This window comes from Pocillopora damicornis, chromosome 1 (assembly GCF_964200805.1).
Source record: "Pocillopora damicornis chromosome 1, jaPocDami1.2, whole genome shotgun sequence".
In the NCBI taxonomy this organism is placed as follows: domain Eukaryota; kingdom Metazoa; phylum Cnidaria; class Anthozoa; order Scleractinia; family Pocilloporidae; genus Pocillopora; species Pocillopora damicornis.
In genome coordinates, this window is record NC_142670.1 from 10993428 (window position 1) to 11055526 (window position 62099).

The 62099-nt window shown below is 37.2% G+C and overlaps 5 protein-coding genes across 6 annotated transcripts in view; 2 read left to right on the forward strand and 3 right to left on the reverse strand.

Annotated features, from left to right (window-relative positions):
* LOC149051942 (uncharacterized) overlaps positions 1-8601 on the reverse strand; it is an 11815-nt gene extending 3214 nt beyond the window's left edge. The window contains exons 1-8 of the mRNA XM_089206644.1: positions 7797-8601; positions 6299-6685; positions 5146-5829; positions 4407-4506; positions 3642-3891; positions 2380-3183; positions 836-2069; positions 553-648 (exon numbers count right to left, since the gene is read on the reverse strand). Coding sequence (XP_089062770.1) covers positions 553-648; positions 836-2069; positions 2380-3183; positions 3642-3891; positions 4407-4506; positions 5146-5829; positions 6299-6685; positions 7797-8586 — 4345 coding nt within the window. The 5' untranslated portion in view covers positions 8587-8601. The remainder of the gene's footprint in view (positions 1-552; positions 649-835; positions 2070-2379; positions 3184-3641; positions 3892-4406; positions 4507-5145; positions 5830-6298; positions 6686-7796) is intronic.
* Positions 8602-14120: 5519 nt separating this feature from the next.
* Positions 14121-21747, reverse strand: LOC149051943 (uromodulin-like). Of its 2 annotated transcripts, none has more exons than XM_089202637.1 (6): positions 21609-21747; positions 17627-17955; positions 16996-17142; positions 16535-16657; positions 15510-15650; positions 14121-14992 (listed from the first exon to the last, which is right to left on the reverse strand). In XM_089202637.1, the coding sequence occupies exons 2-6, from the start codon at positions 17925-17927 to the stop codon at positions 14628-14630; spliced, it is 1077 nt and encodes a 358-aa protein (XP_089058763.1). In that variant the 5' UTR covers positions 17928-17955; positions 21609-21747; the 3' UTR covers positions 14121-14627. The 2 variants fall into 2 exon arrangements, with proteins under 2 accessions (XP_089058763.1, XP_089058814.1); XM_089202688.1 differs by lacking the exon at positions 21609-21747 and adding an exon at positions 18683-19457.
* A 1751-nt stretch (positions 21748-23498) lies between these two features.
* Positions 23499-26198, reverse strand: LOC113674940 (growth/differentiation factor 6-A). The gene is made up of 3 exons (XM_027191434.2): positions 25591-26198; positions 24560-24986; positions 23499-24165 (listed from the first exon to the last, which is right to left on the reverse strand). The coding sequence occupies exons 1-3, from the start codon at positions 25880-25882 to the stop codon at positions 23784-23786; spliced, it is 1101 nt and encodes a 366-aa protein (XP_027047235.2). The 5' UTR covers positions 25883-26198; the 3' UTR covers positions 23499-23783.
* A 19341-nt stretch (positions 26199-45539) lies between these two features.
* Positions 45540-47100, forward strand: LOC113686182 (melatonin receptor type 1B-B-like). The gene has a single exon (XM_027203775.2). The coding sequence runs from the start codon at positions 45829-45831 to the stop codon at positions 46849-46851; it is 1023 nt and encodes a 340-aa protein (XP_027059576.2). The 5' UTR covers positions 45540-45828; the 3' UTR covers positions 46852-47100.
* A 311-nt stretch (positions 47101-47411) lies between these two features.
* Positions 47412-58660, forward strand: LOC113686175 (uncharacterized). The gene is made up of 7 exons (XM_027203771.2): positions 47412-47745; positions 48891-48918; positions 51058-51165; positions 52499-52598; positions 52854-52922; positions 53965-54614; positions 56236-58660. Exons 1-7 carry the CDS (start codon positions 47521-47523, stop codon positions 56304-56306), a joined length of 1251 nt encoding a protein of 416 aa, XP_027059572.2. The 5' UTR covers positions 47412-47520; the 3' UTR covers positions 56307-58660.
* The last annotated feature ends 3439 nt before the right edge of the window (positions 58661-62099 follow it).

Genomic DNA, 62099 nt, shown 5'->3' on the forward strand with positions numbered 1-62099 from the left:
GAAGAAAAATTAACACGAGGTCTACACTCTGACATTTCTGTGTAACTGGAAAAAGGAATCCAGGGAAAAAAGGTACGGGCTTCAAAAATATACTGATGTATTTCCTCTACCGTATGAATATGTTATTACTTCAATATTGTTTCGAAACACAACTGTATCATGAATAGAACATAAACTTGTTTTGATAGAAACAGTATTTAAACTTTGCTTTTGTTTTGAGAAAAAGCAGAACACCTCCCCATGTCTCCCTGTTTCAGACAATTTCTGGTGGTTTCCGATTGGATGAAAACTTCAAATGACTCAACGAAATAAATAAAACTAAGCCGTCCGTCCGGATCAGAAAGTAAAAAAAATCGAATTTCTTTGTATAAGAGTGTCGTGGTATAAGTAAAAACATGTCTTCTAAGTAAAAAATACCTTACTAAGTTTTTACGAAGCGTAGCTGGCCTGAAGTCAAAAGTCAGGGAAAGAAAATTGCTGGATCTCCTCGTAACCTGTCTGTACTTCTTTGCGGATATCAATTATCATTTGTTAAAAAATTATTTTACTCACTTGGAGTCAGTAATGAATCCACTGTTAGTTGTTTGGTCGACGTATCAACAAATTCGACCTGCCGAGCTCTAAAACTTGTGTCTCGTCTTTTAGAAGCTAAAAAGATAAAAAGAAACTTTTGTTTTAATAACACAGTAAACAAGAGGATAAAATAACTAATTATTATTCATGTTTAACATCTTTTATATACGAGGTGTTCGTGCTTTCCGCCACAGTTAATAAGAGACCGAAGGCCGAGTAGCCCCCTAAAACACTTTTTGAAGGATATTTAAAACATTCTCACCATGGACTAAGTCCCACATCTTCTCCACAAGACTGTCACACTGCTTCTCCCAGCTAAATTTCTCTTCATATGAACTCCTCAGTTGTCGAATATCTCGAAGTCGATCTGATCTTTCCTTCTGTCGGACACCAGCAATTGCCTTTGCCCACTCCCCAGGGTCCTCAGACTCTACCACGAATGATTTGCCCGATGGTAAAGTGCACAGTGCTTCACCAAATCCGGAGTTTCCACTGACAAGAATGGGAAGACCAGCAGACAACGCTTCTAATGCTGTCAGACCAAACCCCTCTGTTCTAGAGGGCATGATGCAGAGATCAACTTCATAAAATAATTTTTTCAAGCTCTCCTTGCTGTTCACGAATTTTCGGACGGTCAGCTGGCTTTTATCAATTCCACTCTTCAGTAAATCCTCTGCTACCTCATCCTGTTCATTGTCAGGTGCACCCACGAAGATGAGACAGTAAGACCTGTCTTTTAGTTCAGTTATCGCTCTAGCAGAGATATCGTAACCCTTCAAGCTGAAGTCCTCTGAGTCACCACGGCCAAACGTCAGTACCTTGAACTTGTTACGCTCCTTAGAGGCTTGTTTTACGTCAGAGAACTCACGGAATGTTCCAGGAGTCAGTTGAAGGATGTCGTCCTCACTCTTGCATGAGCCGAGCTGAACGGCGAAAGCCTCTGTTAGCTTTAGTCCAACTGTTAACACAGCATCTGCCAACTCACACAACGCCACTTCCGTTAAATTCTTCTCTTGACCCTTGGAAATAGCCTTGGGATAGTTTTTGTGTATTGCGAGTTCTTCAGGTGCAGTGTGCACCACCTGTATCCACTTGCACTGGTGCGATTCCCTAATAAATTGGGCTTGTTTACCAATCTTTGCTCCATGACCCAGTACTATGTCAATGTCCAGATCTCTCGGTGGAGCACTCAGCCAGTCAAGGGGGTCGTCATAGCCTGGACGTTGTTGTGCCTCTCTGAGGAATACATTGTGAATTCGAGCAATTCTCCTCTCTTCTTCAGAACAGGTGAACTGTGGGACAAGGAGAGTAACATCCACGTCAGAGTGTTTGGCCAACAGAATGGCAAGCTGTCTGTTGATGGTGGACAAGCCACCCATTGACGAACTCCACTCACTTCCCAGGAGAGTCACCTTCAATGCTGTGGCAGACTTCATTGAATTGATTTCACTTGCTTCATCATGTGATTTAGCAGCTACATTTGACGTGAACAAACCCTGAAGGAAAAAAGGTCATATAAGATTATGATAATTAAATAAATAAAAAACTTTGGATGTGGTTATACAAATTTTTATTGATCAAAACTTTACCGAGGAAAAACAAAAAAGGATAAAATTAAAAAATTATTTTATCTTGTTAGAAATTCTCTGACTTATATTTAAAACTGAAGACAATCTATCAGGGCTGCCTTTCTCAACAGTGATAACAGCCCAATTGATATTAGCATCAAGTTAATTAGGGGAGCAAAGAAAAGATGAAACTGAGGCTAGAAACTTTTGCTTGAGAGATCATTATAATTAATTATACCTGGCTTCTTCTTTTCAAGAACCATTTCTCCAATCCACAAACTGGTTCTATCATATTGCAAAGTTTTCGCGTACAGATGTCCGGCCGACCTTCGTTTGCATCAATGAGATGGAAGCAGTCCTTGTGTGTGCAAGTGGTTTTCACGTGATCTGAGCATGCACGACCTGTTTCTTCTACCCCTGGATGACAATAAGGACATGCAACACACAGCCTATACTGCAGTCCCCTCAGGTATGGCATTTCTTGTGACAAATTCTTTAGGGTGTCTTCAAGAAATTCACGAACAAGAGTTGCTAGTTCGACGGAGTTCTGTCCTTCAATCTGATGACTTTGTGCTTTTCTTTGTCTCAAGATTACCTTCACAAATCCTGTTTTGCATATGAGGACAAAATCATGAATATCTTTCCCAATGATGAACCATGCTCCATTTTGGTACAGGCGAGGTTGATGCATGGCCCATGTTTTTGAACACCAATGAATGGATCGCGAGACAAGCTGCAAGAAGAGACCATGAGGGACAAAGCCATGGACAAAGAGGAGATACAATGGACATGGATCAGTTGATGATGGTTCCATCTTACTGAGTTCTACAGGTGATGACTTTAACTGAGCTGGTACAAAGTACTTCTCATCGGTTGGGGAAGCTGAGAACTTAGCGATCAAGCCAAATTGCTCCATCATGTCTAAAATGTCTCCCTTGATGATTCTTTGTCCAATAAAGCTGGAAAATACATGATCAACATGTTCCATGCTAAGGATGCCACTTCCTTCAAGTTCCCACCAGTACTTAGCATATCGAGCATTCTACAAAATACATAAATAACAAAAATTACAGATAAGAGAAGTCTACTGAATGTTTCCCATGCATATGTAAAAGAACTAGAAAACTTTTATTTCAATCAATGTACCGAAATGGTAAGAAATTACACTCTCAATGGACAATTTTGTATCTTTGGCTGCTCAGAGATGATTATTAGTTGTTATTCACCACCACAAAAGCTATTTAGTGCAAGTGAAAAAAATACAATTATTGTGAGCAGTAGCAAACCAATGCAAGTCTCTTGTAAAGGAAAAAGGCTAAATCAATCCATGACCTGAAAAGTTGCAAAAGGTACATGAAATAACTTGGGAGATCAAAGAGTCACAGCTGTTGCATAAGTTACCAAAATATTAAACAAAAGTATCATTCTCATTTTCTGTTCACTTAAATTATTAAACATTTTCCAAGTAAGGCCTTTCTAAAATGAACTTTTTTTTCGTACCTGTTTATTGAAAGGTGGAATGGTTATCAGTTGTTTGAACAGATCAATCAACCACTGAGCCTTCAGTACAACTGTACTGCGATGTTTGATTATCATCCCCAGACCATGGTAAAAACTGATCATGGACTCAAACTCTTTTGCATCTTTCATGAAACAATCTTTCCTTGCATAATGCTCAAGTTGTTGCAGATTTCTGTGATAAATCTGTTTGGCCACCAAAGCTTCAATCACCTTTTCAAACAAAAACCATCTGGAAGGCAACAGAATAATTAAAATGTTTTAGGGTTTAAAATTGGATATTAACTTCAGTCAGTCATGTACTTATTTGCAGTCTTCCAGTGTTAACTCATCCATTTCCTTGGTCTAGCTTTCTCCAAACTTTAGGAAAATTCCAATATGGTTATATTTTTCACGTAAGCAATCTCAATTCGAAGAGCTGTGCCTTCTAAAATATCCATCAGATATCCACACCCTTTTAAAAGCACAATATTGTCACAATGTCATGAATTAAAAAGAGTTTTGTTTGTTTGCACTTATATAACTGCTGTGTATTTTTACAGTCTGATGTTTTAAGTATTTTAATGAACTTCAAACTAGTAGAGGTAAAATATTTTTGTCTTTAGATACATGTATCTGCATATACAGTTATTATAAAAACACTGACTGCTCTTTGAAGAACTTTTGATGACTGTTTGAATACATGTCAAACATTGATCCCAAAGTCCATGAAATGAGGTTTCTCAGATAAATATTACTTTCCTTTACCTGATGGGTATTTTCTCCCCCATATAAGGCTCCTGCCTCAACACCTCCAGGATTTTGTTCTGCAATTCTTTTATTCCATCTGCTTTTCCTTCTTCCTCAGCTGGATATGTTTAGAAAATGAATTAAAAGCACAATGTGACACAGAAATTTGTGCTTACAAGGAGAATAGTTTGTATCATACATGTGTGATTGCAGATATTTTATAGCTGACAACATAGCTAAGACGATAATTCTCCAACTCCCCAAATCATCTTCTGTTTTTTATTTCAAACTCTCATTAATGGATCTGTCAGCAAAAATTTATAGACCCCTGAGTATGGTGATGCTGGTATATAAAGAAGCTGAGAGCTACGAAGAGTGCACCTAGTAAAAGTAACAAAAAACACGACTATAACTAGCTTCCACTATTAGCCTGAACTCACTTAACCAGGGTGGTATCCTTCCCTTACAACTCCAACTTCAACAATCTGTGTGTCTACCAACCTTTTAAAATTATAGTGACAGACAACACCACTGATGGATGACATGTAAATGTGAGAGCCAGATAATAATTGTTCTTAATGCTTAATGTTTGCCAACCGTCTACTAAGTGGGCCTTTGATTGAAAAAAAAAAAGCTGGCCACAACTTACGTGCTCTTGGAATTGATGCAAAGACAAGCTAGTAAGTAATTATAAAACCATCAATTACTGCAGGTAACACATGATGAAGGATACAATTTAAGACATCAAATATTTTACCTCTTTTATGTTTTCCTCTTTGCCTTTGAATCTTCTGGTTAGATTTCTCAGTCAGGTTTGGTCTCTGAGTGTTGTCAATGCAGAATAAGGGTCTGACCACATGCTTCTCATATTCCATACCAGAAATTCTCTCCTGTATTTGTTTCTTTATTACTGCTATTTCTTCAACTGGTTTGTCAGCATGTGTTCCAACAATAAACACTGGGGGGCGGAGGTAGGGAAGCCTACGTTGTGCATCATCATCTGGGTCATCAGTTGCCAGGGCAACACTGTGTACTGTAGCCAGCCATGACAGCAAATTCTCCATGTTTGTTTCATTGTTAGGGTTTTCCAACTTCACATCATTACTCCCTTGTCTCATGCAGGGCTCAGCTGCAGCATTCAAAGGCTTGCTGAGATTGTGCACCAATATGTACAGTGCTCGCTGTGATAAGAAGATAGGATGGCTGGCATAGTACAGGTGCTGCCCTGAAAAGTCCCAAATGTCCACTGTAAGATAGGATTCTTCTTTGAATAAATCACTTTCAATGTCTTTGCCTTGGAGATACTCCAACCACTGATGAACATGCTTCTCAGTATCAGGGGGTTGAGCAACATCAATAATTACCTCAGGCTCATCTAAAATGCAGTCCATTGAGTGTTCAATGCTAATGTTGTCCATAGCACCTATTGATGGGTAATCTCCTTAATCCTCAACCTAAGTAAAGTATCAAATAAGGGGATATTATTTACTCTCAGTACCACACTGATGCAGTCTCACCAGCAAACTCATTACACATCTCAAATAACTGTGTCAAAGTTTGATGTAAATTAGATAAAATGAGAGTACATGTACTGGGAGGGAAATTATTGTTTAGACTTCAAGCAGTTCCCTGTTTTTTGGCTAAGACCACTGCAGAGTAAAAAAAAATCAGTTAAAAAAATTGAACAATTTTAATTTTTGCTTCACTTTAAGGCTCACATAATCTTCATTTCACATTAAATATTTAAAACTATACTGTCATAAAAAGCTGCCTTAGACATGTGTGTGAAGAACATTTTTAAAATTCTGATATTACCTTTTTTTTGCCATGTTTGTAACTACCTAAAGATCCCTTTTCCAAATCTGCAGGTGATATGTGGGCTGAATCTTTTTCAAAATCTTCTTTTGAACTTTTATCTGAGTCTTTTTGTGTCAGCTTTTCTTGCTGCATAGACATTTTTCTAGCATGATGATCTTCTTGAGTAAAAATTTTCTCTGCAACAATCTTTGCCACATCTTTAGAACATTCCAATAGTCCTGGTTTATTCTCACCAATGGACTGCCAGTTCCTTGCAGCTTGGTCAACATCAATTTCACACTTTGAAGGATCCACTTCAATCCCCTCAGTGCTCTGTTCTTCAGAGTCAAATGGAAGGCCTAGCAGACTCTTCTTTAAACTGGTTTTACCTGCTCGATCCTGACCAATGAGTAATATTCTGCCACGGTAAACCATGACATATCCATCTTGCAAAGCCCTTTCATAAGCCAGCTGTGCTTTAAGTCTCTCTCTCATTGGGCCTAATAAGAAAGAGTTTTAACAACACAAAGAAAAAGGTAGTTTGCGCATTGATAAATTTCTAAAAATTAATTGAAAAAGAAAGCAAACTAAAGGTAAAGGTTGACAAATCAACAACTATAAATGCCTAACATGAATAATGTTGGAGTTAAAGGTTGGTATATATAAACTTAACCATCAAAATTGTTTATTTTTTTCTGATCTTAATGCATTTATTCCACTATTACATAAAAGTTACCCATAATAATTCTTCTGGCATAAAATGTAGTGATGAGTTTAAGAACATGCACACCAAATCTAAACTGACTCAATGTTTCAGAACAATAAGAATTAGAACCAATTGTGACTGATCACACAAGAGAGAGGTAAGGACTTACATCAATTCTGCCGAGTAGTGAGGAGTCAATAACCAATTAATTGATTGTGTACGAAAAAAAAAGCACATATTTCCAAAGGGTAACAACTGTAAGTTTAAAAATAATTACACAAAAAACACCTGCAGTGTAAATTCTATGGAAATAATAATCAGGATTCAGTCATGCTAATGACAAATTCAAGCTATATGCCTATAACTTAATTCACAAAATTTAATCACATTAGTTTATGAATTGTGTTTGATAAGCCACAAGTTACTAAATTTTTAAACACTTCAAATTAACCAAATGGAAAGCAAAAATAAAAAAAAAATTCCTAACAGTGAATTAACTTGGGATACATTTTATCATTTCGTAATTCCATTCCAATAGAAAGAAAACTCAAAACAATAATTCCTAACTGCGTAGAATGATTTGTAATAACATTTACTCTCTTGATTCCACATCAAATCATATTTCCTTATTGATGAACTTAAATTTCAATGTCAGCCAAATTGTTAAAATAAAGCTTTTCAATATTAGAACAAAAACTTCCATTACAAATGTCATGTATTTCTCAAGTGATGCCAACTTTGTTAAACCACACAAAAACTGTGACAGTATTTACAGTTTAACTATCGCCAGCCACCTGTAATAATCAGTAACAAGCAGAATAACCACTTGCAAGTCAATCATTAGAACCAATTTAGTAAATGCACACGTCACAACAATAATGTGAACAGAAATTTCCTTTACTCACCTTGGAGATCTGAATATACTCGGTCAATTATTCCTCTATCTTCTAGCTCCAAAACACTTCTCGTTCCTTCAACTGTAAAAGGATTCCCATTTACAAACAACGATTTGAGTTTCTTCAGCTGTTTTATAGCTGGACTCAACACAGTCAACTGGTTGTAACTCAGATCCAGTCCCTCCAGTGCCACCATCTCACCAATAGCATCAGAGATGGTGGTTAGTTTGTTATGTGAGATGAGCAGCAATTCGAGTTTCTTCAGCTGTTTTATAGCTGGACTCAACACAGTCAACTGGTTGTAACTCAGATCCAGTCCCTCCAGTGCCACCATCTCACCAATAGCATCAGAGATGGTGGTTAGTTTGTTATGTGAGATGTTCAGCACTTCGAGTTTCTTCAGCTGTTTTATAGCTGGACTCAACACAGTCAACTGGTTGTAACTCAGTACCAGTACCTCCAGTGCCACCATCTCACCAATAGCATCAGAGATGGTGGTTAGTTTGTTATGTGAGATCTTCAGCACTTTGAGTTTCTTCAGCTGTGTCAAACTTGCAGGGAATATGGACAGCTGGTTTCCTCTTACATTAAGTTCCATAATATTATTTAGTTTTCCAACATTTTCAGGTATTGTTTTAAGTTTATTCTCTGACAGGTCAAGTTCGTGCAACTCAGTTAATTCCAACACCGCTTCAGGCAGTTCCAGCAAATCCCACTCTGACAGATTTAATGTTTTTCTTCCGAAACGATCTGTTACAATCTTACTTCTCAGCTTTTCTTTAGAAATATGGGAATCCATGTCTTAGTAATGTAACTGTCAGAACGAAAAAAACAAGCTGTCATTAAAGGTGAGTAACTTGAACTAACTTTCTTGTGGCATTTATAATAACAATCGAACCAAAAATTGGCAAGAATGAGGTTTATGATTTAACATCTACTGAACCAAGGTAATGATTTATTCCTCGTAATACATTATCTTTGGAAACCATCCACCCTTCAGTGTTCTTTTAAACATTTTGAGTAAAGGACCGGATGCTTATGCGTAAAGGGTCTTGAGTTATTTATATTCATCAGAAACATTTCAACTTAAATCTAATTGTATAATTTTTGTGTTCATAAACAATTGCTTGAATTATAGATGTTAACGAAAAGGCAATTATGAACAAGAAAGATATTTGAATTTAAATACACTGAGTTTTCCAAGCTGTTTTTCCAAAATCATACGAATTACTACTTCCATTTCAAAATTAATATCCAACAGGAAAAAAATAATTAGGGCAAATCTATGGTTGGTTTTGTTTTCATGTGATAACCTAAGACAGTTGTAAATAAACCGAAGCATGAATGATTTCTAAGCTGTAGATATCAGACCAAGTTGCTAATTTTCAGACCTGTTGTTTGATTTTATCCTCTGTAAGCTATTTTTACTTGCAGTTAACAGAGTGAATTCATCAGAAAATGGTCCTAGTCATTTAATAAAGACTGATTGGATAAGTCCTTCTCACTGACATATTCACTGTTTTGATACCAAAATAATCAGAATGAGAGCTCTTTGTTTTGTTTGCTTTTTTTTTTTACAGAGTTTGTCTAGCAGCATGATGGTTTTAAGATTACAATTTTCAATTGAAGACATGTTTTGCATGAAATATCATCCAAATCACCCATAGTTGCTGTACTCATTATGTTATGTATTGAATACTGTTGATGAAATAAAAAAATAACAAAGAGTAGAGAAAACTGGTTTTATTCTCTTATTCATGTTCATCAATAAAAGCTTAACTAAGAAGGGAATGTGAAAAGAAAAAGTTTATATCAATTAACTGAGGATAGTGATTAAGAACTCACTTGGTACTAAGCAGAAAAATGAGGAATTGAAAAAAGTGTCGATAATTAGAACTGGCCACTTACGAGAGTGTCCATTAGCAGAGAGTTGACTGTAAAATAAATTAAGATCATTCATTAATTAACAAATCTATCAGGGACTGTCTCCAAAACTTTAAAAATTGTGCCTGGCTTCTTGAATATTTAATTTTCAGCAAAATGAATTCAAGTTAAAATTTTACCACTGCAATCATTAACCAACATCAAAACTCATGTATAACATATTTATTCAACCCTTCACCTTGCATGAATGACCAATACAGGAATTCTCCTTACAAAATATTAACACAACATCAAGCAGATATTTTAAGTGATGTGAACAAAGGAAAATATCAGTTAGAGGATTATTAGTTGATCCAATACCAAATTCTCCAAACTTACATCATAAGAATGGTATGGTAAACAGTAGGGAGAATTACTAAAGAGATCTTGGGAGTGAAAGGGTCAAGGGAATGAGAGTGTTTCTCTAAGAACAAAATAATTCATGTCCCCAAATATGTGCTGAATGTATTTGTTGCTTTCTCAAACGAACAAGTAATGGTTAAAAAAAACTCAGGGTTGACTTACAAAAAAAAAATCAACAATTTTGAAAACCATGGATCTTTAATATAGGCTACCCTGTCTCAGTGCAATAAAAAAATCCTTACTTCCTTTTAAGGGCTCAATAATTTGCAAATATCAGAATTAAAAAATGTTGAGGCGGAAAAACTTTCATCTGAAAATATAACTTTTCATCTGTTAATCAAAACTATAACAAAATTCTTCAACATGGTTGGTTATCTCCAGCCCAATTTGAGCACTTATAGTACAGTGTATGTGTCATGCTTGTAATTGGACCGTGTTATAGGACCATTAAAGGGACAATTATCATGTCATGCCTGTGGATGGGGACAGAATGTGTGATGTGCGCACACTGTTGTCCTGCATTTTGCCGAGTTAATTGTTGTTGATGTTGTTTTTTATGAAAATGTATAATGGATGTCTATAGTTTCTTTCTCAGATTTTATTATATTGTGATTAATTGATAACAGTCGTCTGATTTGTTAATCAAGAGTATTATTACAAACAGAATTGGACAACAGGAATTCCTGTGAAGAACCATAGCAGAAACGTGGGTGACTATGGTCAATCCATGGTCTTGACGCCAGAGTAATAAGTGATTATTAAATGAGGTTGAGCATGATATCAAAAACTGAATTAAATAATTGTTTTAATATAAATTTTTTAGAGGCATTCAGCTATTTTGAGCATCTCTCTTGGTTTGCAAAAGTTTGAGAACACTAAACTTTAAGGTCTTGGAAACTAGGCAGACATTGATCTCGAGAAGATAAATGCAGTATAAGCCTCAGATACTGCATTTTATCATGTCAACTTCACACACTATTGTACATTGATTGAATGCTTTTAACCAATCAGCTTTTTCATTGTAAATCTTATGATCAAAATTATTGAATATGTACAGGAAAGTTTTTGTTCTTTTTGCAACCAAGAGACAACTGGCCATTTAATACTGGAATTGAATTTTTTTGGCTGGAAATGCACATTTCAACTATGATGTGGTACTTATACATATTAATGAGAAAGATTGTTAATGAATCACAAAGAACTGAGTTTAAAGGTCTCTAAGAAGTTGACTTGAATCTTTTCATTGTCAGAGGTTCGGATTTATACCCCTTTGTAAAACTCAGTCACATAAAAATATTTGGCCTTTTCACACATCACGAATAATATCAAAGTTTTTTCACGTTCACGCATTTGAGACATTTCACATGAAAGTAAGAGACCAAATTCCCTGACTAAATTTTCAATTTTCCTAGTCTTGAACAGTCTTAAGTGACAAATAATGTTTCTGTCAGCACTGTCCAGAACTTTGTAGTCCGCATACTCTAATTTGAGAAATCAAGAAGAGACAAAGCTTGATGATGTTTGAGCATGCCTCCAACTCGTTCCTGAATCCATAGCAACAGTGGATACTTGCTAAGATGGCGACAAATAAAAATTTTTGAGATGTTTTGGTAAGCAATAATCAGTCGGATATCTTTGAAGCAGACGATTATCTCTTAGCACCGACCAGCACAAATTTCCACACAGTGGAAGCGCAATCAGCTCAAACTGGTATTGCTGCGAGAAAAAGGAAGTGATAAAATATGGTGTTCACGGAGTATTTTGGCCTCCAATTAAAGAACGGTCTGTAGCGAAACTTTTAAGCTTGCACTATCTACTTGTTTTCACTGAGACATGTACACATCATGGAACCGCGCCACTGTTCAATTTATTTAAGACGATGTTATGGTTTCAGATCCAGGCTAGCGTAAGTTCGTGACAAGTGCAAAAGTTGTTCAGCTCTATAACAAAAATATACATGTTTGTCAGAAGTCTTGACCCATAATGCCTAAGTGAAGGACAAGGAGCTGCAAAGAAAGTGAAAGTTGTCCTGTATTGGCCATTATTTTGTTGGTAAGGAAAGAGGGTGCCTCTATGTCGGTGTGTAACTTATAGTTGATTTTAATCTAGGGAAGGAGATGAATGTTGATTGACAAAGAAAAACAAAGAATCAACGACGCCATTATAAATTCACGGAAGACGAAGGCAATTGGAATTAATGAGTCGCAGATGATAATCTGACGAGATACAAAATTTGCTTGGAGTTAACGTGAAGGTAGTGTTTAAGGGCTCTCAAATAACTACGAGTAAATGGTAGAAAAAGGAAATTAACCAAACAAACAAACAAACAAAAACCAAGAACTAAAACGAAAAAAAATTGTAGAAAAAACAAACAAACAAAATATGAAAACAAGGAAAAAAATACGAAATCAAGGGAAAAAAAAAGGCAAAAACTAGGTAAAAAATTAAATAAAATGTAAAGGTAAAAAAATTCCCTAAAATATCGCAACAGGGAAGGGCCATTTATCTCTGTACAGTTTCGGTTATTTTTGCCACGGGGTAAAACAGGGAAAAGGTTTATCTGAATTTCTCTAAAAGTGCACTGAATTTAGAACTAAAACTAAGCACACATCGCAATATATTACAATATTGCAATAAGTTATACATTGGTGAAACAGGAAGACGACTAGGTGACCGATTCCGAGAACACCTTCGCGACGTAGAATTAAATGACAAGGACGCATCCAAACATGTCGTTAGACACTTCAATCTCCCTAATCACTCTAAACAGCATAAGGCAGTTGGCGACCTTTACTTACATCTCGGCAGTTCGGAAAGCCGCAAAGCGCTAGAACAAAAATATATCTTCCAAATCGGCACTCTTAATCCCCACGGTATCAACGAGCGCTTTTCATTCAACTAATTTATTATTGTGAAGTTTTTATATGAAATAATTCATATTTGTACTGCGGTTGTAGATGAAACTCCAGTTGCTTAAATTGGAAAATTTACTGCGAAGATCACATTTCACTTTCACTTTTAATTTATTATTGTTTTCCCGTCACTACAACCCACAATTCCTCCAATCGCTCTGACGAAGGGCTAACGCTTGAAACGCCTGCCTTTTAACTCTTTACGGTGGCTCATTTACGTTTTCAACTCAGTTGTTAACACTAAATTACCTGCTATACTCCCTCATTGACGCAGCACCAGAGTTTTTTTAAAACTTACCCCCCTTAAAACTAAGCACCCATGGTTGGTTATAATATTCTAGTATTTAAATATGTTTAAACTTCCAATTGTGTTCTTGCCCATCGTGGTTCATAGATAAATGCTGACGAGGACGTGCAGCATAGGAGTCGAAAGGTCGTGATCAATACACGACTGATTAGCCTGACTCTTTCATCGTGAGACAAACGATTAAACGTTCATTTATCTTGAGGTATTCTTTTTTTGTTGTTGTCGCTGTCTTGTGTTTTTTTTATAGTACAAACTAGTCAATGAAGCTTGACGTATCTATTTTTCTCACCATTGCTCCTTTTTAATAACATGGAGTTCAAATGAAATGGCTTGGAATGGATCGAGTTTGGGCCTGGCCGCAGTGTTGCAGAGCGGCGCGCGGTGTCACGGTGTTTCCCTGAATTTTGGGCTAAGATTTTTAATCTCCCACAAGAAACAGGGTATTTGGCTCACTTTTTTATCTGTCTTTATTTCACAAATTTGATCACTTTTTTATTATTATTATTGTTTGTCTTTATTTCACTAAAACACAATAAGTTGCAAATGATTTATTGAGGCTATCACAACTGCTATGGGAATTAAGAGCTTAGCATTGATTTGTGATTTAAAGCTAAACATGGATTCATTGTTAACACGGCCACAGACGAAGAAAAAAAAAACCCTCGAACGACTGGGTTTAAGGGAACAAATGTTGATATCGGACATCAATATACTTAAAACGTAGGCAAGTGTTTGCAACCCTTCGCCTTATTTAACCTTTCAAAAATTTGGCCAACTTTTTTAACTGTCTTTATTTCACAAATTGGATTACTTGTTTATTATAATTACTTTTCTTTATTTCACTAAAGCACAATAAGTTGCAAATGATTCAGTGAGGCTATCACAACTGCTATAGGAATTTAGAGCTTAGCACTGATTTGTGATTTAAAGCTAAACATTGATTCATTGTTAACAAGGTCACAGACGAAGAAAAAAAAACCCTCGAACGACTGGGTTTAAGGGAACAAAGGTTGATATCGGACATCAATATACTTAAAACGTAGGCAAGTGTTTGCAACCCTTCGCCTTATTCGTTATTTACATTTAAAAATTTGATCATTTTATTCACCAATTTGCCGGCTGATTAACATTTTCACCATTAATCTGGTTGAATAATGTAAAAGAAATTTCGTATCCTAATTTCTTCGAGGAAAAAAATTTTCTGCGAGTTTAAGAACTATGACTACCAATGCCACTTTCATTTCACAGCCACAGAAAGATCCTTGAGGATGAAATGAGTCGAAAATTTGCGGAGTCCACAAGAAAAACGCGCTTCGTATTGTTTTCATTGACAATCTAGTCAGCACCACAGTAGCGCAGGTGACAGGGATGCACTGAAGGCGTACCACTGATGTAATACACAAAATATCCATTGCAATTCCTTACTTGGATGTTGATGGACCAGACGCAGCATCCTCCTGACCAATTAAAGCAGACCTTCCTGGTGACTATACCCTCGCTCACTGTAGGATGAACCCCGTTTAACCAACCAGTTGCATGCGTTCCACAGCGGTGAGTTGGAACACATGTGGCAGCCATTTTATTTCCGGCTGCCCCCTGGAAACGAAACCAATTTGGACCAAGTGAATTGTCGCATAAAAGAACTCCGGTGAACGTTTCTTTCCTGTTAGCTTCTGTAAGACTTGCAGGATTTTGACATTCTGAGAGAGAAAACAGATAAATGCACAGCTAAAGAGTTACAGTAACGCTACCTCATTGTTGTTTCGGTTCATTTCTTTCATTTTCATTTGTCTCCTTGGTGTTTTACGTTTCTTATGTAGCTTTTTAAATACTCTTTAGGAGATTCAATGGCTTCAACACAGTTCGAAATGATTGACAACATTCTTGTTTCAAGCATTTTATCAGTTCATTAATCTGTTATTAAGACATTTTCTCCTCTGATCATGTGCGTGAGAAAGAGCTTTGAACCTCAATTCGAGTAAAATTATCATTCTTATTTTCTTTGAGATAAAATATTTATATGTACGGCTCACGACTCACTCTTCTGAATCATTACCCGCCCTAATTTCTAAAAAATAAAGAAGAGCAATCTTCAGTGAAGCATCTAAAGTCAGACGAAAATATCTGAGATAGTATAAGATGAAAAAAAAAAATGCTAGCCTCTGCAATTGTAAGTAAAATTATTTCACATTACTTGTAAAAGAAAAAACTACTAACCGGCTGACTGCACATAACAACTTGTTCTTCCATCCCCAACATAACCAAGGTTACAAGAACAGTTGTACGAACCAATAGTGTTAATGCACGTGGCTGTTCCACGAAGGCAAGTGTGAACACCAGCTATGCATTCATCTATATCTGGGAAATATAAAAAGTTATCTGTTCACACTGAACAGTTCACGGAGTAGTCTTTTCTAGGTAAACAATTTTTATCATCTCCTAATGCAATACAAGGGAACTAAGATAAAACTGGTTTTATAAAGTCCAATCCGCAAAAAGACTTTTTTCCTTAAGGGATACAAAAGAAGTTCCTTCGGAATTGATTTTATATATTTGTCATCTAGAAAAAAAAACTATGTGACTTTGCTTATCTTAGCTATGAAACAATTTTATCATTCGTGTGGTTTTTTTAATATCAAACATTCTGATGGATACAAAAACTGTTCTTAGCCATGACAGTTACGTCTGGAGTGGTGGCAAGCTTGCCTCAAACATTATGTTTGATCACAGAATACCAACATTATTAGGAGATAAAAATTTTATCTCTTATAAATAGAGTTCGACTTTGTATTTGCCTTAAGAAGAAAATATGGCTCTGGGTTATTACAGTATTGGATTATCAGCCTTGTATATGAAGACTGCTTGATGCCTATTTAACGAGAAATATGAAAAAAGGGACGTTACTGTAGGTGATGAAAGTCATATGTCCAAAATGAAAAGCTGACTAAGAAAATATGACAAAAGAGACATCAATGGGCAGATGATGTACTCTATAGAACATCAACAGCCCTGTTGAGAGTCATCCTCGGATATACTACTGATAGTCTGTAAGGAAGTCGATCAAGAGGAACATGGTGGAAGAAATCTGAGAGAGAGATGACGAACAAGTACTGAACATGAAGTGAACTTGTACGACGAGCAGTTTATAAAAATTAGCAAAGTTCTCTAACAAGAGGCCTTCTGTGTGTTCCACACAAAAAGAATAAGTAATTTCAAAAGTAATCTATACATAATGTCCTTACCTACACATTCTTTGCCACTTCTAGTGAAACCAGAATGACAGGAACAGTAATAAGAGCCGTTGGTATTTGTGCAGTTTGCATTAGAGCCACAAATATGGACGTCAGCACTACACTCGTCAACGTCTGATGAGGCAAATCGCGAAAAAATCATAGACAAAGCATTTCCTATTTTAAAAAAGTACGCTCTCACAATGAAAGTTCCACATTTGCAAGTTTATTCATGAAACACCTCTGAGACTTCGATACAGATTCAAAGGTTATGGTAGCATCACCTTGTCATTTAATTGTACTTTTTCTTCAAAGCTGACGTTTAGAGCGTTAGCCCTTAATCATTTGCTCTAACGATGACTAAATTACCCTGTTATACTCTCCCACTAGCGTAGCCCAATAGTTTCAGAAACTCCCCCCCCCCCCCCAAAACAGTTACCTAAAACGAGAGGTTTCAATACAGCTCAACTTGCCTTCTGTCTCCATATCACACTGAGCAAGTAGGGATTTGCCATTAACAATCGAATTCAACCAATAGCTGCCACTGATTGTGTGACCTTCACTCAACTTGATTTCTCTACATGTCTCCGCAGGTACCTCCGGTATGGAACCGAGAGGGACTGGAAGAAAATATCAGAGGGATCAGAATTAAAAAAGAAATTGGCTGGCTCCATAAGGATGAAGAATAATGTCTTTAAAGAGGGTCTCAATGGGTTTAACCGTTAGCCGTAACACAGCAAAAACAATTCAGCCGTTGGGCATAAAAACCAGTAAATTTTAGCAGTTGTCGTAAAACTTTAACTTTAAGCCGTAAAAAACCATCACCTCAAATAAGCCATTCTAAAGAAAGTGTTCAAAGAAAAATAACAGGAAGAGGAAAAAGCCTACATTATGTATTGTATGCAAAATTACACAAAAAGCTTTTATGATCAGTGAACTGCTGTGCGATGCCAAGATGTGCACGGGGATCCGGTCTTCTACTCGAGTGCCTTGCTGGCATATGGGTCCATGTGATACCATGGAATACGCCAACGGTTCTTTCTCTTTTTGTAGTTTAGTCGAATGTAGTTTCTAGAGTATGTTTTAAATAAAGCAATAACTCACCCCTATTCTTGTCTCGTGTAAGATAATATCGGAATAAATCTGGCACAAAATGCTCAGGTCTGGCCTTATTGGTGCGGTCATTCAACTCACAGCTATCTTCCCCCATGACGTAGTTCAGGCTCTGACACCTCACGTCGTCCCTACAAGCATGTAAACACTCCATTGCGCTAGAAGTTTTCATTGTCTTAAAATTGTGTCTCATCAACATCATGCCGAAAATGGAATATTCCGTTCCACACTGTTCAGCGGTTGTTGGAGGCAGCAGGTGGACGATAAATAAAGATGCAACGAGAAGAACCATCCTTAGACCAATTCGGCAAATCTTTTCACTGCAAATAACATTCGACCAGAAATATAGTCCTTTCGAGTGGCTGATATTTTACAGAATTATGCCAAGAGATGGGGGATTTTTAAAATAGCACTCAAAATCATGTTGTTTCCTATGGCAATTTTTCAATGCAAGTGACGTCATGGTTTCTGACAGGTGTGCACTTCAATTCGCCTGATTGGTGATAACTTCGCGGTCGTCCGATTTTGTTAATCACTCGTGTGATTACAGACCGAATTGGACTCCACTCGGTCCTATTACCTTTATTAATCGGATAGCAGGTACAGGAAAGGGTTCCCACAAGTGCCTGAGTCGACACAACATCGGTATTTATCGAAGCTAAAGAATAATGATGTCATCCATGATTGGAACTTAAAATAATATAAAATTTAAGCTACAAAATTATGGGTTTACCACATGAAGCTTCCGAAAGTTTTGGGAAAGAAATGATAAAGTGTGCCTTGAAGTAACAGTCAAAAGTACTGAGGAGAAGGGAAGAACGTAAATATTTCTCTTAAAATGGTATCGTTAGCGTTTTGCCAATTGAAGCTGTGCAAAGAATATTATATTAAGAGATAAATTTAAGGTGGGGCGGGGGGAAATGAGAATAGCACCGTTAGGTGGGGGCGGGGGGAAATGAGAATAGCACCGTTAGGTGGGGGCGGGGGGAAATGAGAATAGCACCGTTAGAATTATGTTTAGTTGAGTTAAACCAAAATAAAATTCACCTTAACTAGCGATATAACATCGGGTTAATCGGTCTGCAGAAGAAATCACTTCGTAAGCAGAAATGCTTCGAAAGCTTTGACTGCACTGATTGCACTAGCTCCTTTCATTTAAGTCAAAAATTCAACTTCGGTTCCTCAAAAAAAATATTAAACAAATACAAGTAGTCACGACGGCGACGTTCAGAAAAACGTCGTTTACAAAAGGAAACTTTCATTAACCGCATGCACCTTGTTTACATGCACCGACAGCTTCAGATCTCTTGCTCAACACAACTTACACAGGCAACGTTGAGATTGGAGTAGAAAAGTGATTACACTTTCTGTCGATATTCCAGTTTTCAGACATTGCAAATAATTTAACAGTGTTCAATGCAGATTAGACTAAGTTAATAAAGGCCCCATGCAGAGCTATTATAGTTCTGTTCACCTACATAATCCTTTGTTTCGCCGCTTTCCAACTTCCACCGTCACAATTATTTATCTATGACATAACTCAGACACAATTTCGCTCTGATTGGTCAAAAATCCATCGTTCATTTTGCCGGTAAACCCATGGAAGACTGAAACATCTTCCTGTCCGGAGAAATGGCGCCACACGGAATGAATTCCCAGATTTTAATTTGCTTTGGAGGAAACGAAGAGGACGTTTTGAATGCCGAAAACAACGACAAATACTTTATATTTCTCGCATTTATCAAATTGGCTATTAAAATGCTGAATTTCGCCAAAGTGTTCACGGAGAGGGAAAGGTCGAGAGGGAAAAGTTGCCACGTTTTTTCTTCAAGAAAACTGTAGCAACAAACAAACAGTTTCATTTAAAAAATTATTGGAGAATTTGTATACCACTCTTTAGTCAAATGGCACAGTTATTCCCATTAGGGACCGAGACTGGTAAAAAATTTATAATTTTTCAATTAAACTAGCAAAATGCTAACAAGAAGAACCTGAGCAATGTAAGGTTGTAGATCACTACAGGTCTGACTTTTTCTCAGGCCTTATTTCCACTACTTCTTAAGAAATGTTCATAACTGCGATAATCGCTTTCATTGTTATTTGTTAAAAAACCTCTGTCAGTTCACATATATGGTTTTCCTATATTCACAGTCATTGAAAGGAAGATGTTTCACCGACACATCTTCACTTCAGTTGTTTTAAAAGGCTTCCAAACAAACTTTGAGACATCTTTTGACACCTGTCAATTTAAAAAATGCGTGCACTTTTGAAAAAACAACAGTATGTCTTATCAGTGTAGCAAGCAAACTTGAGCTGGTTGAATATTACAACGAGATTTTCTTCAAATAGCCAAATGATCCAAGGGAGAGTTTCATCCACTTCCAAAACAAGAAATCTTCGCAGATTTTCCTCCGTTCATTTTTGAATGCCAAGGAAATTCACCGTGAGTAAATTCAAATGACTGTTTTGAATTTGCAAAAGTTTTAAACGGCTATGAATATATGAAAGTCATATATTTGAAGTGCGGTTAAACTGGGAACTTGGAACCAACAGTGACCAGCTCCCAGTTGGCTTGTTAGCTCAGTTGGTAGAGCGCTTCACCGGTATCACAAAGATCATGGGTTCAAATCCCGTACAGGCCTGAAATTTTTTCAGGCCTGCTTTTCACTACTGCTTGAGTAGTGTTCATTACTATGAAGATCGCTTTCATATTGCAAAAGTTTGTTAGTTTATTTGTTGTGATGATGCGATTTATTCCTTTCTTCCTCCGAAAAACTGTAGTTGAATAAGAAACTTACAAGAAATAAGGGGATTTAATGCGGCTTACAGTCATTAAACTTTTTTTTTTCTTTTTTGCTGTGTAATTTACGGTAGAAGTATGAGTACAGTTATCACCAAGCAGGCGAATTGAAGTGCACACCTGTCAGTAACTATGACGTCACTCGCATTGAAAAATTAGCATAGGAAACAACATGATTTTGAGTGCAATTTGTTGTTATTAAGTACGAGTAAATTTTCCGAGGACAGTAAAATTGTGCCGTACAAGGTACTACTCTTAACATGCGTAGTCAACTGTACCGCGGGCACTTCAACGCCACGGCTTTGTTCAGTAGTCCAGTGGTCAGTGCACTGGGCTCCGAGTCAGACGACCCGGGTTCTAGTCCTGGCCGAGGCAAGGCGTTGTGCCCTTGAGACGTGCGGGGGCTTTAGGCTTGGCTAAATCTGTGTATTACTTTGGCGTGCTGAAATTCAAAATGGCTGCCTCGCGTTCAACAATCAGTACCTAGAAAGTGACAAACGCGATGGAAAAAAATTCAATTCCGAAGAGCATAAATACTACATTTGAGAGTGATCAAAACAATCGTGACAAAACAAGCGCAAAGCTTCTTTTTTTCATGAAATGTACTGTTTCTCGATTAGTAGAATAATGTTAATGATTTTAAAAACATGATCGTTGTGCAGGTGTACTCAAAGAAATGCAATTATCCTCGAGTGAGAAATTCCAAGTTAATCAGTAACCCAATTCGTTCTCTGTTCAAAGCGTTCAAAGTGCATTGTATCTGCTTCAGATTGAGCGAAACTATCTACAGTAGAAGACGGTTGTTTAGGAAAAAGTGGATGACATAGCTAGTCGTATACCTAAAAAATACCATAAAAATCAAGTGTTTTAAGTTAATATCATCGCGCCTCACCTGCGCAGCCCAAATTAGTGTTACATTCTCAATCTAACAATGATCGAAATCACTTTTGCAATGCTTGTGCAAAATCCGAAGGCTTCCCAGCGCAGTTAAGGCTTATTGGTAACATTAGCCATGTTTCTAAGCTAACATATTTCTTCTGATGCTCTGACTAACAAAAGGAATCACTGAGTTCGCTATGCTTGATAACAAACATAAAATAAAATAAAAAAATTTAAAACACAGCGAACGATATGGCGAAATTATTTAGTGAATGTAAATCTGAAAACGCCAACCTTTCACCGATGAGCAGAATTTGGCCAAGATCTTTCTGTAGAAGTAAATCCCTTTAAAGTTGGATATCTGTTCGCAAAATGAGGTTTTATCTCGATCACAACCGTTACGCATTAACGAGAATTGCAAATGCATGGCTTGAAAAGCTCACAAAGGGTTATAAATAACTAATCTCAATCAATATTTAAGAACGGAATTAAGACAAACATGTTAGAGAGGTGTCTATTGGGAAATTTTAATTTTATTTTCCTTTTTTTGAAATGTGTGACATTCACCATGATTGGAATTGTAGCTGTAGGTTATCCATCCAAGTTGTTAAGGCAACGTGAAAAATAGAACCGAATATTTCCCACGGAGATTTCAATTTGAGGATGTGAGATCAAAAATTGGTCATAAAATTATTCGCTTTCTTTTATGGATACAAATCCAACTTATGGTAATAGAAGAATTGCAAATGGAGCAAAATCAAATGTGAAGGCTAATGATGTATTATCTATCAAACAAGAATTTTCAATCCCTAAAAGTGCTGACAATTATCGATATGATATATAATTTATAAATGGTCCTCGATGCGACATGAAGTCTTTCGTTAAAATTTCTGGAACTGTCACTGGTTAATGGGAGTCTCGACAAATTTTATTTCTTCCAAACAGCCAACTAGATAATACTTTTAATATTTTTCGCTTTTTTCAGAGCCGTACTTTCAGGATTCTTAGGGGATTTCTGCCTACTTAGAACGGCTAGGATATATTTTTCTGAAGTACTACTTGATACCGCGGAATAAGACGATGAAATGCTGAATATTTAATTATTGTTCCGTTCGCTTTCAGACTGTGTCACGGACTCCATCAGGGAGTGTTTTGAAACAGACTAAAGGACTTAAAACCTGACGATTGTAGAAAACGAGGCTGCAAACCTACGTGAATGAGGCACATCGTATTGAATTAAATCTTTAACTCCTACCATTGACCAAAATAGAATTTCTTCTCACAATATCTATAAAATATCAAGCAGAAAAGTGATGAGACTAAAGAAAAATATTAACCAGGGGATTATAAATTGAACTAACTTTATAGCAATTGTATGGCAAACTGTATAGAGAATTAGTTATGAGATCTTGGGAGTGAGAGCGTTAATTTAATCCTGCGCTGTTCACAAAAATTCAATCGGTTTTTTGTAAGTATAAGTGTTGTGCGTAGGCCTCTACCAGTTGTGCTCATAAAATTCTGGAAAGTTTCTCACTGAATGCAAAAAAGTTGCTAAAAATTGCTAAAAATCCAACAGGGTGCTGCCTCATTTTCTTGACATTTTTATAGAAACGTCAATCAAAAGCTTTATTTTTCGTTGTTCACAATAATTCCTAACATCGGTCACGAAAAAAAAGAAAGTTAAAGGTAGCTTTTAAGAGTCGCTCACAAATATGAGTGAAATTTATGGATATACTCCAAGTCAATAAGTCAGCGAAATGTTGTCAAGTGACGAGCTATGTGTTCAAAGGTTGATGAAAAGTCCAAAAATTTGCATAAATTGAACTTTTCTCCGAAATTGTTGATTTTTATGAGTTTGATATGTGCCGTAAACCTGTATTTTGCTCAAAAATTGCTCAGAAAAGCGAAAATCTTGTTTTACTCGGGAGCTCCGAGACAGAGCGTCGAAAAAGCATTTAGTGTCTGTGATGTCAATTATTCCGGTATTCATAGAGTAATTAATTTTTTTTAAACCTTTTTGAGAATAGGGACATGTCACTTTGTTTAAGAAAGTAAATTTAATCATTGAAAATGAAACACGTCCTATTGATTTGACAAAAAGACTGAAAACGAGAGAGTTAAGTGATTCTGGCCTTAGGGACAAATTCTGACAATCTCTACCAACTTCATCAAATTATGTCTCTCTCATTGCTTAACTCTATCTTTATTTTTCATTATTTTCACTTTGGACTCATAGCTTGCTTATCTTTACAATTGTCTTCTTTTTCAATAATTATAGTGTCATTACTTTTTTTTTTTCATCTTTTTGTTTTCAATCTAAAAGTTTTTTATCCAGCACTGAATAGCTACGCTTTTCAAAATAACAATAGGGAGATTATTACATCTACAAATCAATTCTTCTTCGAAAGCCACGTGCTAATCGTAAATCTGCCCTAGGCGTCCACGTGATAAGCGCGGGTACGTTCTATGTCAACGGCAGCCACATTCTGTGGCGACCATGTCTCGGTATTGGCGCAGGATCACGTGACCGTCTTTCTTAAAGTACATGATCCCCAGCATATCGGTGCTGAAGTTTGTTGCGACGCAGCAGTTAAGCACTACCTTGCCTCCTCCATCCATCCGCTCCGCAGCCAGGGAGCGCACCACGGCATGGTTGCTGAAACTGGCGGCACCAGCAGTCAGGTCACACTTTCCCACACAGTCATAGGCGTTGAACGAGAGCGGTGCGATGAGGAAGTTCCCGAAAGTCTGCTTGGTGTTGATATGCAAGTCACGTCTGGTGCACAGATCAGTGTCGTTGGTAGATGGCCGGGAATTTGTCTTGTTCATACCAATATCACGACGAAGCCGACTAAAAAAAGGCCCAAAACACTCTATTTAAGTTCTGCATTTGAAAGTGCGTTCTTATGATCCCCCACCCCACCCCACTCGGTGGCAGCTTGTGGAGAAGTCAGAGGAACTGGGGAGAACAAAAGCTATTCGCAAACTCGCCAGGCCTACAGAAAGATCACTGGTCTATTTTAAATGTGAATAGGGAAGCTGTTTCGTAATTTCCAAGTTATTCTGATGATCTCCCAAAATTCGATTGGATAGTTCAATCTGAACAGGGAAATGTGGTGTGTTTCCGGAATAAAATGTCAATATTTATTCTCATGTCAATATTTATTTGAGGACAAAATTAGTGTCCGACCGAAAGCATGTGAAGAAAGGAAAGAGAAGATTGAGTGAAAGAAGCATTTGCTCACCTCCCCAAGAAAGGATCGTACTCAACTTCCTGAAGCTGCCTACCGTCAGTGTAAACAACCATGAATACTCCATCTGAGTTCCCATTTGTTGTGTTGGAGATCAGAGGTTTTGGAACAGAGTCATCGGCTGAGTCTGACACTACTTTGACCTGAACCTCATGGACTGTGTCAATGGATTGAAACCATTGAACAACGGCTGTCTCGACCATTGGGAACACAATCCAGTTGGGATCTGCTCCTTGAAGTGCAGATTTGGTAATGAGCCTGCCTGTTTTCTTGTCGTAAAGGCCACAACTACCTAGTTTATCATCACTGAAGACCTGTCCAACGATTTTTTGAAAGTTTATCCTGATTTCGGCCTTTTCGACGTGTTCTTTGGGATCAATCCCCTTCACGTCGAAACGGATGAGTTTGGAAGCGGCATCAACTGCAAGTAGAAGTCGAATTGTTTCTGAATTAGGTGTTTGATTTTTTTTTTTTTGATTCCAGTTAATTATTGTCATCTTAATTTTTTTTGTGCTTACTAGTTTCACCTTTTGCTTTGTTTTATTGTTCGGTTCAATTTGGGCGCATTTCTTGGGATGTATCCAGCTCGCTTTGAAGCAAGAGACTTGGATTCTATGCATCCACTCACAAAAAATTTGGCAAACAGTTCAGATACGGTAATTGTTTATTAATTGAAATGTATATGTTGGTAAAAGTCAAATTAGATGGTTAAAAATGGATGAAGATTTGATTGAGTGGTTTTAAATATAAGGAAATAGGGATTTAGGAACTGCTACTCTCTCTGAAACCCTTTCGGTCATCAAACAGATGCGTAAATTCCCTTAAAATCATTGAAATAGCACCAAATTTTTAGGGTGATTGCCTTGTTTCCTATCGTAAATGTTCAAGGAACAACGCTTTTAAGAGCATTAATTATTCTGATTTGGTTGCGAACAGAGAAACTGCTTCTAAAATTTAATTCTCCTAACTTGTCGGTTTCACTAATCTAAAATTCTTCGTTAAAAAAAGACAATTATTCATCATACCATTTCCCTGAACGGAGTGGATGATTTCTGAAACTGTGGAATTTGTCGCTTTAACCTGCCCGTCATCATAGAAATAGTCGTGATAAAGATTCCTAAGAAAGATTTCTGCAGCTCCTCCTGCAGTGAAAACTTTTCCAACTTGAAAACCATGGTTCTTTCCTGTATGGGAATTTGTATTCACTTGAGCCCGCCCGTGATTTTGTGGTCGCCCATTCGAGGGACTCAGTAAGTGTAGCAAAATCAGTAGCATACCGGAGTACGACATATTTTTTTCGGACAGATACATGTTCATAGGGTCCACAGATGATGGAAAATGAACGTGAGTGTCATTCCGTCGGTTATATATGCTCTCAGGGTGATCTTGGCTATTAACTGAAAACTATTTATAATTCATACGTTAATAGATTTAAAGAAATTAGTTTATCTTAAGTGATGGCCGCACTGAGAGGCTGTTTAATGCCGAAACGTTGCTATTTGAGATACTGAGCGCTTTTAACTGAAACTAGAACATCCGAATAAGATCAATATCTGGTTCATAGCAACTGCTTAAATTAGAAATTTGTTGCGTGCACAAGGGTAGGCTTCTGCCGACCCTTGACTGATAGGGAAACCACAGTTACAAAGTTTGCACGTTTGAACGAAAAAAATCGATCTCTGGGCGCTCAGGTGATTATGATTAGAAATCAGCACAACAAGGTAGTGTTTCAGCTAAGATATTTTTGTTCATTTTCCCCGTTTTTATACAAGGAGATCCACCGGAGTAATTTCCGGTTTTTCTTAGCAAGTGTGTCCATTTTAGCACAAACAGGCCTTTGCTCTAGGAACTAAACACGACACTCTACAAGGCAACGAGGATTATTAGGTGAATAGGAAAATCTATTAACAGTTTAGCTCGGCAAACGGGAAAACGACCGCTGAGCTCTGCTGAGTGGTGCAACAAATTACCCGAGAAAACAGCACTCAGGGAAAAACTGCACGTGATTGTTTCTCGCTCTCCAATTTTTCTGCGCTGCAATTTTTTAACGAAACGTTTAGAAAAACACATGAAAGTATACTGAATTATCTAAACCAGCTCTGCCGTTTACAAAGAAAAGGTTACGTTTTGCATGCTTTGACATTGGATATTGTATTTTCGAACTTATTTTTCCCGGAAATATGGCATTTCAACTCTTCCGTTCTTAAGTTTGACTCAACGTTATCGACTGAGCATCCAAGAGAGAAAACTTCAGAGAAATTTGATATACTCAGTATCACGTCGATTTTTCAGAGAGTTTACTTATGATTCTCTTATAAATTATAACTTATAAGAAGAATCTGTAAAACGCGTGACGTGATGTCTTCCACCAAGGACGAAAACATCTTCCCACGCTTCCAGAATAGACCAGACTACGCCGATAATACACTTTACACAGTGTTATTGTATCATCTTATCGGAATTAAATCCCATTTTCCGGTGTTGAATACACGATTATTTGGCTCTAAAACTGAGCAACTATGGGGAGGAAAACAACTCTACCGGCGGAAGGCTATGAATTTAAGAGTAGCTTTCGATTCTAGAAGGAATGAGCTTTACATATTTCCCGATTTCAAGAAAGCAACCGAGTTGATCACTTGAAATCTAGAAACTTTTTCAAGTTGACATATTTTAGACTGAAATAGAATCTGTAAATTTCTTCGCTTGATCCTGCTCATTGACTGGTTAATTGAGCGTTGAGTTATTATTTCGTGGACTGATCAATTCATCATCGCTGCTGTTCTATATTTATATTTTGATGCTAACTTTATAAGACCACCCTCTAATAATTGGTGAACATCATGCATTATAAGAACCTTTTTTTTGGTTGTATCTGTTTTTAAAATTTAAACAAAAGATCTGTCGTGAAAAAAAAGATTCGATAGCCAGTTGGCAACAGAAAAAAAGTGCATTTAGCTCAAGTATAAGCATTTTACATCTGATAGTAAAGTTGCTAACAACAACAGCAAGGCTGAGGCTGTAACGATGCCGTCGTGTTTGCATTTTTTTTTTAAATTGGATTTAAGTTTTAATTATCTCCTAAACGAGGACTGTTTAAGAAAGTTTCTCGCTCATAAGGTATGAGATATGCTTCTTTGTGTGCAGTATTTTGTAATTTTTTTCCTTTTTTTTTAATTCCTTTTTTTTTTTTTGCGAAAGAGGGTCTCGCCTTTTAATTCTACTAATAGCATATTTTGGTTAAAAGAAAAAAAATTAAAAGTGGCGTACGTCGACAACACATGAAAGGAGAGCTTTGTATGGTTTGTGAGTGAAGGGGCGAATTTTCGACAAACAAAGTCCTTATAACTCGAGTGCTGGTGATTATTATACCTTAAGAAGCCGCTCTCTTAGGCGTTACAAGCAATCCTGTCTGTGCTATGTACTGTGGTGAAACGAGACGAGAGCGGATGTTAAAGTAGAAAATAAACGCAAGAGATATTTGACTACTGTTGTATTTTCTCACTTTTCATCGGTGCTTTTGCCACTAAGTTACCTTTCTATGCACGACGCAGACCCGTTTGGTGTCAGTACGTTGATCTTTTACACCTAAAGCCGGCTTGTCCGTTTGGCTTGAAATCAAATCATTTCACATGATTTATCACATAAGACTTGCCTTTGTTAATTTTCCCTTGGAAACTACACCAGTTGTCGCTAGGGTTGCCTAGATCTATGTGAAGTTTATTAAATGTTAGTTCCAAGAACTGCAAGCTGTTTCCCTAAATAACATAACTCTGTTGCAAAATCATGTTCAAGTTGACATATTTTAGACTGGAATAGAACCGTAGATAAGTTTTCTTGATCCGTTCGTTGACTTATTAATCGAGAGTTGACACTGAGATTAATTACCGGGCTCATTAATTAAGATCAGCATCGCTCTATTTTTGTATCTAAGGAGAACTTTCACTCTACCTGACCTATTAATTACTGTTCGCCTTAATAAATTAAAAGAACGTGTCACCTCTTTTTCAACTGTTTTGTATATACGAAAAAAGATAAAAGGTAAAGGTAAAGTTGCCAGCAACAACTAGGGAAACTTTTGTACGTAATGCCATTATGTTTTCATTTATTAATTGGATTTGGAAATCGTTAATTTTATGAACAGGGCCTGATTAGGAGAGATTCTCGCCCATGAATTGACTGAGGCATTTTCTTCTTTGCACTATAAATTTTCTATTTTTTTCCCTCTTTTTCGGTGAAAGAGGAGCCCATCTTTTCATTTAATGATAGGTACATTTGATAATAAAAAGATAGCTGATGTCGACTAAAATAAATGATTCTAAACAGTAAGTGTCTACTTTGTCTGGTAAAGAGCGGACTTGCAACAAACAAAGTCCCTAATACTCGAGTGCAGATGATTACTGTAACTTGAGGAGGCAATCCCTCAGGCTTAACACAAGAAAGATATAGAAAGAAACGCAAGACAAAATCATCAGCTGGTGCAGTTATTTTTTACATTATTTTACGTGAAATTGCATGTTGAAACCGTTTCGCGACAACGAAATTAACCTTAATCAGAAGTATTGTCTTTTTGGCATAGCACTAATTCATTTTACATCATTCGAAAAGATCTTTGAGCTTTAAATTCTTTACTTTTACCTTGGACACTATATTAGTTATCAGTGGAGCTGTCAATTTTATTGATTTGTTTATTACGTCTTAGCCACTTCGTAATTTGACCAGTCACGTTGTTCTTGGACCAGTTCAACCATAGTGATTTTAAAAATTTATAAACTGTCTGAATCATAAATGAATAAAGGGGGTTAACTTCCCAGTAAAGATGGTGCTGCGTCGGTGGGAGAGTATAACAGGGTAAATCAGTGTTGTCAACTGAGTTGGTAACGTGAATTGGCCACCGTAAAGAGTTAAAAGGCTGAGGTTTCGAGCGTTAGCCCTTCGTCAGAGCTCTTGAAGAAGGGCTAACGCTCGAAACCTCAGCCTTTTAACTTTTCACGGTGGCCAATTTACGTTATGTTATTTCATCAACCGATGAAAGAGGAGCCCATCTTTTCATTTAATAATAGTTACATTTGATAATAAAAAGATAGCTGATGTCGACTAAAATAAATGATTCTAAACAGTAAGTGTCTACTTTGTCTGTTAAAAGGGCGGACTTGCAACAAACAAAGTCCTTAATACTCGAGTGCAGGTGATTCCTGTAACTTGAGAAGGCAATCCCTCAGGCTTAGCACGAGAAAGATATAGAGAGAAACGCGAGACAAAATCATCAGCTGGTGCAGTTTTTTTACACTATTTTGCGTGAAACTACATGTTGAAACCGTTTGGCGACAACGAATTTAACCTTAATCAGAAGTATTGTCTTTTTGGCGTAGCACTAATTCATTTTACATCATTCGAAAAGATCTTTGAGCTTTAAATTCTTTACTTTTACCTTGGACACTATATCAGTTGTCAGTGGAGCTGTCAACTTTATTGATTTGTTTATTATGTCTTTGCCACTTCGTAATTTGACCAGTCACGTTGTTCTTGGACCAGTTCAACCATAGTGATTTTACAAATTAATAAACTGTTTGAATCATAAATGAATAGCCTTGTAACTCTTCACGGTGGCTAATTTACGTTATCAACTCAGTTGATATCACCGAGTTACCCAGTCTAAATCAAACATTCTTTGCCTTTTTCAATCCACCAAAGACGAGTTATCCATTCTGAATTTAATTGCATCCTTTCATAATATTTCAAATGGTGCCGAGATTAAATCAATTCAATCTGTTATTTTTAACCATTTATACTTTTTTTTTCTGTCCAACGGTTGTCCTGATAGAATGCTTGAGAAACTGCTTTTAACAGCAATGAACTGAGTAAGAAGTCAGTTGGTTTAGAGCGTAGAGCGAAGGTTCGAAGCTCTCTCTCTTAGTTAGATTTTTGGGTAGAATAGCTATTTGTCGAATGCAGTAGAATTTAGCTTAGGAAAACATTGCGGGAATAAGAATAAACTCCTTCTGAACTTAAATTACGTAACTCCCTGTCGGAGTTTACCCTCCAGATTTCAACCATTGAAGGTTTCAGAAGACAGCTTTTTTTTTTCCTGCCATGTAAAATTCCAGACGACCTCCTGATTATATAAGTGATCTTCATAAATCAAAAGGGCGGTTCACATTTTTCAGGCGTTTCCGAGATAGAAATGAAGATGTGTCGTGAAGAGAGATTTGATGGCTGTTAAGCAACATGAGAAGGCCATTTTAGCTAGCTCAAGTACAAGCAAAGATACTGATAGTAAAGAGGCTAACAACAGCAACAGCTTTGGTTGTAGAATGCTTTCGTGCCTTCATTTCTTAATTGGATTTACTTCTCTAGCGATTTTATAAACGGGAACATTGTTGACAATTCTTGAAATATGACTAAACAGTTGAGAGAACTGTCTTTTCTGTCTGTTAAAGAGGGAATTGCTGCAAACCGTTCTTAGAACTCAAGTGGCGTCGGTTATGGTTACTGTAACTTGAGGAGGCGACATAATCTCAGACGTTACCAGCAAGCCTGCCCGTGCTATGATCTGGTGTAAGTTTCGAAGAAAGCGAATGCTAATAACTCGAAAAAAATGTACAAAGAAACACAAAACAAAGTCTACGCAGGTGTAGTTTTTAACTTTACACCTAAGCGTTTGCCGTTAGGTTACGTCATTTAATGCGTCGCTGAACTGTTTGGTGACAAAGCAAAGAACCGTTACGAAGCAAGCTTATCCAATCGCTTTGACGAAGGGTTAACCCTCGAAATGCTTTGAAACTCTTTATGGTGGCTAATTTACGATATCAACTCAGTTGATAATACTCAATCACCTTGTTATACTCTCCCACCGACGCAGCACCACAGTTTCTTTAGAAGGTAACCCCCTATTCATTAACCTTATGTGCTTGGCTTTAAAATCAGATCATTTCACATTTATACTGAATATTTAAGGCTAAGACTATTTCTGTTATTCTTTGGCCAGTTCAGTCGGCGTGACCACATAACTCCTTTACTGTCTAATTTATACTCCAGTTATTACTGTACATTTTCAATTTACCAAAGTCGAGTTATTTATTTGCAGCTTCACTTCATCCTTTCACGTTGAATGTAGATCCTTTACAATGATAAACACATCAACTCTGTAGTATTTTGGCAGCAGCTGTTGCCCAAATAGAATGCTTCAGACACTGCTATTAATCCTGATGAACCGAACTTCAGCGAGAAGTTTGTCAGTTTTTGTTGAGTGTTGAGCAAAGGTTCAAACTTTTTTTTTTCATTTAGAATCTAAGGATGAGATAAGTACTTGTCTAGTGCGGTCGAATATATTGCAGCTTATCAAAACCTTCGAAGCAAAAAACCCTGAAGCGAGTCTCTTGTTGCATTTTGGAATTCCTTGTCGAGGTTTTCCATCCAGAAGTTCAACCCATTGGAGAGAAATCGAGAAAAGGACTAAAATTTCACTAAATAAAGCTGTAGTACTGGCTGAACAACGAAAGCCATAAATTGTTTGACTTTTTCAATCCACCAAAGACGAGTTATCGATTTTGAATTAAACTGCATCCTTTGACGATACATATAAGGTTTTCAAATGATTCCTAGGTGACATCAATTCAATCTGTTATTCTTAAGCATTTATGATGCTTTTTGCACAACGATTTTCCAGATAGAATACATCAGACACTGCTCTTAATTACAAGCGCAACTTCAATAGTGTAATTAAACTAGCAGTCGCCCAAATAGAATACTTCAGACATTGCTATTAATCATGATGAACTGAACTTCGGCGTAGGTTCAAAGGTGTGTTTTTCATCGAGAATCTAAGGATAAGATAAATACTTGTCTAGTCCTGTCGAGTATATTGCAGCTCATAAAAACCTTCGAAGCAAAAAACTTGAAGAAATCAGAAGAAGGATGAACATTTCACTAAATAACTATAAGGCTATACAGTGCTGACGAAACAACGAGGACCGAAAACATCAAATAAGCCGTGTTTGTAAAACGAGTCCTATCATTGCATCGAGGACTTCGACTTTACAGTTTAGCCACACTCTCCCGCTTTAGGTTGGGGTGTCCGGATCTTCTTTCAGCTCCTGAGATAGCTGATCACTGAATCTTCTTAAATTTGACGCAGCTTGTTGAAAACTTGGCGAATTGTGCAAATAAAATACATTTAAAACTGATTCTTTTCCTGGCCTGAATATTTATCATACTTAGAAATTAGTTTAACATCTTACAAGTCAAGAAAAAGACGTGAAGGTATAAATGCAAGATCGAGTAGAGGCTCCCTTTAAGTGCATCTGCAGTACGAGAGAGAAAGATAAATGTTTTCCAACACACGAAAACCACAACAAGCGTAAAGTTCACGAAGTCGGTTGTAATTGATTTACTTTGTGCAAGAATACTACAACAGATATAGAATTTTGAAGGTACAAAGCCCATCTTAGAGGTGAAAACTTATTGGGATAGAAGAAAGTAACTTGCGCCATGTCTGGTGACGACACAAACTAAAAAGCGTATTTAATATACATTAACCCATGATTTTCATCTCAACTCGTGGGTTGCATAACATGCTATTGATTAAACGGTAAAATATTTTTACAGTTTGGAAACACAGGAAAAAAGAGTGCAGCATGGAACAGATGGGAGGGATGTTGAGAATACTGAGGGCTGATTCTAATAGCTACAAGAAAACTAACTGGGAAATTTCTGTTTCATTAGAGTTTGGGTCTCATAGCTTCTAAGTAACTGGGCCAAGTAGCTTCTCGAATTTTATACACAGCCTCGCAACCGTTGCAATCACACGATCAGATTTAGCCACAAAAACATTCAACCCAAGCGACCTCATCAACAGAATAGCAGAAGGAGTAAAGGAGTTTTCTTGTCCAGCAACATAGTTGCAGAAATGAATTAAAAGAAAGCATGAAAATGATAACGAAGGAATGATTTCATAAGAGAGAACCGTTCGAATACGATGGAAATTAATCGTTCAACTTGTTGGTGCGTCTGAGAATATTTTTGAGAAAAAAAAAAAAACTAAGCCCAACGCGAGGTTGTTACCAGACAGATAAACAAATTTTGCCCTCCTATGGCCTATGCAATGGATTACAATTATCAACATAGATGACAAGCGCTAAGTGCATACTATCAGTATTATTAATGTCGATGCGTGCAAATAGATTAACAGAGATTGCTGATTCGTGGCTGAGTCTTCGAGTAATCAAAAAAAAAGGTTCTATTTATTTTGCTGCGTAATTAACCCGAATCCTCTTAGTATCACTAAGTGGCATGTTTGTCAAACAGTCTGTCATCATAATTAAAGTCGCCTTCCTGTTTTCTTATTTAATCAATCTGAAAGATAGGAGATAACCCTAATATCCTTTTTAAGTTATGAAGTTATTTCCTCGATGAGATTTATTCATCTTGTTGTCTCTTCGCCTCTCGACTCTCCTTCATTTTGTATGATAGTCATACTTCATTGACGCCAGGTGAGGAATTGAATACTTGGAGTCCAGGTACAAAAAGGGCGTTGAATCTCATTTACGAATACGTAAAAAATGGAGAAGGCTTGACCGCGATCTAAAGTCAAGAGACACATATCTTATTGTTATAGGAACCTTTGTCATGCTTTTGGTCACAACGCAGACCCGTTTGGTGTCAATATATTGATCTTTTACACCTAAAGCCGGCTTGTCCGTTTGGCTTGAAATCAAATCATTTCACATGCTTTATTACATAAGACTTGAATTTGTCAATTTTATCTTGGAAACTACACCGGTTGTCGCTAGTGTTGTCTAGTTCTATGTGAAGCTCATTAAATTAGTAGTTCCAAAAGATGCAAGCTGTTTCCCTAAATAACGTAACTCTGTTGCAAAATCATGTTCAAGTTGACAGATTTTAGACTGGAATAGAACAGTAGATAAGTTGTTTTGATCCGTTCGTTGACTTATTGATCGAGATTTGACATTGAGATTAATTGCTGGGCTCATTAATTTGGCATAAGCATCATTCTATTTTTGTATCTAAGAAGACCTTTGATTCCACCTGACCTATTAATCACTGATCGCCTTAATAAATTTAAAGAACGTGTCACCTCTTTTTCAACTGTTTTGTACAAACAAAAAAAAAGTCATGAAATAATGGCTGGTTGGTAACAGAAAAAAATGGCTTTAGCCTAAGTATAAGAATTATATCCGAAGGTAAAGTTGCTAACAACAACTAGGGAAACTATGGTGTATAATGCCATTATGTTTCATTTCTTAATTGGATTTGCAAATCATTAATTTTATGTAAGGGGACTGATTAGGAGAGATTCTCGCCCATGAATTGACCGAGACCTTTTCTTCTTTGCACTATAAATTTTCTATTTTTTTCCCTCTTTTTTCCGATGAAAGAGGAGCCCATCCTTTCATTTAATAATAGTTACATTTGATAATAAAAAGATAGCTGATGTCGACTAAAATAAATGATTCTAAACAGTAAGTGTCTACTTTGTCTGTTAAAAGGGCGGACTTGCAACAAACAAAGTCCTTAATACTCGAGTGCAGGTGATTCCTGTAACTTGAGAAGGCAATCCCTCAGGCTTAGCACGAGAAAGATATAGAGAGAAACGCGAGACAAAATCATCAGCTGGTGCAGTTTTTTTACATTATTTTACGTGAAATTGCATGTTGAAACCGTTTGGCGACAACGAATTTAACCTTAATCAGAAGTATTGTCTTTTTGGCATAGCACTAATTCATTTTACATCATTCGAAAAGATCTTTGAGCTTTAAATTCTTTACTTTTACCTTGGACACTATATCAGTTGTCAGTGGAGCTGTCAACTTTATTGATTTGTTCATTATGTCTTTGCTACTTCGTAATTTGACCAGTCACGTTGTTCTTGGACAGTTCAACCATAGTGATTTTGCAAATTAATAAACTGTCTGAATCATAAATGAATAGCCTTGTAACTCTTCACGGTGGCTAATTTACGTTATCAACTCAGTTGATATCACCAAGTTACCCAGTCTAAATTAAACATTCTTTGCCTTTTTCAATCCACCAAAGACGAGTTATCCATTCTGAATTTAATTGCATCCTTTCATAATATTTCAAATGGTGCCGAGATTACATCAATTCAATCTGTTATTTTTAACCATTTATACTTTTTTTTTCTGTCCAACGGTTGTCCTGATAGAATGCTTGAGAAACTGCTTTTAACAACAATGAACTGAGTAAGAAGTCAGTTGGTTTAGAGCGTTGAGCGAAGGTTCGAAGCTCTCTATCTCAGTTAGATTTTTGGGTAGAATAGCTAGTTGTCTAATGCAGTAGAATGTAGGTCAGGAAAACATTGCGGGAATAAGAATAAACTCCTTCTGAACTTACATTACGTAACTCCTTGTCGGAGTTTACCTTCCAGATTTCAACCATTGAAGGTTTCAGAAGACAGCTTTTTTTTTTCCTGCCATGTAAAATTCCAGACGACCTCCTGATTAGATAAGTGATCTTCATAAATCAAAAGGGCGGTTCACATTTTTCAGGCGTTTCCGAGATAGAAATGAAGATGTGTCGTGAAGAGAGATTTGATGACTGTTAAGCAACATGAGAAGGCCATTTTAGCTAGCTCAAGTACAAGCAAAGATACCGATAGTAAAGAGGCTAACAACAGCAACAGCTTTGGTTGTAGAATGCTTTCGTGCTTTCATTTCTTAATTGGATTTACTCCTCTAGCGATTTTATAAACGGGAACATTCTTGACCATTCTTGAAATATGACTAAACTGTTGAGAGAAATGTCTTTTCTTTTTGTTAAAGAGGGAATTACTGTAAACCGTCCTTAAAACTCAAGTGGCGTTGGTGATGGTTACTGTAACTTGAGGAGGCGACATAATCTCAGACGTTACCAGCAAGCCTGCCTGTGCTATGTTCTGGTGTAAGTCTCGAAGAAAGCGAATGCTAATAGCTCCAAAAAGAAACACAAAACAAATTCGACGCAGGTGTAGTTTTAACTTTACACCTAAGCGTTTGCCGTTAAGTTACATCATTTAATGTGTCGCTGAACTGTTTGGTGTCAAAACAAAGAATCGTTACGAGGCAAGCTTATCTAATCGCTCTGACGAAGGGTTAACGCTCGAAACGCTTTGAAACTCTTTATGGTGGCCAATTTACAATATCAACTCAGTTGATAATACTAAACCACTTTCTTATACTCTCCCACCGACGCAGCACCACAGCTTCTTAAGAAAGTTAACCCCCTATTTATTGAGCTTATGTGTTTGACTTTAAAACCAAATCATTTCACGTTTAGACTGAATATTTAAGGCTTACATTTGTCACTTTTACCAAGGATATTAAAGTAATTTCCATGGAGGTTTGTCCACTTCATTGTGAACTGCATAAATTGCTAGTTTAGACAATGCGTTTTTGCAAATCAGACTTGACTATTCCTGTTATCCTCGGGCCAGTCCAGTCGGCGTGACGAAATAACTCTTTTACTGTCTAATTTATAAACCAGGTATTCCTTCACATTTTCAATTTACCAAAGTCGAGTTATTTATTTGGAGCTTAACTTCATCCTTTCACGTTAAATGTAAATCCTTTACAATGATAAACACATCAACTCTGTAGTGTTTTGGCAGCAGCAGTTGCCCAAATAGAATGCTTCAGACACTGCTATTAATCCTGATGCACTGAACTTCAGCGAGAAGTTTGTCAGTTTTTGTTGAGTGTTGAGCAAAGGTTCAAACTTTTTTTTTTCATTTAGAATCTAAGGATGAGATAAGTACTTGTCTAGTGCGGTCGAATATATTGTAGCTCATCAAAACCTTCGAAGCAAAAAACCTTGAAGCGACTTTCTTGTTGCATTTTGGAATTCCTTGTCGAGGTTTCCCATCTAGAAGTTCAACCCATTGGAGAGAAATCAAGAGAATGACTAAAAATTTCACTTAATAAAGCTAAAGTACTGGCTGAACAAAGAAAGCCATGCATTGTTTGACTTTTTCAATCCACCAAAGACGAGTTATCGATTTTGAATTAAACTGCATCCTTTGACGATACATACAAGGTTTTCAAATGATTCCTAGATGACATCAATTCAATCTGTTATTCTTAAGCATTTATTATGCTTTTTGCACAACGATTTTCCAGATAGAATACATCAGACACTGCTTTTAATTACAAGTGCAACTTCAATAGTGTAATTAAACTAGCAGTCGCCCAAATAGAATATTTCAGACACTGCTATTAATCATGATGAACTGAACTTCGGCGTAGGTTCAAAGGTGTGTTTTTCATCGAGAATCTAAGGATAAGATAAATACTTGTCTAGTCCGGTCGAGTATATTGCAGCTCATAAAAACCTTCGAAGCAAAAAACTTGAAGAAATCAGAAGAAGGATGAACATTTCACTAAATAACTATAAGGCTATACAGTGCTGACGAAACAACGAGGGCCGAAAACATCAAATAAGCTGTGTTTATAAAACGAGTCCTATCATTGCATCGAGGACTTCGACTTTACAGTTTAGCCACACTCTCCCGCTTTAGGTTGGGGTGTCCTGATCTTCTTTCAGCTCCTGAGATAGCTGATCACTGAATCTTCTTAAATTTGACGCAGCTTGTTGAAAACTTGCCGAATTGTGCAAATGAAATACATTTAAAACTGATTCTTTTCCTGGCCTGAATATTTATCATACTTAGAAATTAGTTTAACATCTTACAAGTCAAGAAAAAGACGTGAAGGTATAAATGCAAGATCGAGTAGAGGCTCCCTTTAAGTGCATCTGCAGTACGAGAGAGAAAGATATAAGTTTTCCAACACACGAAAACCGCAACAAGCGCAAAGTTCACGAAGTCGGTTGTAAATGATTTACTTTGTGCAAGAATACTACAACAGATATAGAATTTTGAAGGTACAAAGCCCATATTAGAGATGAAAACTTATCTCGATAGAAGAAAATAACTTGCGCCATGTCTGGTGACGACACAAACTGAAAAGCGTATTTGATATACATTAACCCATGATTTTCATCTCAACTCGTGGGTTGCATAACATGCTATTGATTAAACTGTAAAATATTTTCACAGTTTTGAAGCACAGGAAAAAAGAGTGTAGCATGGAACAGATGGGGGGGATGTCGAGGATACTGAGGGCTGATTCTAATAGCTACAATAAAACTAACCGGCAATTTTCTGTGTCATTAGGGTTTGGGACTCATAGCTTCTAAGTAATTGGGCCAGGTAACTTCTCGAATTTTATACACAGCCTCGCAATCGTTGCAATCACACGATCAGATTTAGTCACAAAAACTTTTAACCCAAGCGACTTCACCAACAGAATAGTAAAAGGAGTAAGGGAGTTTTCTCGTCCAGCAACATAGTTGCAGAAATGGATTAAAAGAAAGCATGAAAATGATAGCAAAAGAATGATTTCATAAAAGAGAACCGTTGGAATACGATGGAAATTAATCGTTCAGCTTATTGGTGCGTCTGAGAATATTTCTGAGAAAAAAAAAAAACTAAGCCCAACGCGAGGTTCTTACCAGACAGATAAACGAATTTCGCCCCCCTATGGCCTATGCAGTGGATTACAATTATCAACATAGATGACAAGCGCTAAGTGCATACTATCAGTATTATTAATGTCAATGCGTGCAAATAGATTAACAGAGATTGCTGATTCGTGGCTGAGTCTTCGAATAATTAAAAAAAAAATGTTCTATTTATTTTGCTGCGTAATTAACCCGAATCCTCTTAGTATCACTAAGTGGCATGTTTGTCAAACAGTCTGTCATCATAATTAAAGTCGCCTTCCTGTTTTCTTATTTAATCAATCTGAAAGATAGGAGATAACCCTAATATCCTTTTTAAGTTATGAAGTTATTTCCTCGATGAGATTTATTCATCTTGTTGTCCCTTTGCCTCTCGACTCTCCTTCATTTTGTATGATAGTCATATTTCATTGACGCCAAGTGAGGAATTGAATACTTGGAGTCCAGGTACAAAAAGGGCGTTGAATCTCATTTACGAATACGTAAAAAATGGAGAAGACTTGACTGCGATCTAAAGTCAAGAGACACATATCTTATTGTTATAGGAACCTTCGTCATGCTTTTGGTCACAATAGTGGCATTTCTCGGAAACTTGCTGCCGTTAGTTGTGTTTCTAATATCACCCAGACTACGAACAATTCCGAACAAAATCATCGTGTCACTGGCGCTATCAGACATATATATGGTGAGACCTGCGATCCCTTAAAATGCATCAGTCTCGATAAAAAGTGAATATGCTTTCGATCATGCGATGTGTAAATTCCATGGATATTTTGGTAGCGTCGCCAATTGCCTTCGCCTCTACTGAGTCTCTTGCCCTGATATCGCTCAAGAGATTTTACCACATCGTGAAACCAAACAATTGCCGTCAAATTTTCAAAGCGTGGAGGACCTCAGCAATGATCATGGCTGCATGGTTGATTGCCCTATTAGTGCAGTTGCCTTACGTTGCTGCTGAGCATATGTAAAGCTTTCATCCAGGAAAAACAAAGACGGCAAAGAACCATTTTTTATAACTTTAATTTCGACTGGTGTATTTTCCGACTCTTCATGTAAGCTTTTGCCGTTAAGTTACATTTTTTTGCACGATGCAGAGCTGTTTGGTGTCAATATGTTGATCTTTTTCACCTAATGCCTGCTTGTCCGTTTGGCTTGAAATCAAATCATTTCACATGCTATATTACATAAGACTTGAGTTTGTCAATTTTATCTTAGAAACTACACCAGTTGTCGCTAGGGTTGTCTAGTTCTATGTGAAGCTCATTAAATTATTAGCTCCAAAAGCTGCAAGCTGTTTCCCTAAATAACGTAACTCTGTTGCAAAATCATGTTCAAGTTGACAGATTTTAGACTGGAATAGAATCGTATTTAAGTTGTTTTGATCCGTTCGTTGACTTATTGATCGAGATTTGACACTGAGATTAATTTCTGGGCTCATTAATTTAGCATAAGCATCACTCTATTTTTGTATCTAAGAAGATTTTTCGGTGAAAGAGGAGCCCACCTTTTCGTTTAATAATAGGTACATTTGATAATAAAACGATAGGTAATGTCGACTAAAATAAATGATTCAAAACAGCAAGTGTCTACTTTGTCTGTTAAAGAGCGGACTTGCAACAAACAAAGTCCTCAATACTCGAGTGCAGCTGATTAGTGTAACTTGAGAAAGCATTCTCTTAGGGTTAGCACGAGAAAGATATGGAAAGAAACGTGAGACAAAATCATCAGCTGGTTCAGTTTTTTTTACATTATTTTACGTGAAATTGCATGATTAGGAACCGTTTCGAGACATCGAATTTAACGTTATTCAGAAATCTTGTCTTTTTGGCATACCACTTACTCATTTTACATTATACTAAAATCTTTGAGCTTTAAATTAATTATTTTTAACCTGGACACTATATCAGTTGTTTAATATGGCTGAACAGTTGAGAGAACTGTCTTTTCTTTCTGTTAAAGAGGGAATTATTGCAAACCGTCCTTAGAACTTAAGTGGCTTTGGTGATGGTTACTGTAACTTAAGGAGGCGACATAATCTCGGACGTTACCAGCAAGCCAGCCCGTGCTATGTTCTGGTGTAAGTTTGGAAGAAAGCGAATGCTAATAGCTCGAAAAAGATGTACAAAGAAACACAAAAAAAAGTCGACGCAGGTGTGTTTTAACATTATGCCGTTAAGTTATATTATTTTATTTAATGTATCGCTGAACCGTTTGGTGTCAAAACAAAGAACCGTTACGAGGCAAGCTTATCCAATCGCTCTGACGAAGGGTTAACGCTCGAAACGCTTTGAAACTCTGTATGGTGGCCAATTTACGTTATAAACTCAGTTGACAATACTAAATCACCTTGTTATACTCTCCCACCGACGCAGCACCACAGTTTCTTTAGAAAGTTAACCGCCTATTCATCAAGCTTATCTGTTTGGCATGATACCGAATCATTTCACGTAATACTGAATATTTAAGACTTGCATTTGTCACTGTTATCAAGGATATTACACCAAAGGGGTTTGTTAAGTTCAATGTGAACTGCATAAATCGTATCTTAGACAATGCCATTTCAAGTAATACTTGACTATTCCTGATATTTTTGGACCAGTTCAATCGGCGTGACCATTTAAGTCCTTTACTGTCTGAGTTATAAACCACTCATTGCTTCACATTTTGAATCCACCAAAGTCGAGTTATTTGTTTGGTGCTGAACTTCATCCTTTCACATTAAATACAAAGCCTTTAAAATGATAATCACATCAATTCTGTATTATTTGGCAGTAGCAGTTGCCCAAATAGAATTCTTCAGAAACTGCTAGTAATCCTGATGAACTGAACTTCAGCGAGAAGTTCATCAGTTTTTGTTGAGTGCTGAGCGAAGGTTTAAAGGTGAGTTTTTCATTTAGAATCTAAGGATAAGATAAATACTTTTCTAGTGCGGTCGAATATATTGCAGCTCATTAAAACATTCGAAGCGGCAAAAAACTTGAAGCGACTCTCTTGTTGCATTTTCGAATCCCTTGTCGAAGTTTTCCATCCAGAAATTCAACTCATAGGACAGAAATCAAGAGCAGGATAAAAATTTTACTAAATAAGACTATGGTACTAGCTGAACAACGAAAGCCATGCATTGTTTGACTTTTGCAATCCACCAAAGACGAGTTATCAATTTTGAGTTTAACTGCATCCTTTCACGAAGTATAAGCTTTTCAAATGATTCCTAGATGACATCAATTCAATCTGTTATTTTTAACCATTTATTCTACTTTTAGCTCAACGGTTGTTCAGACAGAATTTCTCAGCCACTACTTTTAATTACAATGAACTGAGCAAGAAGTCAGTTAATTCGAGTGTAGGGCGAGGGGTCGATGCTCTGTCTCAGTTAAAATTTTTGGATAGGACAGCTATTTTTCTCATGCAGTAGAATATAGCCTAGAAAAACGTTCCAGGGATTAGAGTAAACTCCTTCTGAACTTACATTACCTAATTCCTTGTCAAGGTTTAACTTTCAGATTTCAATCATCGAAGGTTTCAGAGGACAGCTTCTTTTTTTTTTTTCGCCAAGTAAAACTCCAGACGACCTCCTGATTATATAAGTGATCTTCATAAATCAAAAGGGCGGTTCACATTTTTTTCCAGGCGTTTCAGACATAGAAATAAAGATGTTCCGTGAAGAGAGATTTGATGGCTGTTAAGCAACATGAGAAGGCCCTTTTAGCTAGCTCAAGCAAAGTAAAGATACTGATAGTAAAGAGGCTAACAGAAGCAACAACTTTGGTTGTAGAATGCTTTCGTGCTTTCATTTCTTAATTGGATTTACTCCCCTAGCAATTTTATAAACGGGACCATTGTTGACCATTCTTGAAATATGACTAAACAGTTGAGAGAACTGTCTTTATGTCTGTGAAAGAGGGAATTGCTACAAACAGTCCTTAGAACTCAAGTGGTGTTGATGATTTTTATGACTTGCAGAAGCAACATAACGCCTCAGACGTTACCAGCCTAAGCAAGCCTGCCGTGCTATGTTCTGGTGTAAGTTGCAAAGAAAGCGAATGCTGATAGCTCGAAATAGATTTACAAAGAAACACAAAACAAAACACCTAAGCGTTTGCCGTTAAGTTACATTATTCAATGTGTCGCTGAACTGTTTGGTGTCCAAACAAAGAACTGCAACTTATCCAATCGCTCTGACAAAGGGTTAACGTTCGAAACGCTTTGAAACTCTTTATGGTGGCCAATTAACGTCATCAGTTCAGTTAACAAGACTAAGTCCCCATGTTATACTCTTCCACCGACGCAGCACCTCAGTTTCTTTAGAAAGTTAACCTCCTATTTATTAAGCTTATGTGTTTGGCTTGGCGCCGAATCATTTCACATTACACTGAATATTTAAGGCTTACATTTGTCATTTTTACCGAGGATATTACACTAATTGCCATAGAGGTTTGTTCAGTTCAATGTGAGCTACATAAATTGTTATTTTAGACTGTACCATTTCAAGTATGACTTGACTATTCCTGATATTTTTAACCAGTTCAATTAATCGGCGTGACCATATAACTCCTTAACTGTCTAATTTATAAACCATTCATTGCTCTAAATTTTCAATTTACCAAAGTCGAGTTATTTATTTGGAGCTCAACTTCATCCTTTTACGTTTAATATAAAGCCTTTAAAATGAAAATCACATCAATTCTGTATCATTTGGCAGCAGCAGTTGCCAAAAAAAAAAAATACTTCAGACACTGCCATTGATCCTGATGAACTGAGCTTCATTAAAACCTTCGAAGCAAAAAACTTGAAGGGACTCTCTTGCTGCGTTTTAGAATTCAATGTCGAAGTTTTCCATCCAGAAATTCAATCCACTGGAGAGAAATCAGAAGAAGGATGAACATTTCACTAAATAATTATAAAGCTACATAGTGCTGACTAAACAACGAAGGCATCAAATAAGCTGTATTTGTACGACGAGTGCTATCGTTACATCGAGGACTTCGACTTTACAGTTTAGCGACACTCTCCGGCTTTAGGTTGGGGTGTCCTGATCTTCTTTCAGCTCCCGAGATAACTGACTACAGAATCTTCTTAAATTTGACGCAGCTCGTTGAAAACTTGGCGAATTGTGCAAATGAAATACATTTAGAACTGATTCTTTTCATGGCCTGAATATTTATCATACTTAGAAATTAGTTTAACATCTTACAAGTCAAGAAAAAGACGTAAAGGTATAAATGCAAGATCGAGTAGAAGCTCCCTTTAAGTACATCTGCAGTGAGAAAGATATAAGTTTTACAACACATGAAAACCACAACAAGCGCAAATTTCACAATCGAAGTTGTAAATGATTTACTTTGTGCAAGAATAATACAACAGATATAGAATTTTGAAGGTACAAAGCCCATATCAGAGATGAAAATTCATTTCGATAGAGGAAAATTATCTTGCGCCATGTCTGGTGACGACACAAACTGAAAAGCGTATTTGATATACATTAACCCATGATTTTCATCTCAACTCGTGGGTTGCATAACATGCTATTGATTAAACGGTAAGATATTTTCAAAATTTTGAAACACAGGAAAAAAGAGTGTAGCATGGAACAGATGGGAGGGATGTTGAGAATACTGATGGCTGATTCTGGTAACTGCAAGAAAAATAACTGGGAAATTTCTGTGTCATTAGGGTTTGGGACTCCCAGCTTCTAGGTGACTGGGCTACGCAGCTGCTCGCATTTTATACACAAAAGAAATGGATGAAAACAAAACATGAAAATTATAACAAAGGAATGATTTCATTAAAGAGAACCGTTCGAATACGATGGAAATTAATCATTCAGCTTGTTGGTGCGTTTGAGAACATATGTCTAACGAATCGTTTTTGCCTGGCCAAGCTGTTAGTTAATAGTTCAAAATGAATAAAGTATTCAAATGGGAACTAATTCTTACTTTATTCACTTTCGCAAAATAATTCAGCGGGTAGAAAACTGAAGCGACAAATTTACTATTAAGAAATTGGCTTATATTCTTGCCATAACTTTTAGACTTTGTTTTCAGTCTCCCCATCATTTAACTTTAATAAAGATACACTAGCCTCTTTTCTTTTTCCTTGTTCCAATTAGTAAACTGCAATTAAAATATCTGCCTCAGGTCACACAATGATATATATACTTTCTTTTGAGTCGAAAACAAATGCAAAAGATGTAACTCCTTTTTAGTGATATCGGTTTTCATGGTTGAATTTGATTAAATCGAGAGTAATGAGGACGAAAAAAAAGACAAATAAACGGATTTCGCCGCCTATCCAGTGGATTACAATTATCAATATAGATGACAAGCGTTCAGTACATATTACTAGTATCAGTAATGTCGATGCCTGTAAACAGATTAACAGAGATTGCTAATTCGTGGATGGGTCTACGAATAAAAAAAAAGGTTATATTTACTTTAATCCGAATCCTCTTTATATCACCAAGTGGCATGTTCGTCAAACAGTCTGTCATCATAAGTAAAGTCGCCTTCCTGTTCTCTCGTTTAATCAATCTGAAAGATAGGAGACAACCCTAAGATCCTTTTAAGTTATGAAGTTCCCTCGATGAGATTTATTCATCTTATTGTTCCTTCGCCTCTCGACTCTCCTTCATTTTGTATGATAGTCATATTACATTGACGTCAGGTGAGGAATTGATACTTGGAGTCTAGGTACAAAAAGGGCGTTGAATGCCATTTACGCATACGTAAAAAATGGATAACTTGGAAAGACTTGACCGCGATCTAAAGTCAAGGGACACATATCTTATTGTGATAGAAACCGTCGTGATGCTTTTGGTCACAATAGTGGCATTTCTCGGAAACATGCTGACGTTAGTAGTTGTTCTACGATCACCCAGACTACGAACAATTCCAAACAAATTCATCGTGTCCTTGGCGTTATCAGACATATTAATGGTGACACCTGCCATCCCTTTAAACGCATCAGTCTTGGTAAAAATTGAATGGTCTTTCGATCATGCGATGTGTCAATTCCAAGGATATTTTGGTAGCGCCGATGCCTTCGCCTCTACTGAGTCTCTTGCTCTGATGTCGCTCAACAGATTTTACCGTATCGTGAAACCAAACGATTGCCGCCGACTTTTTACGGCGCGGAGGACCTCAGCAATGATCATGGCTGCATGGTTGATTGCTCTATTGGTGCAGTTGCCTTACATTGCTGCCGGGCATACGTACAGCTTTCATCCAGGAAAAATATTTTGTAACCAAGACGGCAAAGAACCATTTTTTATAACTTTAATTTCGATTTTTGGCGGCGTTTCTATGAGTGTTTTATCTTACTGTAGTTTTAGGATATTTCGGGCGGTGCGCGCGCACAAAAAATCTAACGGAGTCCATACCAGAGTAAATGTGGAAGAAATAAAAGTCTCCAGAATTCTCTTGGTCATGGTACTCGGGAGTATCCTCTGTTTCTCGCCTGTAATTGTTATTGAAGCTATTGACTTTGTTCAAAATGGTTCCAATCAACCCAGGCAGGTGTACTTGTTTTATTCAATCTCAGCAACTATGTCAAGTTCTGTCAACCCTGTTATTTATGGAGCCATGAACAGAAATTTTAGACAGGAGTATAAACGTTTGCTGTGCCTTGATAGAGTGGAACGGATCATACTCGTCAAAACAGCCGGGCAAGCCAGAGCTGTTACTCTTAATCAACTGGGAATTTCATTAGAAAGAAACAGTCAAGATCCGGAAGTGCGCGCCCCAGTTGAAAATTGATTAAAGGGGATAAATTTTCGAACTGTGGTGCTGCATTAGTGGAGATAATTTAGTTTCATGAACTCAGTAAATAATTATAAATGGCCACTGTAAAGAGTGTCTAGAGCTGACGTTTCGAGCGTTCGCTTTTTGTCGGAATGAGTGACTGTTGAAAGTCTAAAAACCCAAACTGTTAAAGTTGTTCATGTATCTTGAAGAAGTTGTGGGAAGAGTTTTCAAAACAGATGTACGACATACTTAAAATTACGATTTCGGAAAAGTAAATGGAAATAAAATAAATAATAATAACAAATTGAATTTAATATCGGCATCCATGAGGTAGCCTTGGTCCCATGTGATGGTAAGAAGAGAGACCCGTAGGAAGAATCTATCTGGGAGGGCTTGAGACCTTCAAAAAGGTCCACTCTGCCGAAATTCGTCCCAATGTTTAGAAACTACCCTCTTTATTTAGTATATTTCCCTTCACTTGGAAACGCTGGGTACGCTGGGAAGACTGGGTACGATAACACTTTTTGTGAAGATTACACGGTGAAATTTTAGATATATATATTATTGATTCCGCTGACCTTCGAGCGGTATCTAGTTCTGCAATACATTTTCGGATCATTCGTTTGCGTCTTTGTTACAAAATCCTTTTGTTATTGTTCTTTAACAAAATAGAAACCACAGATGTCTTGGTCTGCTCCAGAGGATTGGTCTCGCTGGGATCCAGATACACTAATGATTTGTCCGTACGACGAAGCTCACAGAATAAAAGCAAGGAGATTTCAACACCATCTGATGAAGTGCAGGCAGAATCATCCCGATAAAGACTTTGTTAACTGTCCTTTCAACGCTAAACATGTCATGCTAAGGCATGATGTTAGACATCATGTAAGCCGGTGTCCCGATAGAGTAAGTGGAATAATCCAGTTTAAATTTCTATTTGCATGCTTTTTCGTCTTCGAGTTGATATTTGAATCGGTTAACTCTTAAGATCTCTATGGCAGATTCTCTCAACTTATGGAGAAATCCTTCTTTCGTGATTACTGTTGAGAAAATTGCTTTAAGCGTTAAGTTATCATTGTTAGTTTTTCCTAAGTTTGTCTCCTAAACTGCACAATGTCATGTCATTTTGTTTAAATATTTTAGGAGTTTGTGAAATAATTTTTACATTTACTTTATTTGGGAGCTGTATTTTAAGTTTTAACAAAAATAATACTTACCTGCTCTTTGATATGATTTTCCGTCGTCATATTGGCAGCGGAGTTACAAGCTTCTATTCCAAACAAGTTTAATTGTGGATAAAAGGGTTTTAAATATCACAAATCAGCCTTTGCTGTGTAACCAGTAGTGATGCAGGGTACCAAAGCCTGTGCAATTTAATTTAGTTTTATCAAGTTTGTTGATAACATAAATTCACCTCCGTAAAGGGTTTCAAAGCTGATGTTTCAAATGTTAACTCTTTGCCAGAATGATTGACAAAGGGCTAAAGCTCAAAATGAGAGCTTTGAAACTCTTTATGGTGACCAATTTATGGTATCAACTTAGTTGATAAAACTAAATTACCCTGTTATACTCTCCCACTGAAGCTGCACCACAGTTTCTTTAGAATCTTACTCTCTTTATTCCTGTGCATTGTACACAAGGAGTGAATTGGTGGGCTTCTGGAAAAGCCTGAAAATGGAGAGAACCTCTTATCATAGTTTTTACAACACTATTTCTCCAACTTTCATGATGATTAAATTTTTGGGTCAAAGTGCCAATCTTTTTATGGTCAGAGCATTCTTCATTTTTTGTGTGAGAGAAATTACAACTAAAACTTTGTATTTTAAGCTATTGACACTTTCTCATTTCAAGGGAACATGATTTGAACCAGAAATCATTTGGAATTTGCAATGCTTCTTGAACATGATGCAAATATAAATATTTGGTGCAGTACCTGGTCACCAAGAACCACCCAAAGAACCAGCCCTCCCCTCCCCCCACCCCTTGCAACTGAGAAATTACCTAACAGATGTAAAGTAACCAACCTGATATTCATTTTTTTATTCTTCTAGTCTACCATTGAGCAGTATAATTATAAAGGTAAGGAATGAATTTTGTTTGGAAAATTAATATTTACTTATTTTCCATGGACAACATTCATGGATCAATTCTCAGCATTTTCCAACAACAGATGTGTATCATTTGGATTATTTCCTTTCCATGTGTTGTAGTTTTATACCTCGCAAAGCCTGTTAAGTTACAGGACTAATCTTAACCCTTTACACCCAAACATCAGTATGCATATTCTCCATACTGTTCTCTATACATTTCTTAAGGTGCTGACAAGGAGAATTTGTTTTACAATCAGGAGCTTCTTTAGTTGATGATCATTTCCTTCACTATCATGACCTTACTGTGTGATTCATTAACAATATTGTAAGGAGAAATTAGATGCTTGTCAAAGGGTTAATACTGGCCTAACTGTCTGCACGATGGACTCTGGATGGGGAGGTCTGGGTTTGAGACCTAGCAAGGTCATTGTGTGGTATTCACAGGCAAGAAACATAAACCCCACCAGGCCTCTCTCTGCCAAGAGCCAAGTTGTTCAAAGGACAGAAAACACTTGCAAATGGTTCAAATGTTATCCTGTTGATAAGTATTAACAGAATGTGCTGCACCATCCATTGAATAGAGATTTATCCAGCATCATCCACCTTACGAACAACTGTGTCCTAAAGTATTATTGGGTATCAAAGAATGGTCACAGAAACCTAACAGCTAATGCTGTTATGGACTAGCATCCTCACCAGGGGAAAAAGTAATATAGTAATCTCCCACCCCCAGACACTTCTTCCTACAGAGAAGGTTCCCTATACTTTTTACAAAAAGCATGATTGGGCAACTTTTTTTTTCTTGTGAATCATGATTTAAATTATTTTTTATTTGTTAATCCTGATTAAAGATTATAAGATCTTTTTCATGTCCATGGCAACTGATTTTTTTATTGAAGCATGACTCATGAATGAAGAACTGAAATAAATGTGAATCGTGAACCAATTTGTTTTGCATGATGAATTTCCTCCTATTTCATTGTTTTGAAAATGAGTACATATTTTTCTTGAATAGCTGTGGTTAGGTAATGACAGAGTGCAAACTTCATATAGTCAATAAATTAGTCATTAAACAAACCACTCATGGTTCTTGAGCAAATGAAATGAGATGTCATTATAAACAAGTTTGAAAAAGTGAAAATATCAATTTGTGAATTTGGTTTATTATTTTGAAGTGGAACATGATCATTTGGAATTTTGTGAGAACATGAAAAACTGGATATTATGTGTGAAGAGTGAGAAGGCCAAATATTTTACATGACTGAGTTTTTTATAGGAGAACCTCTTCAAACAGTGTTCAGATAATATTTTATTACTGTATTAAACTATACTGGTTTTGGTAAGCTATGGGTTATGAAATGACATTAAGTGTTTTTGATTAAGAACACTTGTTAACAAGCCATATAAAGGAACATGTGTAATAGATAGTTTAACCCTTAAAACTTTAAGAGTGACCAGCATCTAATTTCTCCTTACAATATTATCCCTGAATCAAACATTAAGGTCATGAGAGTAAAGGAAATGATCACCAACGAGAGAAGTAATTGATCGGTAATCAAATTCTCCTTGTCAGCACCTTAGGAAATGTCTAAAGAACCGTAAGGAGAATATTCATACTGATGTTAGGTTGTAAAGGGTTAAGTGAAATAAAATTTAATATTCTGACAGTAAGACTTCCTCAAATGTGCTGGGGGCCTGGAAAGCTGCAGAAATGAGTGGCGGATATTGAGAGAGTTGTAATATGTAACATTCTGCTTTGATGAAGGGCTAACGCTTGAAAAATAAGCTTTAGAATATCTCTACAATGTCCAAATTACTTTGTTAATTCAGTTGTTAACACCAAATTATTCTGAAATACCTCCCATCAATGCAGCACTGAACCCTTTATTTTCTGGAAGTGATAAAAATGCAAATTCTTCCTATAATATTCATACATTATCCAGAAAACAGATGGTGAAAATACTCAAACTTATAAAGTAGAGTTGTTATTTTAAACTAACACCAAATTCTCATAATCAGTTAACAAGGAAATGTGTAGCAGCTGGAAGGGCAAATGAACAATCAGATCTTGGGAGTGAAAGGGTTAAGAGACTTACCCTTTTTTTCTAATTTTGTCTGTTACATGTAGGAAGTGAAAAAGATGACGATGGTTTTTACTTCAAAGGCAACACTTCAGTGCCAAGTTACCACAGAACAGAAGAACTGCAACCATCAACTGAAAACTGGGATGATCAGGGTAATTAGATTACTTTGTCTATCGAGTTGATTATATGTGAATTATTTACATATTACCTCTGAAGTGTGTTGAAATCATTGAGATGTTATATAGTCTACTTTAAAATTACTGTTTAGTTTCATTAGTCAATGTGATCTCTCTCCAATGACAACCATTGTTACAGGAGAGAGTGCATTACTTGAAAAAACTTAGAAATGGTTTTGAACAAGATGATAAATTTGCCATCTTCCCAGCATGTGGCTTTGAACTTCAGTTAGTGGTATCACCCATCTAGTATCAGAGTGGCATTGGCTCAAATCCCGTCCAAACCTGAGTTTTTAATCCTTTAACTCCCAAAAGTGATTAACATGTAACTTTTCCCTGTAGCATCTAAACATTATCCAGCAAGAAAGTCATGAGAATACTCAAACTTATCAGCTAGAAGTTGTTATCTTGATCTACCACCAAATTCTTGTAACTTATGTACAAGGAAATGTCCTAAGCAGCTAGAGGGGAGAATTGACATCAGATCTTGGGAGTTAAAGGGTTAACAGGCTTCTTTTCAGCAATATCAAGGATCAAGGATCAAGGAGCAAGGGTCATATCTAGACTTCTAAAACCTTGATGGGTTTAACTCTTTACTTGCTAACATCAGTAGCCATTTTCTCCATAATCCTCTCTGTCCTTTGGTACTGACAAGGAGAATTTGTGTAACAATCAAAACCTCTTTAGTTGGCAATCATTTTGTCTTCTCGTGATGTTAACCCTTCAACTTCCATGAGTGACCAAGACAGAATTTCTCGTTACAATATCAATACAATATCAATCAGACAGGTGATGAGACTTTGGAAAAATGTAAGTTTGAGGATTTTCTTGTTGATCCAGTACCAAATTCTCAGTACTAGCATCACAGGAATTGTATGGCAGACAATAAGCAGAATTATTAATCAGATCTTGGGCGTTAAAGGGTTAAGGAATGATTCAGCAGTATTACTGTAAGGAGAAATAAGATGCTGATCACTCCTAGGATTTAAAGAGTTAAGAATGATTTTACATTACAATAATTATTTTGCTGATATCTCTTGATATTCACTTGCTATCAGTTAACGGATTTCAACACCTCTTTCTCTACACTCTGGGGCAACACCAGCAAAGAGGATTTTAATTAGTGTTTTGAAAATAGATCAAAATGCAAGCCCATGCTTACAGCTGATGAGTTTGTCTCTTCTCATCACCTGCTAACTGAACAATGTGTTGATACTGTAGGGGGAAGTTTGATGTTTGTAAATCACCCATGACAATTTAGAGTTGATAAATAAAACTGTAACATGGCTTGTTTATCTAAAATCTCTAGAGGCAGATCATAGTCAACTGTTTCACAGAGTCGACAGAATCCTTCCTAAGAATGAGTCGTTTCAATCGTCTGACTCCACAGCAGTTACTGATATTCAAAGGTTAGTACCATTGATAGGTTTTTAAATGACAAGCGTTCTTCGCGCTATAACACTTTTCCAGCAATTTTCAAAGCGTCCTGTCTGAGATGTACTGTAAGACGAATGGTAAACGCGAACACTTTTCAAAAGCGGGAGAAACAGGAAGAAGCTGAGAAACCCTAGGATGAAACTGGAAACCCGTGTCTTCTCTGCGTGTGATTTTGTTCCTAATCTTTCCTTTTTTTAAGCTTAGAAAAGTATTTTTATTTATTTTAGGTTAAGTCCCGAGGAACGTGAGAAATTCAAGCAACATATGAGAAGGGAAGCGCTATTGAGAAGTTCAAGGTAAGACTTCGAAAAACCATTTGCTTGCTTCATTATGAGTTCTTGCTTTATGAAGATGAAGTAGCATGCAGGACAGATCTATAATTTTTTTTTTCGCGATTTTCAGTCGAACGAAGGCAACCGCAAAGCCAGCGCGAAGTGCGAGTCACTCGCAGTCGTATAATGGTGGCGAATGTAGAATTCATACTATTAGCGAACGCAGAATTCATAGGAAGGCTAAACAAATGTTTCAGGTTCTCCATGACTTGGCTCCTGCTAGGCTTTCGAATTTTTTCAGGGACTCGTCTTCGGCCAACAATTATCATTTAGGGAACGCTGATGATAAGTTGACCGTTCCGTTGCCTAAGACTGAATTTTTAAAGAAGAGTTTCAGCTATAATGGTGTTAAGATCTGGAATTCTTTACCGACTGAAATACGTAGTTGTAAAACTTTGTCTACGTTTGATGAACTTATTTCAACCCATAGACTAAATGTGACATATTTAAGTTATTTCGCAGGGTTATATTTAATGCATTAATAGTTTAAGTCATGGATATTAGTGTACACAGATATATATATTTTTTTCTCTTTTTTTCTTGTGTATATTTTGAGTGGTTTTTAACTTTTATAGTTAGTTCATGCTATTGCTGGAAACCAGCTTTTCATAATGTTGATGATAGACTAGCTTGTTTGAGTAAAGTTGATCTTGATACTTGGGGACTTGGGGACTATAAAAATTGACAGCCAATGAGAAGGGGGAGGGGGCGCTCATTCGAATACTACAGAGCCCAAGTGGGGGTATGAGGTAAATTTTACACAACCAGAAGGGAAAGGCCCACACTCTCTCATCTCTTTCCTTCGATCGTTGCCCCCCCCCCCCCCCCCCCCCCCATCCATTGGTACAAGTTTCCTTCTATTCCTAGCCTTCCGCTTCTGTAAAAATCAAAGATGGCAGCTATGATTTTTAGCATGAAAGAACCGGGCACTCGCTCGTCGAGTTTAAGCCTGCTTGCGTTCAGTCAGCTGAAATATATATTTTCTTTTCTTTTTTCTCGTTTGTAGTTCAGAAGTGCAGCTCCCATCATCATTGTACAATTCTTCCCAAGGATTAAGTTCGCAGGTAGAAAATCGTGGACAGCGTTATTCGGGCACAGACAATCCCATCTTTCGTCATTGCCTCGAACAAAGCGTGACTGTTAGTTCTTCTCAACAGCAGGTTTTTCACGATTCGGATCTGCTTCGGAGAGGTCCTATGGCAACCAGTATTTCAACCCCAAAGAACCCAGTATTTCAACACTGTCTCGACAGTATGAAAGTGCAATCTCGATCGCTTCATGAAAATTCAGTGGTGTGCGATAAGTCAATTGAACAATATTCAAGACAGCTAGCTCATGGTGATAGTAACTCTGAAAGACCGGGAGTCGGAAATAAAAGTTTTTCCTCCCAAGACACACGCAAAACCTCATCCTCATCCTCATCGCTTACAAATGCGAGCGAAGAACTCGAAAACGAAATTCAATCTAGACTTAAACTCGTTACAAACGAAAAACCAGAATTTGCCCCAATGATTAATGTTCGTGGACAGCCGACCTCGCCCAAATCCACTGGCGTGAGTTCTACCCACTTGGCTGGAGTCGGTAGGGCCAGACTCCACGCGGAAGCTCGGAAGAAAAATTTTGGCGGTGTTTCCCTCAGTCCTCCAAAGACGTCAGGTATTGACGTTTTTATTTCTATTTATTTATTTATTTGCACTGAGGGTGAAACATTTGCCCGTAATTACAAATATACTTGACCTAAGCAATGATTGTTGGGCATGGAAATCAAAAGCAATCTCGACCTGATCACATGCGTTGTCTTCTCAACCAATCAGATGCAAAACTTATCAACCAATCACGAGTTGGTCGCCCGCGTTTTCCCGCGCTTCAGACGGTTGGATTATTTTACCCCTAACATCTCAGTGATTTGTTTGAACTTGTGCATAACTTTGTTCTACTTCTTCGTGTGATTTTTTTATCTTTTACGCTTTAACTGTTCGTTCGTGTTATATTCAATGACTTTTGTCAAGAGAGATCAACGAAAGAAAGGCAGATATTTCGATAGCTATGGCCTAAGTCACGTAATTCTACTTAAACAGATCTGTTACGCGGGAAAGGTCACCAGAGTCCACTGAATCGGCTTAAGTTTATAAGGTGCTTTCCGAAAAAAAACGTGCTACGCGTGCTACTTTTAAAGAAACCACGGAAAAGTATATATATCGATGTGAAACTTATAAAGTATAGATTATGAAATAGCATAATCTATAGTTTGTTAAAGTTTTTGTTTTGAGAGGCGCGCGCGAGCCTTGAAACATAGAGCTGACGGTATTTACTCAACTGAATTACCAGCCTCTGCATCACCACGAACCTCCACACAAACTAAACAGTATCACTCAGCAAATATTTGGTTAACAAAGCGTGTGAAGCTTTTTCGATATTTTAAATGATTCTTGAGAAAATCTATTTTGAAGTTTGACAAAAGAGAATAGTTCGGTTGTTGTCAAGTTCCGGGACTTCACGAGAGAAATATTTGGAATTTTCGTTTAAGTCTTGCATACTTTGGTTCGTTAATATCTCACGAACATTCTGGCCAATTTTTATGAAAATCCCGCAAATCAGCATACGTATTAATTGGCTTGAGTAGAGGTAACTGCAAAAATCAGAAGGAAAAGTGGGCATAGCAAGAGAGGGAAAACAAAAACTTTGATATCTATCTCATCAGGCTGGGCTCTCTCGCGATCATTCCCTTTCGGCTGTTGGACGAGGAATCGTGTTTCTTAACGTATTGCGAAATGTGACAGAAATTTCTCTTTGTTGACCGTCGTTGTGTGTTGCAAGACACGATGCAAACAAAATATGCAAAATCGAGATCCCGGACCAAAGCCCGCCTTTCCGGTTATGAAACCTTTCACTCGCTCAAGACATTCCTTCAGCCATTCTTTTGTAACATTTAATAATTTTGTTTTCGATAAATTAAACATAACTGCTTTTTCTGACTAACGAGCAAAAACGAAAAAACAAATTTTGAAAACATTGACCCTATTTTGTTGACAGAAACCAATAGATACCTATTTCCTTACGGCTTGACTTTGAGCTTCGCTGTTTCTGTTCAAATTTCCCTAATCAAATTTGTGCGGGTTTACTTTTCCAAGAATTTGAGCAACAGTGGCCATCCAGTCTTTGTTAGTTGAACTCAGTGAAAGACAAAGCTCATTAGCCTTTGTTGAAAAATTAAAAAAAAAAAAAAAAAAAAAAAAAAAGAATAAAATGGACTAAAAGTTCTTTGTTATATCTTTAGGTATTGGGGCGGCCGGCTCTCCTCCGATTGGAAGGGGCAGAGGCATGTTGAGCTTCATGTACTCCACTTAGCGGCGGGATACCGTTTACCGCAAAAGAGGCGTTATGCTTTTCTTAGAAGGTTAACAAAAGGGAATAAATGTTTACACGTTTTTTGTTCCAGTTAAGACGGTGAGAACTGTCCCATTAACGAAAGTTAAATTAGTTCTCAACGGATGTGCTGCTCAAAACTTTCCCGTGGGTCGCAGGAAAAAGGTCACGGGCTTCCTCTTCTTCTCTTGAACTTGCTGAGGACGTGACAAGCTAAAATATTGAAGGCGTCTGCCGTTGCACGCAAATACGTGACACGTAACAAACTGCGGACAGAAGAGTCGACTAAGGGTGATGGCAATGTTAAGATCTGTCTGGTTCATTCTTAGAAAAAATTTGTTTTGTTCGTTTTGCTTAATATATGTAAAAATTCCAATGAAGGTTGTGAATCGATTCTTTCATATATTGATCTACTGTTATTTCGAGTTGATCCTTAAGTTTAATCCACGAGATTACTTGGAACGCCCCCAAATCACTTGAATTCCGAACTTTGAATATCAGCTGATACTGTGAAGCCTTAAAAAAAGTATGCAATATGTCGAAAAAATAACTCAAGTTGTAAACAAAGGCAATGAAAAAGCTGTTATCAGTGTTGTTTTGATCCTGGGCTTCCCGAAATCTTAAACTAATATCCCTTGCGGAGTAAAAACAAATAAAACATTTGCATTTACCCTTTCATATTTAAAACACCAGCAATTAGGTGATGCAACACTGGTTTTTCGTGTCACATGTTGTTTTAAAAGCGTTTTCAATGCTATGAACAACCGAAAAAAAAATGGTTCCCGGCCTCGGCGATTGAATAACATCATTTCTCTTCATCGCGCGTCCCAGAGATTGTCAAACAATGTGAACTATTTTTAAACGCGGAACATGCAGTCCACGCTGGTGATATGGTTCGATTGGACTTTGGTCGTAGAAATCATCTCGTCTGCACGTGCTGATTTTGAATTGACTATGTTCATTAAATAACAGCCAAACACGGGCTGTCAGCTTAGTCAACGTTCTTCGTCTTCCTCGACAACTCAGAATTTTTTCCCGAGAACACCACCACCGTAATTTCAAAGGAATTGGATTTCCGAAGGAATGGCTTCTCTGTCCATAATTATGTGTCGAATATGGGACATTTACGTGATGAATGCAGCCCTAAGCGGTTGGATTTTGTCGAAAATTAATACCTACAACTCCAGTTTGTTATGTGTTTGGGTCATATTCCTCTGTGATATGGTTTACATCTTAGACGCGTTGGCTAGAACAAGTAAAACCTCGCTGACCTCTGGTAGCTGGGCGTCGGTTACGTCAAATGGTTTACCAAGAACAATTTTAGCGAATTTATCGGCTGTCGTGAAAGTAGTGACATTTGTTCCATACCATATTTTGGTTATTTTGGAACTAGACGCTTGTGGTGTCTATCTTGTGGTGTGTGCCCTTAGAGTAGCGAGACTTTTGCTGTCGGGAAGATTATATCTTTCTTTTGCCTGGACGCTTTCGAACGTGGCTGAATATAGAGCCGTAATGACTCAAAGACGGTCCAAGAGACTCCCCGCGAGAAAAACCTGCGGAAAAACACGCAAGGAGAACGCAGATGAATTATTTGTGGAAAGGACAGTTGACTCATCGCCCTTTTTGCGTCACATCAAGAAACTTATTGATACAGAAATGGAGAGTAACTTCTAGTAAAAAACTCTCTGTTTTTTCTTTCGTTTTATTCGTAGCAAATGTCGGCTGCTGTTGCAAAGGTTAAAAGCGACTTCGCGTCGAAACTTCGATCCCATTTCTCTCTCGTTTAAAAAAGTATCACAGATAGAATTTTATACACCTCTGCTCTCTAGATAGAGAGCTACAAATTCTTTTTGAAACCAGGGAATCTTCCGCTAACGCTTCTCACAAATTTCTCCAAGATAATGTAATTTTTTTTTAATTTTCGGAATTATTTTGGAAGCTCGGTTGAAAATTTGTGAGCATGCTAAAAAGCGTTGAATCATGGCAGATATTAAATTGGAACATACTTAGTTTTGGATAATTTTATAATGATAGGTCATTGACAGAATCTTTTTTCGTAAATTTTTTAGCAGTCATTTGTGCTATAAAGCACGAATTTTTCTCTATACAAAGCTATGGATCTGCAAGGGCTAAAATCTAATGTATGCAAATTCTACGTCCGATATTCGGTCCACCTGTCTACTATTACATTCCTGTGAAACTGTTATGCACAGGCTACCCAATATCGTAAGCTGGAATTTCCAGAAAATATTGCAAAAGAGTAATGTTTGCACGTGAATGTGACAATCTCATTTCAAGATTTAAAACTTGAAATAAAAATACGGTTACGCGTTTCATTTGCTGGTGTCAATTTGTGGTTTCCTTTTTTTTGGGTTGTTATTTGATCTAAATGAACTCCTCGAGAGACTTTCGAAGAGGGCGTTGTGTACTCCTGGCAAAATTTTTCACATGTTTAATTTCTACGCAGTTATAACGAGTAAGACTATGGTAAACTCTGATTACCCCCTTCCATTAATTAATCTTTTAATAACGTTTTTCGAGATCTTTTTTTTGAGAGAGAAAAATCTCTTATTAAGTTATTTAATCTGTATCGTTGTCATCTCTCCAATTACAATTGGAAATATTCTCCTTGCACAGGTTAAAGCCTCTACAACGAAGCCTCAGTTTTCCTTGCAAAGCTGAAATTTTTTACTGGTCACCCATGACGATGCTTCTCTTTCGTAAGGTTAAAATGTTACCCAACTTTAACGGAAGGTGAAGGTTAGCCAAGGTCGATAACGTAGTTACTGGATGATGACTACCTCTGAATCCATTGTAAGTTGACATTTAACAGTCTCTTAATATCCCCCTTTGCTCTACCAAGAGTAATTGATGACATTTTTAATCTCGCCAGCTTGTCGCCATAAACTCATTACGAGGTATGCGTCAAAGCAACATTTCCGCAAACCTCGAACCAACATGAGCAAACAAATGCTTTCATATTAGGCAATAGTTCTCTTCTAGCAAGACACTCCTCGATATTTAAAAGTCCTGAATACATTCCTTTGTGCTAAAGAAGTGAAATGCCATTTCGGCAGTCAAAAAACACCGTAGGTAACTTTAATGTAAGTTCTTGCATCTGTTTTACGCATTCTGCTGGAAATACTTCATTATCTAGTAATAGGTCTGGTTTCTTTCTCTTTTGCTGCCCTTTTTTTTGATAAAAACTGACTGTGAATGAATAGGGGCTGGCTCGGAAAGCTCAAGGTTCCTCTAGCCTTTAGACTACAGCAATATTCCAACTATGTTTCTAAAAATTGTCTGTCTTATGTTTTTCGTAGTAATACCTCGTTTGGCGAGTTGTTGTTACCCCAGGGTTAAATGAGACCAAACAGATAAAAGTTTATGATAGACAATTGTTTCAAGCGTCGCTTACAAGCAAAGGCAGGTTACACACAGAGAAACATTGCTGTTTCAACGAGCTATTTTTTTTTACAAAAAAATTCAAGCCAAGAGCTCAATTCATGTAATCTAAGAAAATCTGCGATTAATCGATTATCGAAGAGTGATGACATGAGCTGATAACAATAAACAATGCAACAACAACAAAGCTACGATGAGATTTCTTCCTTGAAAGGAGGCAATAAGTCTGACCTAAAAAGAGCGAAAAACATCAGAGAGGTCAGTGTCGTTTGCATACAGAAAGCAGGCCTCTCTGATTTGATATCGCTCGAATTGAGTAACATGCCTAAATCAGAGTGAATGGTTTGAGCAAGACTCAAATTATTTGCAGATAATGTAATGCCAGACCTTTTTCTTGTCTATAGTAGAAATTGACGTATCGCTACGTTTTATATTGAGAAGCGAGTATTTCGATGCAAATCCAGTCTATTCAGTCTACCCAGAATATGACGAAATGTGACGCGTTTTCACTTTTCTGTGTCCAGTTCATTAAATAATGAAGGCATCTCTTCTCGTAAGACCAGAAGTGCTGCAGAGCTGCTCAATTTTCGTAGAGATTTCTTAAGCCCGCTTGGAAAAGCATCATTACAAAGCCTGCTTTAACTTTTAGGTGGCTGTCTTGTTTTACATCAAGTAATTTGAGCAGGCGGCGAAGAGCATAGACTGTTTGCCGCAGCCCTCCCCCACTACCCTCCAAAAGAAAATCGGGAAGTGGACCGTTTCCCCTCTTCTTTTTTTCTCTCTCTGTTTTTAAGGTAGGGGACGGCTGTGACACAACCTGCGTCGAGGCGAAACCGAAGGACGGCGCGATTCGAGAAGACGGACATGTAGTTGAAGAGAAACGTGCTTTTGGGTTCATTGGCATAATTCTAAACGAGTTTGGTTTTGATTCAATCATGGCAACAGATTTACTCGCCAAAATTATCTTTATAAGTATTTATACCCTTTATACCCTAACGTCAGTATCTACATTCTCAATAATCTTCCTTGTATACATTTGCTTTTGTACTGACAAGGAGAATTCCTTAAGCAATCAAAGCTTTTTCGGTTGACGCGTTGAAACCCGCGTCACCCTCTCAACCAATCAAATGCAATGATAAAACCAATCACGACTTGGTCACTGGCGTTTTCCCGCGCTTCAAATGCAAGCTGGTTGCCTGTTTTTACTTCGAGTTCTCATTGGTTAATGATGTCAACCTTCGCTCCGATAGTTGAAAACTGTTCCGTAATACTTCCATTTTTTTCAAATCACTTTTACGGTTCAGCCGGTTAAATTTTACTGCTTTAAAATTAAATGGTACGCATATTGGAAATTTAGCGATATCAAGAAACTGAACAACTTTTTGACTATTTTAGGCGAACTCGAAACGTTAATCTGGCATATAAGTAGTTTTAACGGCAGCCAACAAAGGTCGCAGGATAGAGAATATTTCTTTAGACATTCACTAGACTCTGAACAATATTGAATTGAACTTTGTTCGTTTAGTAAGGCTAAAGGGAGACATCTTTGATGGTTTTTCAGTTCGCGATCACATGCATCGATTGTGATCGACACAACGACAAAAATCAGCCAAGACGCACTTATGTGGACTTACTTTCTTGACAAACCCCTAAAAAAAAGCACTTTTAATTTATGCGTGCCAAATTAATGAACCGTCCGACGCAACACTGATATGGAGAGTGTTTCTAAGATTCTGTGGGACCTGTTCGTTTTTTCCTCTGTGACAACAGGTTGGTTTTTCTCCAAGATCAACAAATTCAACAGAAGTTTACTTTTTGCCTGGATGGTTTGCATATGCGATTTCGTTTACAACATGGATGTTCTGGCGTGGAGTAGCAAACATACTCGGCGCCTTTCGAACGTTCTCAGAAACGTATCACTGTTGACTGTTCTGCATTTTTGCACGGTTGTGCCACTGATCTTGGTAAGCTGTATTCCGTATCATGCACTGGTGGTTCTGGAACTCGATATTTCTGGTCAGGTGTATCTTCTTCTGTGCGCGCTTCGAGTTGGGCGACTTCTGATCCGCGTCAGAGTTTATTTACCTTCATTGATCAGCTTTTTATGCAAGAAACTACGAGAAGCCCGCGAGAGAAAGCCTAAGAAAACTTTAGGACATAGAGGCTGCAAGGAAACCGATGGAGAAACTAGCCATAGTAATTTAATTAACTTACGAAAGTTACGTAACAATCAATACAGAACATTTGTCCATCAGCGTCACAAGAGGATTTTCTGATCGAAACATTTCTCGTCCAATTCAATTCATTACTGACTTAAAACAATGTTTGGTTGGCTTGAAAGTTATGACGTTCAACTGCAATGAATTGAAATGG

What these genes read in the sequence shown, in the direction of transcription:
- LOC113686182 (XM_027203775.2), top strand. Translation starts at nt 45,829, where the DNA reads ATGGATAACTTGGAAAGACTTGACCGCGATCTAAAGTCAAGGGACACA.
- LOC113674940 (XM_027191434.2), bottom strand. Translation starts at nt 25,882, where the DNA reads ATGAACATGTATCTGTCCGAAAAAAATATGTCGTACTCCGGTATGCTA. An exon ending in CCACTCCGTTCAGGGAAATG is followed by an intron (nt 24,987 to 25,590) that starts GTATGATGAATA and finishes TTCTACTTGCAG; the next exon opens with TTGATGCCGCTTCCAAACTC. An exon ending in TACGATCCTTTCTTGGGGAG is followed by an intron (nt 24,166 to 24,559) that starts GTGAGCAAATGC and finishes GCCTTTTTTTAG; the next exon opens with TCGGCTTCGTCGTGATATTG.
- LOC149051943 (XM_089202637.1), bottom strand. Translation starts at nt 17,927, where the DNA reads ATGGTTCTTCTCGTTGCATCTTTATTTATCGTCCACCTGCTGCCTCCA. An exon ending in TACACGAGACAAGAATAGGG is followed by an intron (nt 17,143 to 17,626) that starts GTGAGTTATTGC and finishes ATTTTCTTCCAG; the next exon opens with TCCCTCTCGGTTCCATACCG. An exon ending in GTGTGATATGGAGACAGAAG is followed by an intron (nt 16,658 to 16,995) that starts GCAAGTTGAGCT and finishes TTGCCTCATCAG; the next exon opens with ACGTTGACGAGTGTAGTGCT.
- LOC113686175 (XM_027203771.2), top strand. Translation starts at nt 47,521, where the DNA reads ATGTCTTGGTCTGCTCCAGAGGATTGGTCTCGCTGGGATCCAGATACA. An exon ending in GCAGTTACTGATATTCAAAG is followed by an intron (nt 52,599 to 52,853) that starts GTTAGTACCATT and finishes TATTTATTTTAG; the next exon opens with GTTAAGTCCCGAGGAACGTG. An exon ending in GCGCTATTGAGAAGTTCAAG is followed by an intron (nt 52,923 to 53,964) that starts GTAAGACTTCGA and finishes TCTCGTTTGTAG; the next exon opens with TTCAGAAGTGCAGCTCCCAT.